Genomic DNA, 72,089 nt, shown 5'->3' on the forward strand with positions numbered 1-72,089 from the left:
GTGAGGGATCGACGGATGCAATAAAGAAGGAATAGTGCATCATAAAAGAGATACTTGCCTCCCAATAGAAGATCCTGTCGTTGCCATTGAAACGTTCCTCGATTTAGAAAGAGACGTCTTAGAACCTATAGTATTTCATAGTGACGCAATTTCTGTGTTAATTTGTCATTGTGAGGGATCGACGGATGCAATAAAGAAGGAATAGTGCATCCGAAAAGAGATACTCACCTCCCAATAGAAGATCCTGTCGTTTCCATAGAAAAGTTCCTCGATTTAGAAAGAGATGACATAGAACCTATAGTATTTCATAGCGACGCAAATTCTGTGTTAATTCGTCATGTGTGTGATCGACGTATGCAATAAGAAAGGAATAGTTATCCGAAAAGAGATACTGGCCTCCCAATTGGAGTTCCTGTCGTTGCCATAGAAACATTCCTCGATTTAGAAAGAGAAGGCATAGAACCTATACTATCTCATAGCAGCGCTTTTTCTGTGTTAATTCGTCATTCTGAGGGATCGACGGATGCATACAGAAGTAAAAGTGCATCAGAAAAGAGATAATCGCCTCCCAATAGAAGATCCTGTCGTAGCCATAGAAAGGTTCCACGATTTAGAAAGAGATGGCTTAGAACCTATAGTATTTCAATGTGACACAATTTCTATGTTAATTTGTCATTGTGAGGGATCGATGGATGCAATAAAGGTGGAATAGTGCATCCGAAAGGCGTTACTCGCCTCACAATAGAAGATCCAGTCGTTGTCATACTAAAGTTCCTCGATTAAAAAGAGAAGGCATAGAACCTATAGTATTTCATAGCGACGTAATTTCTGTGTTAATTCGTCATTGTGAGGGAACGACGGATGCAATAAAAAAGGAATAGTGCATCCGAAAAGAGATACGCGCCTCCCAATATAAGATCCTGTCGATGCCATTGAAACGTTCCTCGATTTAGAAAGAGAAGGCATAGAACCTATGGTATTTCATAGAGGCGGAATTTCTGTGTTAATTCGTCATTGTGGGGAATCGACGGATGCAATTAAGAAGGAATTGTGCATCCGAAAAGAGATACTCGCCTCCCAATAGGAGATCCTGTCGTTGCCAGAGAAACGTTCCTCGATTTAGAAAGAGAAGGCATTGAACCTATAGTATTTCATAGCGACGCAATTTCTGTGTTATTTCGTCATTGTGAGGGATCGACGGATGCATGAAAGAAGGAATAGTGCAACCGAAAAGAGATAATCGCCTCCCAGTAGAAGATCCTCTCGTTGCCATTGAAACGTTCCTCGATTTAGAAAGAGACGTCTTAGAACCTATAGTATTTCATAGGGGCACAATTTCAGTGTTAATTAGTCACTGTGAGGGATCGACGGATACAATAAGGAAGGAATAGTACATCCGAAAAGAGATACTCGCCTCCCCATAGAAGATCCAGCCTTTTCCATAGAGAAGTTTCTCGATTTAGAAATAGAAGGCATAGAACCTATAGTATTTCATAGCGATGCAATTTCTGTGTTAATTCGTCATTGTGAGGGATCGACGGATGCAATAAAGAAGGAATAGTGCATCCGAAATAAGATACGCGCCTCCCAATATAATATCCAATCGTAGCCATAGAATCGTTCCTCGATTTAGAAAGAGAAAACATAGAACCTATAGTATTTCATAGCGACGCAATTTCTGTGTTAATTCGTCATGTGTGTGATCGACGGATGCAATAAGAAAGGAATAGTGCATCCGAAAAGAGATACTCGCCTCCCAATTGGAGTTCCTGTCGTTGCCATAGAAACGTTCCTCGATTTAGAAAGAGAAGGCATAGAACCTATACTATCTCATAGTAGCGTAATTTCTGTGTTAATTCGTCATTCTGAGGGATCGACGGATGCAATAAAGAAGTAATAGAGCATCAGAAATTATATATTCGCCTCCCAATAGAAGATCCTGTCGTAGCCATAGAAACGTTCCACGATTTGGAAAGAGAAGGCTTACAACCTATAGTATTTCAAGGTGACGCAATTTCTGTGTTAATTTGTCATTGTGAGGGATCGATGTATGCAATAAAGAAGGAATAGTGCATCCGAAAGGCGTTACTCGCCTCACAATAGAAGATCCAGTCGTTGTCATAGTAAAGTTACTCGATTAGATAGAGAAGGCATAGAACCCATAGTATTTCATAGCGACGTAATTTCTGTGTTAATTCGTCATTGCGAGGGAACGACGGATGCAAGGAATAGTGCATCCGAAAAGAGATACGCGCCTCCCAATATAAGATCCTGTCGATGCCATTGAAACGTTCCTCGATTTAGAAAGAGATGGCATAGAACCTATGGTATTACATAGCGACGGAATTTCTGTGTTAATTCGTCATTGTGAGGGATCGACGGATGCAATTAAGAAGGAATTGTGCATCCGAAAAGAGATACTCGCCTCAAAATAGAAGACCCTGTCGTTGCCATAGAAAAGTTCCTCGATTTAGAAAGAGAATGCATAGAACCTATATTATTTCATAGCGACGCAATTTCAGTGTTAATTCGTCATTGTGAGGGATTGACGGATGCAATAAAGAAGGAATAGGGCATCCGAAAAGAGATACTCGCCTACCAATAGAAGATCCTGTCGTTGCCATAAAAACGTTTCTCGAATTACAAAGAGAAGGCATAGAACCTATAGTATCTCATAGCGACGCAATTTATGTGTTAATTCGTAGTTTTGAGGGGTCGTCGGATGCAATAAAGAAGGAGTAGTGCTTCCAAAAAGAGATACTCGTCTCCCAATAGAAGATCCAGTCGTTGCCATAGAAGCGTTCCTTGATTTAGAAAGAGAAGGCATAGAATAAACAGTATGTCATAGCGACGCAATTTCTGTGTTATTCGTCATTGTGAGGGTTCGACGGATGCAATAAAAAAGGAATAGTGCATGCGAAAAGAGATATTCGCCTCTCAACAGAAGATCCTGTCGATGTTATAGATACGTTCCTCGATTTTGGAAGAGAATGGATAGAACCTATCGTATTTCATAGCGACGCAATTTCTGTGTTATTCGTCATTGTGAGGGTTCGACGGATGCAATAAAAAAGGAATAGTGCATGCGAAAAGAGATATTCGCCTCCCAACAGAAGATCCTGTCGATGTTATAGAAACGTTCCTCGATTTTGGAAGAGAATGGATAGAACCTATCGTATTACATAGCGACGCAATTTCTGTGTTAATTCGTCATTGTGAGGGAACGACGGATGCAATAAAAAAGGAATAGTGCATCCGAAAAGAGATACGCGCCTCCCAATATAAGATCCTGTCGATGCCATTGAAACGTTCCTCGATTTAGAAAGAGAAGGCATAGAACCTATGGTATTTCATAGCGGCGGAATTTCTGTGTTAATTCGTCATTGTGAGGGATCGACGGATGCAATTAAGAAGGAATTGTGCATCCGAAAAGAGATACTCGCCCCCCAATAGGAGATCCTGTCGTTGCCAAAGAAACGTTCCTCGATTTAGAAAGAGAAGGCATTGAACCTATAGTATTTCATAGCGACGCAATTTCTGTGTTATTTCGTCATTGTGAGGGATCGACGGATGCATGAAAGAAGGAATAGTGCAACCGAAAAGAGATACTCGCCTCCCAGTAGAAGATCCTGTCGTAGCCATAGAAAAGTTCCTCGATTTAGAAAGAGAAGGAATAGAACCTATAGTATTTCGTAGCGACGCAATTTCTGTGTTAGTTCGTCCTTGTGAAGGGATCGACGGATGCAATAAAGAAGGAATAGTGCATCCGAAAAGAGATACTCTCCTTCCAATAGGAGTTCCTGTCGTTGCCATAGAAACGTTCCTCGATTTTGAAAGAGAAGGCATAGAACCTATACTATTTCATAGCAGCTCAATATCTGTGTTAATTCGTCATTGTGAGGGATCGACGGATGCAACAAACAAGTAATAGTGCATCAGAAAAGAGATAATCGCCTCCCAATAGAAGATCCTGTCGTTGCCATAGAAACGTTCCTCGATTTAGAAAGAGATGGCTTAGAACCTACAGTATTTCATAGCGACGCAATTTCTGTGTTAATTCGTCATTGTGAGGGATCGACGGATGCAATAAAGGAGGAATAGTGCATCGGAAAAGAGGTACTCGCCTCCCAATAGAAGACCCTCTCGTTGCCATAGAAACGTTCCTCGATTCAGAAAGAGAATGCATAGAACCTATAGTATTTCACAGCGACGCAATGTCTATGTTAATTCGTCACTGTGAGGGATCGACGGATGGAATAAAGTTTGAATAGTGCATCCGAAAACAGATATACGCCTCCCAATAGAATATCCTTTCGTTGCCCTAGAAACGTTCCTAGATTAAAAAAGAGTAGGCATACAACCAATAGTATTCCATAGCGACGCAATTTCTGTGTTAATTCGTCATTGTGGGGGATCGACAGATGCAATAAAGATGGAATAGTGCATCCGAAAAGAGACACTCGCCTTCCAATAGAACATCCTGTCGTTGCCATAGAAACGTTCCCCGATTTAGAATGAGAAGGCATGGAACCTATAGGATTTCATAGCGACTCAATTTCTGTGTTATTTCGGCATTGTGAAGGATCGACGGATGCAATAAAGAAGGAATAGTCCATCCGAAAAGAGATACTCGCCTCCCAATAGGAGATCCTGTCGTAGCCACAGAAAAGTTCCTCGATTTAGAAAGAGAGGTCATAGAACCTATAGTATTTCATAGCGACGCAATTTCTGTGTTAGTTCGTCCTTGTGAAGGGATCGACGGATGCAATAAAGAAGGAATAGTGCATCCGAAAAGAGATACTCGCCTTCCAATAGAAGATCCTGTCGTTGCCATAGAAACGTTCCTCGATTTACAAAGAGAAAGCATAGAACCTATAGTATCTCATAGCAACGCAATTTATGAGTTAATTCGTAGTTGTGAGGGGTCGTCGGTGCAATAAAGAAGGAGTAGTGCATCCGAAAAGAGATACTCGTCTCTCAATAGAAGATCCAGTCGTTGCATAGAAGCGTTCCTTGATTTAGAAAGAGAAGGCATAGAATATACAGTATTTCATAGCGACGCAATTTCTGTGTTATTCGTCATTGTGAGGGTTCGACGGATGCAATAAGAAAGGAATAGTGCATGCGAAAAGAGATATTCGCCTCCCAACAGAAGATCCTGTCGATGTTATAGAAACGTTCCTCGATTTTGAAAGAGAAGGGATTGAACCTATCGTATTACATAGCGACGCAATTTCTGTGTTAATTCGTCGTTGTGAGGGATCGACGGATGCAATAAAGAAGGAATAATGCATCCGAAAAGAGATACTCGCCTCCCAGTAGAAGATCCTGTCGTTGCCATAGAAACGTTCCACGATTTAGAAAGAGAAGGCTTAGAACCTTTAGTAATTCATAGCGACGTAATTTCTGTGTTAATTCCACATTGTGAGGGATCGACGGATGCAATAAAGATGGAATAGTGCATCCGAAAAGAGATACTCGCCTCCCAATAGGAGATCCTGTCGTTGCCAAAGAAACGTTTCTCGATTTAGAAAGAGAAGTCATAGAACCTATAGTATCTCATAGCGACGCAATATCTGTGTTAATTCGTCATTGTGAGGGATCGACGGATGCAATAAAGAAGGAATAGTGCATGCGAAAAGGGATACACGCTCCCCAATTGAAGATCCTGTCGTTGCCATAGAAACGATCCTCGATTTAGAAAGAGAAGGCGTAGAACCTATAGTATGTCATAGCGACACAGTTTCTGTGTTAATTCGTCATTGTGAGGGATTGACGTATGCAATAAAGAAGAAATAATGCATCCGAAAAAAGATACTCGCCTCCCAATAGAAGATCCAGTCGTTGCCATAGAAAAGTTCCTCGATTTAGAAAGGGAAGGCATAGAACCTGTAGTATTTCATAGCGACGCTATTTCTGTGTTAATTTGTCATTGTGGGGGATCGACGGATGCAATAAAGAAGGAATAGTGCATCCGAAAAGAGATACTCGCCTCCCAATAGAAAAACCTGTCGTTGCCATGGAAACGTTCCTCGTTTTAGAAAGAGAGAGCATAGAACCTATAGTAACTCATAGCGACGCAATTTCTGTGTTAATTCGTCATTGTGAGGGATCTACGAATGCAATAAAGAAGGAATAGTGCATCCGAAAAGAGATACTCGCCTCCCAATAGGAGATCCAGTCGTTTCCATAGAAACGTTCCTCGATTTAGAAACAGAAGGCATTGACCATATAGTATTTCATTGCGACGCAATCTCTGTCTTAATTCGACATTGTGAGGGATCGACGGATGCAATTATGAAGCAATAGTGCATCAGAAAAGAGATATTCGCCTTCCAATATAAGATAGTGACGTTGAGATTGAAACGTTCCTCAATTTAGAAAGAGACGCCATACAACATATAGTATTTCATAGCGACGCAATTAGTGTGTTAATTTGTCATTGTGAGGGATCGACGGATGCAATAAAGAAGGAATAGTGCAACCGAAAAGAGATACTCGCCTCACAATGGAAGATTCAGTCTTTGCCATAGAGAAGTTCCTCGATTTAGAAAGAGAATACATAGAACCTATAGTATTTCATAGCGACGCAATTTCTGTGTTAATTCGTCATTGTGAGGGATCGACGGATGATATAAAGAAGGAATAGTGCATCATAAAAGACATACTCGCCTCCCAATAGAAGATCCTGTCGTTGCCATTGAAACGTTCCTCGATTTAGAAAGAGACGTTTTAGAACCTACAGTATTTCATAGGGACACAATTTCTGTATTACTTAGTCATTGTGAGGGATCGACGGATGCAATAAAAAAGGACTAGTGCATCCGAAAAGAGATACTCGCCTCCCCATAGAAGATCCAGTCGTATCCATAGAAAAGTTCATCGATTTAGAAATAGAAGGCATAGAACCTATAGTATTTCATAGCGATGCAATTTCTGTGTTAATTCGTTATTGTGAGGGTTGGACGGATGCAATAAAGAAGGAATAGTGCATCCGAAAAGAGATACGCGCCTCCCCATATAAGATCCTGTCAAAGCCATAGAAGCGTTCTTCGATTTAGAAAGAGAAGCCATACAAACTATAGTATTTCATTGCGACGCAATTTCTGTGTTAAGTCGTCATTGTGAGGGATCGACGGATGCAATAAAGAAGGATTAGTGCATCCGAAAAGAGGTACTCGCCTCCCAATAGAAGATCCTGTCGTTGCCATAGAAACGTTCCTCGATTTAGAAAGAGAAGGCATAGAACCTATAGTATTTCATTGCGATGCAATTTCTGTGTTATTTCGTCATTGTGAGGGATCGACGGATGCAATAAAGAAGGAATAGTGCATCCGAAAAGAGATACTCGCCTCCCATAGATGATCCTGTCGTTGCCATTGAAACGTTCCTAGATTTAGAAAGAGAAGCAATACAACCTATAGTATTTCATAGCGACGTAATTTCTGTGTTAATTCGTCATTGTGAGGGATCGGCGGATGCAATAAAAAAGGAGTAGTGCATCCGAAAAGAGATACTCGTCTCCCAATAGAAGATCCTGTCGTTGCCATAGAAACGTTCCTCGATTTAGAAAGAGAAGGCATAGCATCTATAGTATTTCATAGCGACGCAATTTCTGAGTTAATTTGTCATTGTCAGTGGTCGTCGGATGCAATAAAGAAGGAATAGTGCATCCGAAAAGAGATACTCGCCTCCCACTTGAAGATCCTGTCGTTGTCATAGAAACGTTCCTTGATTTAGAAAGAGAAGGCATAGAACATAGAGTATTTCATAGCGACGCAATTTCTGTGTTATTCGTCATTGTGAGGGTTGACGAATGCATTAAAAAAGGAATAGTGCATGCGAAAAGATATATTGGCCTCCCAATGGAAGATCCTGTTGATGCCATAGAAATGTTCCTCGATTTAGAAAGAGAATGGATAGAACCTATAAGATCTCATAGCAACGCAATTTCTGTGTTAATTGGTCGTTGTGAGGGATCGACGGATGCAATAAAGAAGGAATAGTGCACCCGAAAAGAGATACTCGCCTCCCAGTAGAAGATCCTTTCGTTGCCATAGAAACGTTCCTCGATTTAGAAAGAGAAGGCATAAAATATTATAGTATTTCATAGCCACGCAATTTCTGTGTTAATTCGTCATTGTGAGGGATTGACGGATGCAATAAAGATGCAATAGTGTATCCGAAAAGAGATACTCGAGTCCCAATAGGAGATCCTGTCGTTGCCAAAGAAACGTGCCTCGATTTAGAAGGAAAAGGTATAGAACCTATAGTATTTCTTAGCGACGCAATTTCTGTGTTAATTCGTCATTGTGAGGGATCGACGGATGCAATAAAGAAGGAATAGTGCATCCATAAAGAGATACTCGCCTTCCAATAGAAGATTCGTTCGCTGCCATAGAAACGTTCCTCGATTTAGAAAGAGAAGTCATAGAACCTATAGTATCTCATAGCGACGCAATATCTGTGTTAATTCGTCATTGTGAGGGATGGACGGATGCAATGAAGAAGGAATAGTGCATCCGAAAAGGGATACTCGCCTCCAATAGGAGATCCTGTCGTTGCCATAGAAACGTTCCCCGATTTAGAAAGAGAAGGCTTAGAACCTATAGTATGTCATAGCGACGCAATTTCTGTGGTAATTCTTCATTGTGAGGGATTGACGGAATGCAATAAAGAAGGAATAATGCATCCGAAAAGAGATACTCGCCTCCCAATAGAAGATCCAGTCGTTGCCATAGAAAAGTTCCTCGATTTAGAAAGAGAAGGCATAGAACCTATCGTATTTCATAGCGACGCAATTTCTGTGTTAATTTGTCATTCTGAGGGATCGACGTATGCAATAAAGAAGGAATAGTGCATCCGAAAATAGATACTCGCCTCCCAATAGAAGATCCAGTCGTTGCCATAGAAACGTTCCTCGATTTAGAAACAGAAGGCATTGACCATATAGAATTTCATTGCGACGCAATTTCTGTGTTAATTCGACATTGTGAGGGATGGACGGATGCAATTATGAAGCAATAGTGCATCAGAAAAGAGATATTCGCCTTCCAATATAAGATAGTGACGTTGCCATAGAAACGTTCCGCGATTTAGAAACAGAAGGCTTAAAACCTATAGTATTTCATAGCGACGCAATTTCGGTGTTAATTTGTCATTGAGAGGGATAGACGGATGCAATAAAGAAGGAATAGTGCATCCGAAAAGAGGTACTCGCCTCCCAATAGAAGATCCTGTCGTTGCCAAAGAAACGTTCCTCGATTTAGAAAGAGAAGATATATAACCTATAGTATTTCTTAGTGACGCAATTTCTGTGTTAATTCGTCATTGTGAGGGATCGACGGATGCAATATAGAAGGAATAGTGCATCATAAAAGAGATACTCGCCTCCCAATAGAAGATCCTGTCGTTGCCATACAGACGTTCCTCGATTTAGAAAGAGAAGGCATAGAAATTATAGTATTTCATAGCGACGCAGTTTCTGTGTTAATTCGTCATTGTGAGGGATTGACGGATGCAATAAAGATGCAATAGTGCATCCGAAAAGAGATACTCGAGTCCCAATATGAGATACTGTCGTTGCCAAAGAAACGTTCCTCGATTTAGAAAAAGAAGTTATAGAACCTATAGTTTTTCTTAGCGACGCAAATACTGTGTTAATTCGTCATTGTGAGGGATCGACGGATGCAATAAAGAAGGAATAGTGCATCCAAAAAGGGATCCTCGCCTCCAATAGAAGATCCTGTCGTTGCCATAGAAACGTTCCTCGATTTAGAAAGAGAAGGCTTAGAACCTATAGTATGTCATAGCGACGCAATTTCTGTGGTAATTCGTCATTGTGAGGGATTGACGGATGCAATAAAGAAGGAATAATGCATCCGAAAAGAGATATTCGCCTCCCAATAGAAGATCCAGTCGTTGCCATAGAAAAGTTCCTCGATTTAGAAAGAGAAGGCATAGAACCTATAGTATTTCATAGCGACGCAATTTCTGTGTTAATTTGTCACTCTGAGGGATCGACGGATGCAATAAAGAAGGAATAGTGCATCCGAAAAGAGATACTCGCCTCTTAATAGAAGATTCTGTCGTTGCCATAGAAACGTTCCTCGATTTAGGAAGAGAAGGCTTAGAACCCATAGTATTTCATAGCGACGCATTTTCTGTGTTAATTCGTCATTGTGAGGCATCGACGGATGCAATAAAGAAGGAATAGGGCATCCGAAAAGAGATTCTCGCCTCCCAATGGAAGATCATTTCGTTGCCATAGAAACGTTCGTCGTTGTAGAAAGAGAAGGCATTGAACCTATTGTATCTCATAGCGACGCAATTTCTGTGTTAATTCGTCATTGTGAGGGTTCGACGGATGCAATAAAGAAGAAATAATGCATCCGAATAGAGATACTCGCCTCCCAATAGAAGATCCTGTCGTTGCCATAGAAACGTTCCTCGATTTAGAAAGAGAAGCCATACAACCTACAGTATATTTTTTGCGACGCAATTTCTGTGTTAATTCGTCATTGTGAGGGATCGACGGATGCAATAAAGAAGGAATAGTGCATCCGAAAAGAGGTACTCGCCTCCCAATAGAAGATCCTGTCGTTACCATAGTAACGTTCCTCGATTTAGAAAGAGAAGGCATAGAACCTATAGTGTTTCATAGCGACTCAATTTCTGTGTTAATTCGTCATTGTGAGGAACCGACGGAAGCAAATAAGAAGCAATAATGCATCCGAAAAGAGATACTCGCCTCCCAATAGAAGATCCTGTCGTTGCCATAGAAACGTTCCTCGATTTAGAAAGAGAAGCCATACAACCTATAGTAATTCATTGCGACGCAATTTCTGTGTTAATTCGTCATTTTGTGGGGTCGAAAGATGCAATAAAGAAGGAATAGTGCATCCGTAAAGAGATACTCGCCTCGCAATTGAAGATCCTGCCGTTGCCATAGAAACGTTCCTCGATTTAGAAAGAGAATGCATAGAATCTATAGTATTTCATAGCGACGCAATTTCTGTGTTAATTCGCCATTGTGAGGGATCGACGGATGCAATAAATAAGGCATAGTGCATCCGAAAAGAGATACTCGTCTCCCAATAGAAGATCCTGTCGTTGCCATAGAAACGTTCCTCGATTTAGAAAGAGAAGGCATAGAACCTATGGTATTAAATAGCGACGCAATTTCTGTGTTAATTCGTCATTGTGAGGGATCGACATGCCAACTAGATCTGCAGATGACGAAGACATTGAAGAAATGTATGATGAAATGAAAGAATTTATTCAGACAGTGAAGGGAGACGAAAATTTAATAGTCATTGGTGACTGGAATTCGAGTGTGGGAAAAGGGAGAGAAGAAGACGTAGTAGGTGAATATGGATTGGGGCTAAGGAATGAAAGAGGAAGCCGCCTGGTAGAATTTTGTACAGAGCACAACTTAATCATAGCTAACACTTGGTTTAAGAAATATGATAGAAGGTTGTATACATGGAAGAACCCAGGAGACACTAAAAGGTATCAGATAGATTATATAATGTTAAGACAGAGATTTAGGAACCAGGTTTTAAATTGTAAGACATTTCCAGGGGCAGATGTGGACTCTGACCACTATCTATTGGTTATGACCTGTAGATTAAAACTGAAGAAACTACAAAAAGGTGGGAATTTAAGGAGATGGGACCTGGATAAGCTGAAAGAACCAGAATTTGTACAGAGTTTCAGGGAGAGAATAAGGGAACAATTGACAGGAATGAGGGAAAGAAATACAGTAGAAGAAGAATGGGTAGCTTTGGGGGATGAAGTAGTGAAGGCAGCAGAGGATCAAGTTGGTAAAAAGCGAGGGCTAGTAGAAATCCTTGGGTAACAGAAGAAATATTGAATTTAATTCATGAAAGGAGAAAATATAAAAATGCAGTAAATGAAGCAGGCAAAAAGGAATAGAAACGTCTCAAAAATGAGATCGACAGTGCAAAATGGCTAAGCAGGGATGGCTAGAGGACTAATGTAAGGATGTAGAGGCTTTACTCACTAGGGGTAAGATAGATACTGCCTACAGGAAAATTAAAGAGACTTTTGGAGATAAGAGAGCCACTTGTATGAACATCAAGAGCTCAGATGGAAACCCATTACTAAGCAAAGAAATGAAAGCAGAAAGGTGGAAGGAGTATATAGAGGGTCTATACAAGGGCGATGCACTTGAGGACAATATTATGGAAATGGAAGAGGATGTAGATGAAGATGAAATGGGAGATACGATACTGCGTGAAGAGTTTGACAGAGCACTGAGTCGAAACAAGGCCCCCGGAGTAGACAACATTCCACTGGAACTACTGACGGCCTTGGGAGAGCCAGGCCTAACAAAACTATGAAATACAATAGGTTCTATGCATTCTCTTTCTAAATCGAGGAACATTTCGATGGCAACGACAGGATCTTCTAATGCGAGGCGAGTATCACTTTTCGGATGCACTATTCCTTCGTTATTGCATCCGTCGATCCCTCACAATGACGAACTAACACAGAAATTGCGTCGTTATGAAATACCATAGGTTCTATGCCTTCTCTTTCTAAATCGAGGAACATTTCTATGGCAACGACAGGATCTTCTATTGGAAGGCGAGTATCTCTTTTCGGATGCACTATTCCTACTATATTGCATCCGTCGATCACTCACAATGACGAATTAACACAGAAATTGCGTCGCTATGGAATACTATAGGTTCTATGCATTCTCTTTTTAAATCTAGGGACGTTTCTGTGGCAACGACAAGATCTTCTATTGGTGGGCGCGTATCTCTTTTCGGATTCACTATTCCTTCTTTATTGCCACCGTCGATCCCTCACAATGACGGATTAACACATAAATTGCGTCGCTATGAAATACTATAGGTTCTATAAATTTTCTTTCTAAATCGAGGAACGTTTCTATGGCAACGACAGGATCTTCTATTGGGAGGCGAGTATCTCTTTTCAGATGCACTATTCCTTCTTTATTGCATCCGTCGATCACTCACAATGACGAATTAAAACAAAAATGTGCGTTGCTATGAATCACTATAGGTTCTATGGCTTCTCTTTCTAAAACGAGGAACGTTTCTACGACAACGACAGGGTTTTGTATTGGGAGGCCTGTATCTCTTTCCTGTTGCACTATTCCTTCTATATTGCATCCATCGATCCCTCACAATGACGAATTAACACAGAAATTTCGTCGCTATGAAATACTATAGGTTCTATGCCTTCTCTTTCTAAATCGAGGAACGTTTCTATGGCAACGACAGGATCTTCAAATCTTGGGCGAGTATCGCATTTCGGATTCACTATTCCTACTTTATTGCATCCGTCGATCTCTCACAATGACGAATTACCACAAAAATTTGCGTCGCTATGAAATACACTCCTGGAAATTGAAATAAGAACACCGTGAATTCATTGTCCCAGAAAGGGGAAACTTTATTGACACATTCCTTGGGTCAGATACATCACATGATCACACTGACAGAATCACAGGCACATAGACACAGGCAACAGAGCATGCACAATGTCGGCACTAGTACAGTGTATATCCACCTTTCGCAGCAATGCAGGCTGCTATTCTCCCATGGAGACGATCGTAGAGATGCTGGATGTAGTCCTGTGGAACGGCTTGCCATGCCATTTCCACCTGGCGCCTCAGTTGGACCAGCGTTCGTGCTGGACGTGCAGACCGCGTGAGACGACGCTTCATCCAGTCCCAAACATGCTCAATGGGGGACAGATCCGGAGATCTTGCTGGCCAGGGTAGTTGACTTACACCTTCTAGAGCACGTTGGGTGGCACGGGATACATGCGGACGTGCATTGTCCTGTTGGAACAGCAAGTTCCCTTGCCGGTCTAGGAATGGTAGAACGATGGGTTCGATGACGGTTTGGATGTACCTTGCACTATTCAGTGTCCCCTCGACGATCACCAGTGGTGTACGGCCAGTGTAGGTGATCGCTCCCCACACCATGATGCCGGGTGTTGGCCCTGTGTGCCTAGGTCGTATGCAGTCCTGATTGTGGCGCTCACCTGCACGGCGCCAAACACGCATACGACCATCATTGGCACCAAGGCAGAAGCGACTCTCATCGCTGAAGACGACTCGTCTCCATTCGTCCCTCCATTCACGCCTGTCGCGACACCACTGGAGGCGGGCTGCACGATGTTGGGGCGTGAGCGGAAGACGGCCTAACGGTGTGCGGGACCGTAGCTCAGCTTCATGGAGACGGTTGCGAATGGTCCTCGCCGATACCCCAGGAGCAACAGTGTCCCTAATTTGCTGGGAAGTGGCGGTGCGGTCCCCTACGGCACTGCGTAGGATCCTACGGTCTTGGCGTGCATCCGTGCGTCGCTGCGGTCCGGTCCCAGGTCGACGGGCACGTGCACCTTCCGCCGACCACTGGCGACAACATCGATGTACTTTGGAGACCTCACGTCCCACGTGTTGAGCAATTCGGCGGTACGTCCACCCGGCCTCCCGCATGCCCACTATACGCCCTCGCTCAAAGTCCGTCAACTGCACATACGGTTCACGTCCACGCTGTCGCGGCATGCTACCAGTGTTAAAGACTGCGATGGAGCTCCGTATGCCACGGCAAACTGGCTGACACTGACGGCGGCGGTGCACAAATGCTGCGCAGCTAGCGCCATTCGACGGCCAACACCGCGGTTCCTGGTGTGTCCGCTGTGCCGTGCGTGTGATCACTGCTTGTACAGCCCTCTCGCAGTGTCCGGAGCAAGTATGGTGGGTCTGACACACCGGTGTCAATGTGTTCTTTTTTCCATTTCCAGGAGTGTACTATGGGTTCTATGCGTTCTCATTCGAAATCGAGGAACGTTTCTACGGCAACGACAGGATCTTCTATGGGAGGCGAGTATCAATCTTCGGATGCACTATTCCTGCTTTATTGCATCCGTCGATCCCTTAAAATGACGAATTAACACAGAAATTGCGTCGCTATGAAGTACTATAGGTTCTATACCTTCTCTTTCTAAATCGAGGAACGTTTCTATGGCAACGACAGGATTTTCCATTGGGAGGCGAGTATCTGTTTTTGGATGCACTATTCGTTCTTTATTGCATCCGTCGATCCCTCACAACGACGAATTAACACAGAAATTGCGTCGCTATGAAATACGATAGATTCTATCCCTTCTCTTTCTAAATCGAGGATCGTTTCTGTGGCATCGACAGGATCTTCTATTGGGAGGCGAATATCTCATTTCGAATGTACTATTCCTTCTTAATTGCATCCGTCGATCCCTCACAATGAAGAACAACACAGAAATTGCGTCGCTATGATACACTGTATGTTCTATGGCTTCTCTTTCTAAATCGAGGACCGTTTCTATGGCAACGCCAGGCTCTTCTATAGGGACGCGAGCATCTCTTTCCGGACGCACTTTTCCTTCTTTATTGCTTCCGTCGATCCCTCACAATGACGAATTAATACAGAAATTGCGTCGCTATGGAATACTATAGGTTCTATGCGTTCTTTTTCGAAATCGTGGAACGTTTCTATGGCAACGACAGGATCTTCAAATGGGGGGAGAGTATCTCATTTCGGATGCACTATTCCTACTTTACTGCATCCGTCAATCCCTCACAATGACGAATTACCACAAAAATTTGCGTCGCTATGAAACACTATAATTTCTATGCATTCTCTTTCGAAATCGAGGAACGTTTCTATGGCAACGACAGAATCTTCTATTGGGAGGCGAGTATCTCTTTTCGGATGCACTATTCCTTCTTTATTGCATCCGTCAATCCCTCACAAAGACGAACTAACACAGAAATTGCGTCGCTATGGAATACTATGGGTTCTATGTATTCTCTTCTTAAATCGAGGAACGTTTCAGTGGCAACGACAAGATCTTCTATTGGGAGGCGCGTATCTCTTTTCGGATTCACTATTCCTTCTGTATTGCATCCGTTGATCATTCACAATGACGAATTAACACAGAAATTGCGTCGCTATGAAATACTATAGGTTCTATGCCTTCTCTTTCAAAATCGAGGAACGTTTCTATAGCTACGGCAGGTTCTTCTATTGGGAGGCGAGAATCTCTTTTCGGATGCACTATTATTTCTTTATTGCATCATTCGATCCCTCACAATGACCAATTAACAGAGAAATTGGGTCGCTATGAGACCATATAGGTTCTATACGTTATCTTTCTAAATCGAGGGACGTTTCTATGGCAACGAAAGATCTTCCATTGGGAATCGAGTATCTCTTTTCGGATGCAGTATTCCTTCTTTATTGCATCCGTCGATCCCTCACAATGACGATTTAACACAGAAATTGCGTCGCTATGAATTACTATAGGTTCTATGCCTTCTCTTTCTAAAACGTGGAAAGTTCATATGGCAACGACAGGATCTTCTATTGGGAGGCGAGTATCTCATTTGGATGCACTATTCCTTCTTTATTGCATCCGTCGATCCCTCACAATGACGAATTAACACAGAAATTGCGTCGCTATGAAATACTATAGATTCTATGCCTTGTCTTCATAAATCGAGAAACGTTTCTAGGGCAACGACAGGATCTTCTATTGGGAGGCGAGTATCTCATTTCGGATGCACTATTCCTTCTTTATTGCATCCGTCGATCCCTCACAATGAAGAACAACACAGAAATTGCGTCGCTATGATACACTGTATGTTCTATGCCTTCTCTTTCTAAATCGAGGAACGTTTCTATGGTAACGACAGGATCTTCTATTAGGGGACGAGTATCTATTTTTGGATGCACTACTCCTTCTTTATTGCATCCGTCGATCCCTCACAAAGACGAATTAAAACAGAAATTGCGTCGCTATGGAATACTATAGGTTTTATGCATTCTCTTCTTTAATCGAGGAACGTTTCTGTGGCAACGACAAGATCTTCTATTGGGAGGCGCGTATCTCTTTTGGGATTCACTATTCCATCTGTATTGCATCCGTTGATCCCTCACAATGTCGAATTAACACAGAAATTGCGTTGCTATGAAATACTATAGGTTCTATGCCTTCTCTTTCAAAATCGAGGAACGTTTCTATAGCTACAGCAGGATCTTCTATTGGGAGGCGAGAATCTCTTTTCGGATACACTATTATTTCCTTATTGCATCATTCGATCCCTCACAATGACGAATTAACACAGAAATTGCGTCGCTATGAATTACTATAGGTTCTATGCCTTCTCTTTCTACAACGAGGAAAGTTTATATGGCAACGACAGGATCTTCTATTGGGAGACGAGTTTCTCTTTCGGATGCACTATTCCTTCTTTATTGCATCCGTCGATCCCTCCCAACGACGAATTAACACAGAAATTGCATCGCTACGAAATACGATAGGTTCTATCCCTTCTTCTTCTAAATCGAAGAACGTTTCTATGGCATCGACAAGATCTTCTATTGGGAGGCGAGTATCTCTTTTCGCATGCACTATTCCTACTTTATTGCATTCGTCGACCCTCACAATGACAAATAACACTGAAATTGCGTCGCTATGAAATACTGTATGTTCTATGCCTTCTCTTTCTAAAACAAGGAACGTTTCTATGGCAACGACAGAATCTTCTATTACGAGGCGAGTATCTCTTTTCGGATGCACTATTCCTTCTTTATTGCATCCGTCGATCCCTCACAATGACGAATTAACACAGAAATTGCGTCGCTATGAAATACTATAGGTTCTATGCGTTCTCTTTCGAAATCGAGGAACGTTTCTATTGCAACGACAGGATCTTCTATTGGGAGGCGAGTATCTCGTATCGGATTCACTATTCCTTCTTTTATGCAATTGTCGATCCCTCACAATGACGAATTAACACAGAAATTGCGTTGCTATGAAGTTCCATAGGTTCTATGACTTCTCTTTCTAAATCGAGGAACGTTTCTATGGCAACGACAGGATCTTCAAATGGGGGGCGAGTATCTCAATTCGGATGCACTATTCCTACTTTATTGCATCCATCGATGCCTCTAAATGAGGTATTAACACAAAAATTTGCGTCGCTATGAAATACTATAGGTTCTATGCGTTCTCTTTCGAACTCGAGGAACGTTTCTATGGCAACGACAGGATCTTCTATTGGGAGGCGAGTATCTCTTTTCGGATGCACTATTCCTTCTTTATTGCATCCGTCGACCACTCACAATGACGAATTAATACAAAAATTTGTGTTGCTACGAATCACTATAGGTTCTATGCCATCTCTTTCTAAAACGAGGTACGTTTCTACGACAACGACAGGGTTTTGTATTGGGAGGCGAGTATATCTTTCCGGTTGCACTATTCCTTCTTTATTGCAACCGTCGATCCCTCACAATGACGAATTAACACAGAAATTTCGTCGCTATGAAATACTATAGGTTTTATGTGTTCTCTTTCGAAATCGAGGAACGTTTCTATGGCATCGACAGGATCTTCTATTGGGAGGCGAGTATCTCTTTTCGGATGCACTATTTCTTCCTTATTGCATCCGTCGATCCCTCACAATGACGAATTAACACAGAAATTGCGTCGCTATGACATACTATAGGTTCTATGCCTTCTCTTTCTAAGTCGAGGAACGTTTCTATGGCAACGATAGGATCTTCTATTGGGAGGCAAGTATCTCTTTTCGGATGCACTATTCCTTCTTTATTGCTTCACTCGATCCCTCACAATGACGAATTAACACAGAAATTGCGTCGCTATCGGCTATGAAAGGAGGCTGTATACATGGAAGAAGCCTGGAGATACTGACAGGTTTCAGATAGATTATATAATGGTAAGACGGAGATTTAGGAACCAGGTATTAAATTGTAAGACATTTCCTGGGGCAGATGTAGATTCTGACCACAATCTATTGGTTGTGAACTGCAGATTGAAACTGAAGAAACTGCAAAAAGGTGGGAATTTAAGGAGATGGGACCTGGATAAACTGAAAGAACCAGAGGTTGTAGAGAGTTTCAGGGAGAGCATTAGGGAACAATTGACAGGAATGGGGGAAAGAAATACAGTAGAAGAAGAATGGGTAGCTCTGAGGGATGAAGTGGTGAAGGCAGCAGACGATCAAGTAGGTAAAAAGACGCGGGCTAATAGAAATCCTTGGGTAACAGAAGAAATATTGAATTTAATTGATGAAAGGAGAAAATATAAAAATGCAGTAAATGAAGCAGGCAAAAAGGAATATAAACGTCTCAAAAATGAAATCGACAGGAAGTGCAAAATGGCTAAGCAGGGATGGCTAGAGGACAAATGTAAGGATGTAGAGGCTTGTCTCACTAGGGGTAAGATAGATACTGCCTACAGGAAAATTAAAGAGACCTTTGGAGAGAAGAGAATCACTTGTATGAATATCAAGAGCTCAGATGGCAACCCAGTTCTAAGCAAAGAAGGGAAAGCAGAAAGGTGGAAGGAGTATATAGAGGGTTTATACAAGGGCGATGTACTTCAGGACAATATTATAGAAATGGAAGAGGATGTAGATGAAGATGAAATGGGAGATAAGATACTGCGTGAAGAGTTTGACAGAGCACTGAAAGACCTGAGTCAAAACAAGGCCCCGGGAGTAGACAACATTCCATTAGAACTACTGATGGCCTCAGGAGAGCCAGTCATGACAAAACTCTACCATCTGGTGAGCACGATGTATGAGACAGGCGAAATACCCTCAGACTTTAAGAAGAACATAATAATTCCAATCCCAAAGAAAGCAGGTGTTGACAGATGTGAAAGTTACCGAACTATCAGTTTAATAAGTCACAGCTGCAAAATACTAACGCGAATTCTTTACAGACGAATGGAAAAACTGGTAGAAGCCGACCTCGGGGAAGATCAGTTTGGATTCCGTAGAAATGTTGGAACACGTGAGGCAATACTGACCTTACGACTTATCTTGGAAGAAAGATTAAGAAAAGGCAAACCTACGTTCCTAGCATTTGTAGACTTAGAGAAAGCTTTTGACAATGTTGACTGGAATACTCTCTTTCAAATTCTGAAGGTGGCAGGGGTAAAATACAGGGAGCGAAAGGCTATTTACAATTTGTACAGAAACCAGATGGCAGTTATAAGAGCCGAGGGGCATGAAAGGGAAGCAGTGGTTGGGAAGGGAGTGAGACAGGGTTGTAGCCTCTCCCCGATGTTATTCAATCTGTATATTGAACAAGCAGTAAAGGAAACAAAAGAAAAATTCGGAGTAGGTATTAAAATTCATGGAGAAGAAGTAAAAACTTTGAGGTTCGCCGATGACATTGTAATTCTGTCAGAGACAGCAAAGGACTTGGAAGAGCAGTTGAACGGAATGGACAGTGTCTTGAAAGGAGGATATAAGATGAACATCAACAAAAGCAAAACGAGGATAATGGAATGTAGTCAAATTAAGTCGGGTGATGCTGAGGGAATTAGATTAGGAAATGAGACACTTAAAGTAGTAAAGGAGTTTTGCTATTTAGGGAGTAAAATAACCGATGATGGTCGAAGTAGAGAGGATATAAAATGTAGACTGGCAATGGCAAGGAAAGCGTTTCTGAAGAAGAGAAATTTGTTAACATCGAATATAGATTTAGGTGTCAGGAAGTCGTTTCTGAAAGTGTTTGTGTGGAGTGTAGCCATGTATGGAAATGAGACATGGACTATAACTAGTTTGGACAAGAAGAGAATAGAAGCTTTCGAAATGTGGTGCTACAGAAGAATGCTGAAGATAAGGTGGGTAGATCACGTAACTAATGAGGAGGTATTGAATAGGATTGGGGAGAAGAGAAGTTTGTGGCACAACTTGACTAGAAGAAGGGATCGGTTGGTAGGACATGTTCTGAGGCATCGAGGGATCACAAATTTAGCATTGGAGGGCAGCGTGGAGGGTAAAAATCGTAGAGGGAGACCAAGAGATCAATACACTAAGCAGATTCAGAAGGATGTAGGTTGCAGTAGGTACTGGGAGATGAAGAAGCTTGCACAGGATAGAGTAGCATGGAGAGCTGCATCAAACCAGTCTCAGGACTGAAGACCACAACAACAACATCGGCTACTATAAGTTCTATGCCTTCTCTTTCTAATTCGAGAAACGTTTCTATGGCAACGAGAGAATCTTCTATTGGGAGGCGATTATCTCTTTTCGGATGCACTATTCCTTCTATATTGCACCCGTCGATCCCTCACAATGACGAATTAACACAGAATTTGCGTCGCTATGAAATACTATGGGTTGTATGGCTTCTCTTTCTAAATCGAGGAACGTTTCTATGGCAACGACAAGATCTTCTATTGGGAGGCGCGTATCTCTTTTCGGATTCACTATTCCTTCGTTATTGCATCCCTCGATCCCTCACAATGACGAATTAACACATAAAGTGCGTCGCTAAGAAATACTATAGGTTCTATACCTTCTCCTTCTTAGTCGGGGAACGTTTCTACGGCAACGACAGGATTTTCTATTGGGAGGCGAGTATGTCTTTTCGGATGCACTATGCCTTCTTTATTGCGTCCGTCTGTCCCTCACAATGATGAATTAACACAGATATTGCCTCGCTATGAAATACTATAGGTTCTATGCCTTCTCTTTCTAAATCGAGGAACGTTTCTATGGCACCGACAGGATCTTCAAATGGGGGGAGAGTATCTCATTTCGGATGCACTATTCCTACTTTATTGCATCCGTCGATCCCTCACAATGACGAATTACCACAAAAATTTGCGTCGCTATGAAATACTATAGGTTCTATGCGTTGTCTTTCGAAATCGAGGAACGTCTCTATGGCAACGACAGGATCTTCTATTGGGTAGCGAGTATCTCTTATCGGATGCACTATTCCTTCTTTATTGTATCCGTCGATCCCTCACAATGACGAATTAACACAGAAATTGCGTCGCTATGAAATACTATAGGTTCTATGCCTTCTCTTTCCAAGTCGAAGAACGTTTCTATGGCAATGAGAGGATCTTCAATTGGGAGGAAAGCATCTCTTTTCGGATGCACTATTCTCTCTTTATTGCATCCGTCGATCCCTCACAATGACGGATTAACACAGAAATTGCGTCGCTATCAGATACTATAGGTTCTATGCCTTCTCTTTCTAATTTGAGAAACGTTTCTAAGGCAACGACAGAATCTTCAATTGGGAGGCGAGTATTACTTTTCGGATGCACTATTCCTTCTTTATTGCATCCGTCGATCCGTCATAATGACGAATTAACACAGAAATTGCGTCGCTATGAAATACTTTAGGTTCTATGCCTTCTCTATCTAAATCGAGTAACGTTTCTATGGCAACGACACGATCTTCTATTGGGAGGCGAGTATCTCTTTTCGGATGCACTATAATTTCTTTATTGTATCCGTCGATACCTCAAATTGACGAATTAACACCGAAATTACGTCGCTATGATATACTATAAGTTCTATGCCTTCTCCTTCTAAATCGAAGAACGGTTCTATGGCAACGACAGGATCTTCTATTGGGAGGCGTGTATCTCTAATCGGATGCACTATTCCATCTTTATTGCATCCGCCGATCCCTCACAATGACGAATTAACACAGAAATTGTGTCGCTATGAAATACTATAGGTTCTATGACTTCTCTTTCTAAATAGAGGAACGTTTCTATGGCAACGACAGAATCTTCTATTGGGAGGCGAGTATCTCTTTTCGGATGCACTATTCCCTCTTTATTGCACCCGTCGATCCTTCACAATGACGAATTAACACAGAAATTGCGTCGCAATGAGATACTATAGGATGTATGGCTTCTCTTTCTAAATCGAGGAACGTTTCCATGGCAACGACAAGATCTTCTATTGGGAGGCGCGTATCTCTTTTCGGATTCACTATTCCTTCGTTATTGCATCCCTCGATCCCTCACAATGACGAATTAACACATAAATTGCGTCGCTAAGAAATACTATAGGTTCTATACCTTCTCCTTCTTAGTCGGGGAACGTTTCTACGGCAACGAAAGGATTTTCTATTGGGAGGCGAGTATGTCTTTTCGGATGCACTATGCCTTCTTTATTGCGTCCGTCTGTCCCTCACAATGATGAATTAACACAGAAATTGCGTCGCCGTGAAATACTATAGGTTCTATGCCTTCTCTTTCTAAATCGAGTAACGTTTCTACGGCAACGACAGGATCTTCTATTGTGAGGCGAGTATCTCTTTTTGGATGCACTATTCCTTCTGTATTGCATTCGTCTATCCTTCACAATGAAGAATTAACACAGAAGTAGCGTCGCTATGAAATACTGTAGGTTCTATGACTTCTCTTTCTAAATCGGGGAACGTTTCTATGGCATCGACAGGATCTTACATTGGGAGGCGAGTATCTCTTTTCGGATGCACTATTCCTTCTTTATTGCATCCGTCTATCCCTCACAATCACGAATTAACAAAGAAATTGCGTCGCTATGGAATACTATAGATTCTATTCCTTCTCATCTTAAATCGAGGAAAGTTACTGTGGCAACGACAAGATATTCTATTGGGAGGCGCGTATTTCTTTTCGGATTCACTATTCCTTGTATATGGCATTCGTCGATCCCTCACAATGACGAATTAACACAGAAATTGCGTCGCTTTGAAATACTATAGGTTCTATGCTTTCTCTTTCTAAATCGAGGAACGTTTCTGTGGCAACGATAGGACCTTCTATAGGGAGGCGAGTTTCACTTTTCGGATGCACTATTCCTTCTTTATTGCATTCGTCGATCCCTCACAATGACGAATTAACACAGAAATTGCGTCGCTATGAAATACTGTAGGTTCTATGACTTCCCTTTCTAAATCGAGAAACTTTTCTATGGCATCGACAGGATCTTACATTGGGAGGCGAGTATCTCTTTTCGGATGCATTATTCCTTCTTTATGGCATCCATCGATCCCTCACAGTTACGAATTAACACAGAAATTGCGTCGCTAAGAAATACTATAGGTACTCTGCTTTCTCTTTCTACGACGGGAAGCGTTTCTATGGCGTCGACAGGATCTTCTATTGGGAGGTGGGTATGTCTTTTCGGATACACTATTCCTTCTTTATTGCGTCCGTCTATCCCTCACAATGATGAATTAACACAGAAATTGCGTCGCTATAAAATACTATAGGTTCTATACCTTGTCTTTCTAAATCGAGGAATGTTTCAATAGCAACGACAGGCTCATCTATTGCGAGGCGAGTATCTCTTTTCGGATGCACTATTCCTTCATTATTGCATCCGTCGATACCACACAATGACGAATTAACACAGTAATTGCGTCGCAATGAAATACTATAGGTTGTATGGCTTCTCTTTCTAAATCGAGGAACGTTTCTATGGAAACGACAAGATCTTCTATTGGGAGGCGAGTATGTCTTTTCGGATGCACTATGCCTTCTTTATTGCGTCCGTCTGTCCCTCACAATGATGAATTAACACAGATATTGCCTCGCTATGAAATACTATAGGTTCTATGCCTTCTCTTTCTAAATCGAGGAACGTTTCTATGGCACCGACAGGATCTTAAAATGGGGGGAGAGTATCTAATTTCGGATGCACTATTCCTACTTTATTGCATCCGTCGATCCCTCACAATGACGAATTACCTCAAAAATTTGCGTCGCTATGAAATACTATAGGTTCTATGCGTTGTCTTTCGAAATCGAGGAACGTCTCTATGGCAACGACAGGATCTTCTATTGGGTAGCGAGTATCTCTTATCGGATGCACTATTCCTTCTTTATTGCATCCGTCGATCCCTCACAATGACGAATTAACACAGAAATTGCGTCGCTATGAAATACTATAGGTTCTATGCCTTCTCTTTCCAAGTCGAAGAACGTTTCTATGGCAACGAGAGGATCTTCTATTGGGAGGAAAGCATCTCTTTTCGGATGCACTATTCCCTCTTTATTGCATCCGTCGATCAATCACAATGACGGATTAACACAGAAATTGAGTCGCTATCAGATACTATAGGTTCTATGCCTTCTCTTTCTAATTCGAGAAACGTTTCTATGGCAACGACAGAATCTTCAATTGGGAGGCGAGTATCACTTTTCGGATGCACTATTCCTTCTTTATTGCATCCGTCGATCCGTCATAATGACGAATTAACACAGAAATTGCGTCGCTATGAAATACTTTAGGTTCTATGCCCTCTCTATCTAAATCGAGTAACGTGTCTATGGCAACGACACGATCTTCTATTGGGAGGCGAGTATCTCTTTTCGGATGCACTATTATTTCTTTATTGTATCCGTCGATACCTCAAATTGACGAATTAACACGGAAATTACGTCGCTATGATATACTATAGGTTCTATGCCTCCTCCTTCTAAATCGAAGAACGGTTCTATGGCAACGACAGGATCTTCTATTGGGAGGCGTGTATCTCTAATCGGATGCACTATTCCATCTTTATTGCATCCGCCGATCCCTCACAATGACGAATTAACACAGAAATTGCTTCGCTATGAAATACTATAGGTTCTATGACTTCTCTTTCTAAATAGAGGAACGTTTCTATGGCAACGACAGAATCTTCTATTGGGAGGCGAGTATCTCTTTTCGGATGCACTATTCCCTCTTTATTGCACCCGTCGATCCTTCACAATGACGAATTAACACAGAAATTGCGTCGCAATGAGATACTATAGGATGTATGGCTTCTCTTTCTAAATCGAGGAACGTTTCCATGGCAACGACAAGATCTTCTATTGGGAGGCGCGTATCTCTTTTCGGATTCACTATTCCTTCGTTATTGCATCCCTCGATCCCTCACAATGACGAATTAACACATAAATTGCGTCGCTAAGAAATACTATAGGTTCTATACCTTCTCCTTCTTAGTCGGGGAACGTTTCTACGGCAACGACAGGATTTTCTATTGGGAGGCGAGTATGTCTTTTCGGATGCACTATGCCTTCTTTATTGCGTCCGTCTGTCCCTCACAATGATGAATTAACACAGAAATTGCGTCGCCGTGAAATACTATATGTTCTATGCCTTCTCTTTCTAAATCGAGTAACGTTTCTACGGCAACGACAGGATCTTCTATTGTGAGGCCAGTATCTCTTTTTGGATGCACTATTCCTTCTGTATTGCATTCGTCTATCCTTCACAACGAAGAATTAACAAAGAAGTAGCGTCGCTATGAAATACTGTAGGTTCTATGACTTCTCTTTCTAAATCGAGGAACGTTTCTATGGCATCGACAGGATCTTACATTGGGAGGCGAGTATCTCTTTTCGGATGCACTATTCCTTCTTTATTGCATCCGTCTATCCCTCAAAATGACGAATTAACACAGAAATTGCGTCGCTATGGAATACTATAGATTCTATTCCTTCTCATCTTAAATCGAGGAAAGTTACTGTGGCAACGACAAGATATTCTATTGGGAGGCGCTTATTTCTTTTCGGATTCACTATTCCTTGTATATGGCATTCGTCGATCCCTCACAATGACGAATTAACACAGAAATTGCGTCGCTTTGAAATACTATAGGTTCCATGCTTTCTCTTTCTAAATCGAGGAACGTTTCTGTGGCAACGATAGGACCTTCTATAGGGAGGCGAGTTTCACTTTTCGGATGCACTATTCCTTCTTTATTGCATTCGTCGATCACTCACAATGACGAATTAACACAGAAATTGCGTCGCTATGAAATACTGTAGGTTCTATGACTTCCCTTTCTAAATCGAGAAACTTTTCTATGGCATCGACAGGATCTTACATTGGGAGGCGAGTATCTCTTTTCGGATGCACTATTCCTTCTTTATGGCATCCATCGATACCTCACAGTTACGAATTAACACAGAAATTGCGTCGCTAAGAAATACTATAGGTACTCTGCTTTCTCTTTCTACGACGGGAAGCGTTTCTATGGCGTCGACAGGATCTTCTATTGGGAGGTGGGTATGTCTTTTCGGATACACTATTCCTTCTTTATTGCGTCCGTCTATCCCTCACAATGATGAATTAACACAGAAATTGCGTCGCTATGAAATACTATAGGTTCTAAACCTTGTCTTTCTAAATCGAGGATCGTTTCAATAGCAGCGACAGGCTCTTCTATTGCGAGGCGAGTATCTCTTTTCGGATGCACTATTCCTTCATTATTGCATCCGTCGATACCACACAATGACGAATTAACACAGTAATTGCGTCGCAATGAAATACTATTGGTTGTATGGCTTCTCTTTCTAAATCGAGGAACGTTTCTATGGCAACGACAAGATCTTCTATTGGGAGGCGCGTATCTCTTTTCGGATTCACTATTCCTTCCTTATTGCATCCCTCGATCCGTCACAATGACGAATTAACACATAAATTGCGTCGCTAAGAAATACTATAGGTTCTATACCTTCTCTTTCTTAGTCGGGGAACGTTTCTACGGCAACGACAGGATTTTCTATTGGGAGGCGACTATGTCTTTTGGGATGCACTACGCCATCTTTATTGCGTCCGTCTGTCCCTCACAATGATGAATTAACACAGAAATTGCGTCGCCGTGAAATACTATAGGTTCTATGCCTTCTCTTTCTAAATCGAGTAACGTTTCTTTGGCAACGACAGGATCTTCTATTGGGAGGCGAGTATCTCTTTTTGGATGCACTATTCCTTCTTTATTGCATTCGTCGATCCCACACAACAACGATTAACACAGACATTGCGTCGCTATGAAATACGATAGATTCTATCCCTTCTCTTTCTGAATCGAGGAACGTTTCTATGGCATCGACAGGATCTTCTATTGGGAGGCGAATATCTCATTTCGATGCGCTATTCCTTCTTTATTGCATCCGTCGATCCCTCACAATGACGAATAACACAGAAATTGCGTCGCAATGAAATACTATAGGTTGTATGAATTCTCTTTCTAAATCGAGGAACGTTTCTATGGCAACGACAAGATCTTCTATTGGGAGGCGAGTATGTCTTTTCGGATGCACTATGCCTTCTTTATTGCGTCCGTCTGTCCCTCACAATGATGAATTAACACAGAAATTGCATCGCTATGAAATACTATAGGTTCTATGCCTTCTCTTTCTAAATCGAGGAACGTTTCTATGGCACCGACAGGATCTTCAAATGGGGGGCGAGTATCTCATTTCGGATGCCCTATTCCTACTTTATTGCATCCGTCGATCCCTCACAATGACGAATTACCACAAAAATTTGCGTCGCTATGAAATACTATAGGTTCTATGCGTTGTCTTTCGAAATCGCGGAACGTCTCTATGGCAACGACAGGATCTTCTATTGGGTAGCGAGTATCTCTTTTCGGATGCACTATTGCTTCTTAATTGCATCCGTCGATCCCTCACAATGACGAATTAACACAGAAATTGCGTCGCTATGAAATACTATAGGTTCTATGCCTTCTCTTTCCAAGTCGAAGAACGTTTCTATGCCAACGAGAGGATCTTCAATTGGGAGGAAAGCATCTCTTTTCGGATGCACTATTCCCTCTTTATTGCATCCGTCGATCCCTCACAATGACGGATTAACACAGAAATTGCGTCGCCATCAGATACTATAGGTTCTATGCCTTCTCTTTCTAATTCGAGAATCGTTTCTATGGCAACGACACAATCTTCAATTGGGAGGCGAGTATCTCTTTTCGGATGCACTATTCCTTCTTTATTGCATCCGTCGATCCGTCATAATGACGATTTAACACAGAAATTGCGTCGCTATGAAATACTTTAGGTTCTATGCCTTCTCTATCTAAATCGAGTAACGTTTCTATGGCAACGACACGATCTTCTATTGGGAGGCGAGTATCTCTTTTCAGATGCACTATTCGTTCTTTATTGCATCCGTCGATCCCTCACAATGACGAATTAACACATAAATTGCTACGCTATGAAATACTTTAGGTTCTATGCCTTCTCTTTCAAAATCGAGTAACGTTTCTATGGCAACGACAGGATCTTCTATTGGGAGGCGAGTATCTCTTTTCGGATGCACTATTACTTCTTTATTGCATCCGTCGATCCCTCACATTGACGAATTTACACAGAAATTACGTCGCTATGATATTCTATAGGTTCTATGACTTCTCTTTCCAAATCGAGGAACGGTTCTATGGCAACGGCAGGATCTTCTATTGGGAGGCGAGTATCTCTTTTTGGATGCACTATTCCTTCTTTATTGCATCCGTCGACCCCTCACAACGAAGAATTAACACAGATATTGCGTCGCTATGAAATACGATAGATTCTATCCGTTCTCTTTCTAAATCGAGGAACGTTTCTATGGCATCGACAGGATCTTCTATTGGGAGGCGAATATCTCTTTTCGAATATACTATTCCGTCATTATTGCATCCGTCGATCTCTCACAATGACGAATAACACAGAAATTGCGTCGCTATGAAATACTATATGTTGTATGGCTTCTCCTTCTAAATCGAGGAACGTTTCTATGGCAACGACAAGATCTTTTATTGGGAGGCGAGTATCTATTTTCGGATGAGCTATCTATTCTTTATTGCATCATTCGGTCCCTCACAATGACGAATTAACACAGAAATTGCGACGCTATGAAATACTATAGGTTCTATGCCTTCTCTTTCTAAATCGAGGAACGCTTCTATGGCAGCGACAGGATTTTCTATTGGGAGGCGAGTATTTCTTTTCGGATGCACTATTCCTTCTGTATTGCATTCGTCTATCCATCACAATGAAGAAATAACACAGAAGTAGCGTAGCTATGAAATACTGTAGGGTCCATGACTTCTCTTTCTAAATCGATGAACGTTTCTATGGCATCGACAGGATCTTACATTGGGAGGCGAGTATCTATTTTTCGGATTCACTATTCCTTCTTTATGGCATTCGTCGATCCCTCACAATGACAAATTAACACAGAAATTGCGTCGCTATGAAATACTGTAGGTTCTAAGACTTCTCTTTCTAAATCGAGGAACGTTTCTATGGCATCGACAGGATCTTACATTGGGAGTCGAGTATCTCTTTTCGGATGCACTATTCCTTCTTTATGGCATCCATCGATCCCTCACAATGACGAATGAACACAGAAATTGCGTCGTTAAGAAATACTATAGGTACTATGCCTTCTCTTTCTAAATCGAAGAACGTTTCTATGTCAACGACAGGTTCTTCTATTGGGAGGCGTGTATCTCTAATCGGATGCACTATTCCATCTTTATTGCATCCGTCGATCCCCCACAATGACGAATTAACACAGAAGTAGCGTCGCTATGAAATACTATAGGTTCTATGCCTTCTCTTTCTAAATCGAGGAAAGTTCCAATGGCAACGAAAGGGTCTTATATTGAGATGCGACTATCTCTTTTCGGATGCACTATTCATTGCTTATTGCATCCATCGATCCCTCACAATGACGAATTAACACAGAAATTGCGTCGCTATAAAATACTATAGGATCTATACCTTGTCTTTCTAAATCGAGGAACGTTTCTATGGCAACGACAGGATCTTCTATTGGCAGGCGAGTATCTCTTTTCGGAAGCATTATTCCTTCTTTATTGCATCCGTCGATCCCTCACAATGACGAATTAACACAGATGTAGCGTCGCTATGAAACACTATAGGTTCTACGCATTCCCTTTCTATAACGAGGATCGTTTCTATGGCAACGAAAGGCTCTCCTATTGGTAGGGCGAGTATCTCTTTTCGGATGCACTATTCCTTCTTTATTGCATCCGCCGATCCCTCACAATGACGAATTAACACAGAAATTGCGTCGCAATGAAATACTATAGGTTGTACGGCTTCTCTTTCTAAATCGAGGAACGTTTCTATGGCAACGACAGGATTGGGAGGCGAGTGTCTCTTTTCGGATGCATAATTCCTTCTTTATTGCATCCGTCGGTTCCTCACAATAACGAATTAACACAGAAATTGCGTAGCTATGAAATACTATAGGTTCTATGCCTTCTCTTTCTAAATCGAGGAACGTTTCTATGGCAACGACAGTATCTCCTATTGGGAGGCGAGTATCTCTTTTCGGATGCATTATTCCTTTTTTATTGCATCCGTCGATCCCTCACAATGACGAATTAACACAGAAATTGCGTCGGTATGAGATACTATAGGTTATATGCCTTCTCTTTCTAAATCGAGGTATGTTTCTATGGCAACGACAGGATCTTCTATTGGGAGCCAGTATCTCTTTTCGGATGCACTATTTCTTCTTTATTGCTTCCGTCGATCCCTCACAATGACGAATTAACACAAGAATTGCGTCGCTATGAAATACTATGGGTTCTATGAATTATATTTCTAAGTCGAGGAACGTTTCTATAGCAACGACAGGATCTTCTATTGGGAGGCGAGTATCTCTTTTCAGATGCACTATTCCTTCGTTATTGCATCCGTCGATCCCTCACAATGACGAATTAACACAGAAGTTGCGTCGCTATGAAATATTTTAGGTTCTCTGCCTTCTCTTTCCCAATCGAGGAACGTTTCTATGGCAACGACAGGATCTTATATTGGGAGGCGAGTATCTCTTTTCGGATGCACTATTCCTTCATTATTGCATCCGTCGATCCCTCACAATGACGAATTAACACAGAAATTGCGTCGCTATGAAATTCTATAGTTTCTACGCCTTCTCGTTCTAAATCGAGGAACGTTTCTATGGCAACGACAGGATCTTATATTGCGAGGGAGTATATCTTTTCGGATGCACTATGCCCTCTTTAATACATCCGACGACCCCTCACAATGACGAATAAAAAAAAAAATTTGCGGCGCTATGAAATACTATAGGTTATATGAATTCTCTTTGTAAATCGAGGAACGTTTCTGTGGCATCGACAGGATCTTCTAATGGGAGGCGAGTATCTCATTTCGGATGCACTATTCCTTCTTTATTGCATCCGTCGATCCCTCACAATGACGAATTAACACAGAAATTGCGTCGCTATGAAATACTTTAGGTTCTCTGCCTTCTCTTTCTAAATCGAGGAACGTTGCTATGTCAATGACAAGATCTTCTATTGGGAGGCGAGTATCACTTTTCGGATGCACTATTACTTCTTTACTGCATCCGTCGATCCCTCACAATGACGAATTAACACAGAAATTGCGTCGCTATGATATACTACAGGTTTTATAGCATCTTTTTCGAAATCGAGGAACGTTTCTACGGGAACAACAGGATCTTCTATTGGTAGGCGAGTATCTCTTTTCGGATGAATTATTCCTTCTTTATTGCATAAATCGATCCCTCACAATGACGAATTAATACAGAAATTGCGTCGCTATGAAACACTATGGGTCCAATGCCGTCTCTTTCTAAATCGAGGAACGTTTCTATGGCAACGAAAGGATCTTCTATTGGGAGGCGAGTACCTCTTTTCGGCTGCACTATTCTTTTTTATTGCATCCGTCGATCCCTCACAATGACGTATTAACACAGAAATTGCGTCGCTATGGAATACAATAGGATCATGCCTTCTCTTTTTAAATCGAGCAACGTTTCAGTGGCAACGACAAGATCTTGTATTGGGAGCCGAGTATCTCTTTTCGGATGCACAATTCCTTCTTTATTGCATCCGTCGATCCCTCACAATGACAAATTAACACAGAAATTGCGTCAATATGAAATACTATAGGATCTATGCCTTCACTTTCTAAATAGAGGAATGTTTCTATGGCAACGACAGGATCTTATATTGGAAGGCGAATATCTCTTTTCGGATGCATTATATTCCTTCTTTATTCCATCCGTCCATCACTCACAATGACGAATTAACACAGAAATTGTGTCGTTAAGAAATACTATAGGTTGTATGGCTTCTCTTTCTAAATCAAGGAACGTTTCTATGGCAACGACAGGATGTTGTATTGGGAGACGAGTGTCTCTTTTCGGATGCACTTTTCCTTCTTTATTGCATCCGTCGATCCCTCACAATGACGAATTGACACAGAAATTGCTTTGCTATGAAATAGTATAGGTTCTATGACTTCTCTTTCTAAATCGAAGAACGTATCTGTGGCAAGGATAGGATCTTCTATTGGGAGGCGAGCATCTCTTTTAGGATGCACTATTCCTTCTTTATTCATCCGTCGATCCCCCACAATGACGAATTAACACACAAATTGCGTCGCTAAGAAATACAATAGGTTCAATGCCCTGTCTTTCTAAGTCGGGGAGCGATTCTATGGCAACGATAGGATCTTCTATTGGGAGGCTAGTATCTCTTTTCGGATGAACTATTCCTTCTTTATTGCATCCGTCGATCCCTCACAATGACGAATTAACACAGAAATTGTGTGGCTATGAAATACTATAGGTTCTATGCCTTCTCTTTCTAAAAAGAAGAACGTTTCTATGGCAACGACAGGATCTTATATTGGGAGGTGAATATCTGTTTTCGGATGCATTATATTCCTTCTTTATTGCATCCGTCGATCCCTCACAAAGACGAATTAACACAGAATTTGCGTCGCTATGAAATTCTATAGTTTCTAAGCCTTCTCTTTCTAAATCAGGGAACGTTTCTATGGCAACGATAGGATCTTCTATTGCGAGGCGAGTATATCTTTTCGGATGCACTATACCCTCTTTAATACATCCGACGATCCCTCACAATGACGATTTAATACAAAAATTTGCGTCGCTTTGAAATACTATAGATTCTATGAATTCTCTTTGTAAATCGAGGAACGTTTCTGTGGCATCGACAGGATCTTCTATTGGGAGGCGCGTATTTCTTTTCGCATGCACTATTCCTTCTTTATTGCATCCGTCGATCCCTGACATTGACGAATCAACACAAAAATTGCGTCGCTATGAAATACTATAGTTTCTGTGCCTTCTCTTTCTAAATCGAGGAACGTTTCTATGGCAACGACAGGACCTTCTATTGGGAGGCGAGTATCTCTTTTCGGATGCACTATTCCTTCTTTATTGCATCCGTCGATCCCTCACAATGACGAATTAGCACAGAAATTGCGTCGCTATGAAATACTATAAGTTTCATTCCTTCTCTTTCTAAATAGAGGAACGTTTCTATGGCAACGACAGGATCTTATATTGGGAGGCGAATATCTATTTCGGATGCATTATATTCCTTCTTTATTGCATCCGTCGATCCCTCACAATGACGAATTAACACACAAATTGCGTCGCTAAGAAATACTATATGTTCTATGCCCTCAATTTCTTAGTCAGGGAACGTTTCTATGGCAACGTTAGTATCTTCTATTGGGAGGCGAGTATCTCTTTTCGGATGCACTATTCCTTCTTTATTGCATCCGTCTATCCCTCACAATGACGAATTAACACAGAAATTGCTTCGCTATGAAATAGTATAGGTTCTATGACTTCTCTTTCTAAATCGAAGAACGTTTCTGAGGCAAGGATAGGATCTTCTATTGGAAGGCGAGCATCTCTTTTCGGATGCACTATTCCTTCTTTATTCATCCGTCGATCCCTCACAATGACGAATTAACACACAAATTGCGTCGTTAAGAAATACTATAGGTTCTATGCCCTCTCTTTCTAAGTCGGGGAACGATTCTATGGCAACGAAAGGATCTTCTATTGGGAGGCTAGTATCTCTTTTCGGATGAACTATTCCTTCTTTATTGCATCCGTCGATCCCTCACAATGACGAATTAACACAGAAATTGCATCGCTATGAAATACTTTAGGTTACATGCCTTCTCTTCCTAAATCGAGGAACGTTTCCATGGCAACGAAAGGATCTTCAATTGGGAGGAGAGTATCTCTTTTCGGATGCACTATTCCTTCTTTATTGCATCCGTCGATCCCTCACAATGACGAATTAACACAGAAATTGCGTCGCTATGAAATATTATAGCTCCTTTGCCTTCTCTTTCTAATCGAGGAATGTTTCTATGGCAACGACAGGATCTTCTATTGGGAGGCCACTATCTCTTTTCGGATGCACTATTCCTTCTTTATTGCATCCGTCGATCCCTCACAATGACGAATTAACACAGAAATTGCGTCGCAATGAGATACTATAGGTTCTATGCCTTCTCTTTCTAAATCGAGGAACGTTTTTATGGTAACGACAGGATCTTCTATTGGGAGGCGAGTATCTCTTTTCGGATGCACTATTCCTTTTTTATTGCATCCGTCGATCCCTCACAATGACGAAATAACACCGACATTGCGTCGCTATGAAATACTATAGGTTCTATGCCTTCTCTTTGTAAATCGGGGAACGTATTTATGGCAACGACAGGATATTCTATTGGGAGGCGAGTATCTCTTTTCGGATGCACTATACCTTCTTTATTGCATCCGTCGATCCCTCACAATGACGAATTAACACAGAAATTGCGTCGCTATGAAATTCTACAGTTTCTACGCCTTCTCGTTCTAAATCGAGGAACGTTTCTATGGCAACGACAGGATTGGGAGGCGAGTGTCTCTTTTCGGATGCATTATTCCTTCTTTATTGCATCCGTCGGTTCCTCACAATAACGAATTAACACAGAAATCGCGTAGCTATGAAATACTATAGGTTCTATGCCTTCTCTTTCTAAATCGAGGAACGTTTCTATGGCAACGACAGTATCTCCTATTGGGAGGCGAGTATCTCTTATCGGATGCATTATTCCTTTTTTATTGCATCCGTCGATTCCTCACAATGACGAATTAACACAGAAATTGCGTCGGTATGAGATACTATAGGTTGTATGCCTTCTCTTTCTAAATCGAGGTATGTTTCTCTGGCATCGACAGGATCTTATATTGGGAGCCAGTATCTCTTTTCGGATGCACTGTTTCTTCTTTATTGCTTCCGTCGATCCCTCACAATGACGAATTAAAACAGGAATTGCGTCGCTATGAAATACTATGGGTTCTATGAATTATATTTCTAAGTCGAGGAACGTTTCTATAGCAACGACAGGATCTTCTATTGGGAGGCGAGTATCTCTTTTCAGATGCACTAATCCTTCGTTATTGCATCCGTCGATCCCTCACAATGACGAATTAACACAGAAATTGCGTCGCTATGAAATATTTTAGGTTCTCTGCCTTCTCTTTCCCAATCGAGGAACGTTTCTATGGCAACGACAGGATCTTATATTGGGAGGCGAGTATATCTTTTCGGATGCACTATTCCTTCATTATTGCATCCGTCGATCCCTCACAATGACGAATTAACACAGAAATTGCGTCGCTATGAAATTCTATAGTTTCTACGCCTTCTCGTTCTAAATCGAGGAACGTTTCTATGGCAACGACAGGATCTTATATTGCGAGGGAGTACATCTTTTCGGATGCACTATGCCCTCTTTAATACATCCGACGATCCCTCACAATGACGAATAAAAAAAAAATTTGCAGCGCTATGAAATACTATAGGTTATATGAATTCTCTTTGTAAATCGAGGAACGTTTCTGTGGCATCGACAGGATCTTCTAATGGGAGGCGAGTATCTCTTTTCGGATGCACTATTCCTTCTTTATTGCATCCGTCGATCCCTCACAATGACGAATTAACACAGAAATTGCGTCGCTATGAAATACTTTAGGTTCTCTGCCTTCTCTTTCTAAATGGAGGAACGTTGCTATGTCAATGACAAGATCTTCTATTGGGAGGCGAGTATCACTTTTCGGATGCACTATTACTTCTTTACTGCATCCGTCGATCCCTCACAATGACGAATTAACACAGAAATTGCGTCGCTATGAAATACTGTAGGTTCTAAGACTTCTCTTTCTAAATCGAGGAACGTTTCTATGGCATCGACAGGATCTTACATTGGGGGTCGAGTATCTCTTTTCGGATGCACTATTCCTTCTTTATGGCATCCATCGATCCCTCACAATGACGAATGAACACAGAAATTGCGTCGCTAAGAAATACTATATGTTGTATGGCTTCTCCTTCTAAATCGAGGAACGTTTCTATGGCAACGACAAGATCTTTTATTGGGAGGCGAGTATCTATTTTCGGATGAGCTATCTATTCTTTATTGCATCATTCGGTCCCTCACAATGACGAATTAACACAGAAATTGCGACGCTATGAAATACTATAGGTTCTATGCCTTCTCTTTCTAAATCGAGGAACGTTTCTATGGCAGCGACAGGATTTTCTATTGGGAGGCGAGTATTTCTTTTCGGATGCACTATTCCTTCTGTATTGCATTCGTCTATCCATCACAATGAAGAAATAACACAGAAGTAGCGTAGCTATGAAATACTGTAGGGTCCATGACTTCTCTTTCTAAATCGATGAACGTTTCTATGGCATCGACAGGATCTTACATTGGGAGGCGAGTATCTATTTTTCGGATTCACTATTCCTTCTTTATGGCATTCGTCGATCCCTCACAATGACGAATTAACACAGAAATTGCGTCGCTATGAAATACTGTAGGTTCTAAGACTTCTCTTTCTAAATCGAGGAACGTTTCTATGGCATCGACAGGATCTTACATTGGGAGTCGAGTATCTCTTTTCGGATGCACTATTCCTTCTTTATGGCATCCATCGATCCCTCACAATGACGAATGAACACAGAAATTGCGTCGCTAAGAAATACTATGCGTACTATGCCTTCTCTTTCTAAATCGAAGAACGTTTCTATGTCAACGACAGGTTCTTCTATTGGGAGGCGAGTATCTCTTTTCGGATGCACTATTCCTTCTTTATTGCATCCGTCGATCCCCCACAATGACGAATTAACACAGAAGTAGCGTCGCTATGAAATACTATAGGTTCTATGCCTTCTCTTTCTAAATCGAGGAAAGTTCCAATGGCAACGAAAGGGTCTTATATTGAGATGCGACTATCTCTTTTCGGATGCACTATTCATTGCTTATTGCATCCATCGATCCCTCACAATGACGAATTAACACAGAAATTGCGTCGCTATAAAATACTATAGGATCTATATTTTGTCTTTCTAAATCGAGGAACGTTTCTATGGCAACGACAGGATCTTCTATTGGCAGGCGAGTATCTCTTTTCGGAAGCATTATTCCTTCTTTATTGCATCCGTCGATCCCTCACAATGACGAATTAACACAGATGTAGCGTCGCTATGAAACACTATAGGTTCTACGCATTCCCTTTCTATAACGAGGATCGTCTCTATGGCAACGAAAGGCTCTCCTATTGGTAGGGCGAGTATCTCTTTTCGGATGCACAATCCTTCTTTATTGCATCCGCCGATCCCTCACAATGACGAATTAACACAGAAATTGCGTCGCAATGAAATACTATAGGTTGTACGGCTTCTCTTTCTAAATCGAGGAACGTTTCTATGGCAACGACAGGATTGGGAGGCGAGTGTCTCTTTTCGGATGCATTATTCCTTCTTTATTGCATCCGTCGGTTCCTCACAATGACGAATTAACACAGAAATTGCGTCGCTATGAAATTCTATAGTTTCTAAGCCTTCTCTTTCTAAATCAGGGAACGTTTCTATGGCAACGACAGGATCTTCTATTGCGAGGCGAGTATATCTTTTCGGATGCACTATACCCTCTTTAATACATCCGACGATCCCTCACAATGACGATTTAATACAAAAATTTGCGTCGCTATGAAATACTATAGATTCTATGAATTCTCTTTGTAAATCGAGAAACGTTTCTGTGGCATCGACAGGATCTTCTATTGGGAGGCGCGTATTTCTTTTCGCATGCACTATTCCTTCTTTATTGCATCCGTCGATCCCTGACATTGACGAATCAACACAAAAATTGCGTCGCTATGAAATACTATAGTTTCTGTGCCTTCTCTTTCTAAATCGAGGAACGTTTCTATGGCAACGACAGGACCTTCTATTGGGAGGCGAGTATCTCTTTTCGGATGCACTATTCCTTCTTTATTGCATCCGTCGATCCCTCACAATGACGAATTAGCACAGAAATTGCGTCGCTATGAAATACTATAAGTTTCATTCCTTCTCTTTCTAAATAGAGGAACGTTTCTATGGCAACGACAGGATCTTATATTGGGAGGCGAATATCTATTTCGGATGCATTATATTCCTTCTTTATTGCATCCGTCGATCCCTCACAATGACGAATTAACGCACAAATTGCGTCGCTAAGAAATACTATATGCTCTATGCCCTCAATTTCTTAGTCGGGGAACGTTTCTATGGCAACGATAGTATCTTCTATTGGGAGGCGAGTATCTCTTTTCGGATGCACTATTCCTTCTTTATTGCATCCGTCTATCCCTCACAATGACGAATTAACACAGAAATTGCTTCGCTATGAAATAGTATAGGTTCTATGACTTCTCTTTCTAAATCGAAGAACGTTTCTGAGGCAAGGATAGGATCTTCTATTGGAAGGCGAGCATCTCTTTTCGGATGCACTATTCCTTCTTTATTCATCCGTCGATCCCTCACAATGACGAATTAACACACAAATTGCGTCGTTAAGAAATACTATAGGTTCTATGCCCTCTCTTTCTAAGTCGGGGAACGATTCTATGGCAACGAAAGGATCTTCTATTGGGAGGCTAGTATCTCTTTTCGGATGAACTATTCCTTCTTTATTGCATCCGTCGATCCCTCACAATGACGAATTAACACAGAAATTGCATCGCTATGAAATACTTTAGGTTACATGCCTTCTCTTCCTAAATCGAGGAACGTTTCCATGGCAACGAAAGGATCTTCAATTGGGAGGAGAGTATCTCTTTTCGGATGCACTATTCCTTCTTTATTGCATCCGTCGATCCCTCACAATGACGAATTAACACAGAAATTGCGTCGCAATGAGATACTATAGGTTCTATGCCTTCTCTTTCTAAATCGAGGAACGTTTTTATGGCAACGACAGGATCTTCTATTGGGAGGCGAGTATCTCTTTTCGGATGCACTATTCCTTTTTTATTGCATCCGTCGATCCCTCACAATGACGAAATAACACCGACATTGCGTCGCTATGAAATACTATAGGTTCTATGCATTCTCTTTGTAAATCGGGGAACGTTTTTATGGCAACGACAGGATATTCTATTGGGAGGCGAGTATCTCTTTTCGGATGCAGTATACCTTCTTTATTGCATCCGTCGATCCCTCACAATGACGAATTGACACAGAAATTGCGTCGCTATGAAATTCTATAGTTTCTACGCCTTCTCGTTCTAAATCGAGGAACGTTTCTATGGCAACGACAGGATTGGGAGGCGAGTGTCTCTTTTCGGATGCATTATTCCTTCTTTATTGCATCCGTCGGTTCCTCACAATAACGAATTAACACAGAAATTGCGTCGGTATGAGATACTATAGGTTGTATGCCTTCTCTTTCTAAATCGAGGTATGTTTCTATGGCAACGACAGGATCTTCTATTGGGAGCCAGTATCTCTTTTCGGATGCACTATTCCTTCTTTATTGCATCCGTCGATCCCTCACAATGACGAATTAACACAGAAATTGCGTCGCAATGAGATACTATAGGTTCTATGCCTTCTCTTTCTAAATCGAGGAACGTTTTTATGGCAACGACAGGATCTTCTATTGGGAGGCGAGTATCTCTTTTCGGATGCACTATTCCTTCGTTATTGCATCCGTCGATCCCTCACAATGACGAATTAACACAGAAATTGCGTCGCTATGAAATATTTTAGGTTCTCTGCCTTCTCTTTCCCAATCGAGGAACGTTTCTATGGCAACGACAAGATCTTATATTGGGAGGCGAGTATCTCTTTTCGGATGCGCTATTCCTTCATTATTGCATCCGTCGATCCCTCACAATGACGAATTAACCCAGAAATTGCGTCGCTATGAAATTCTATAGTTTCTACGCCTTCTCGTTCTAAATCGAGGAACGTTTCTATGGCAACGACAGGATCTTATATTGCGAGGGAGTATATCTTTTCGGATGCACTATGCCCTCTTTAATACATCCGACGATCCCTCACAATGACGAATAAAAAAAAAATTTGCGGCGCTATGAAATACTATAGGTTATATGAATTCTCTTTGTAAATCGAGGAACGTTTCTGTGGCATCGACAGGATCTTCTAATGGGAGGCGAGTATCTCTTTTCGGATGCACTATTCCTTCTTTATTGCATCCGTCGATCCCTCACAATGACGAATTAACACAGAAATTGCGTCGCTATGAAATACTTTAGGTTCTCTGCCTTCTCTTTCTAAATCGAGGAACGTTGCTATGTCAATGACAAGAGCTTCTATTGGGAGGCGAGTATCACTTTTCGGATGCACTATTACTTCTTTACTGCATCCGTCGATCCCTCACAATGACGAATTAACACAGAAATTGCGTCGCTATGATATACTACAGGTTTTATAGCATCTTTTTCGAAATCGAGGAACGTTTCTACGGGAACAACAGGATCTTCTATTGGTAGGCGAGTATCTCTTTTCGGATGAATTATTCCTTCTTTATTGCATAAATCGATCCCTCACAATGACGAATTAATACAGAAATTGCGTCGCTATGAAACACTATGGGTCCAATGCCGTCTCTTTCTAAATCGAGGAACTTTTCTATGGCAACGAAAGGATCTTCTATTGGGAGGCGAGTACCTCTTTTCGGCTGCACTATTCTTCTTTATTGCATCCGTCGATCCCTCACAATGACGAATTAACACAGAAATTGCGTCGCTATGGAATACAATAGGATCATGCCTTCTCTTTTTAAATCGAGGAACGTTTCAGTGGCAACGACAAGATCTTGTATTGGGAGCCGAGTATCTCTTTTCGGATGCACTATTCCTTCTTTATTGCATCCGTCGATCCCTCACAATGACAAATTAACACAGAAATTGCGTCAATATGAAATACTATAGGATCTATGCCTTCACTTTCTAAATAGAGGAATGTTTCTATGGCAACGACAGGATCTTATATTGGAAGGCGAATATCTCTTTTCGGATGCATTATATTCCTTCTTTATTCCATCCGTCCATCACTCACAATGACGAATTAACACAGAAATTGAGTCGTTAAGAAATACTATAGGTTGTATGGCTTCTCTTTCAAAATCAAGGAACGTTTTTATGGCAACGACAGGATGTTGTATTGGGAGACGAGTGTCTCTTTTCGGATGCACTTTTCCTTCTTTATTGCATCCGTCGATCCCTCACAATGACGAATTAACACAGAAATTGCGTCGCTATGATATACTATAGGTTCTATGACTTCTCTTTCTAAATAGAGGAACAATTCTATGGCAACGACAGGATCTTATATTGGGAGGCGAATATCTCTTTTCGGATGCATTATATTCCTTCTTTATTGCATCCGTCGATCCCTCACAATGACGAATTAACACACAAATTGCGTCGCTATGAAGTACTATATATTCTATGCCCTCTCTTTCTTAGTCGGGGAACGTTTCTATGGCAACGATATTATCCTCTGTTGGGAGGCGAGTATCTCTTTTCGTATGCACTATTCCTTCTTTATTGCATCCGTCTATCCCTCACAATGACGAATTAACACAGAAATTGCTTTGCTATGAAATAGTATAGGTTCTATTACTTCTCTTTCTAAATCGAAGAACGTATCTGTGGCAAGGATAGGATCTTCTATTGGGAGGCGAGCATCTCTTTTAGGATGCACTATTCCTTCTTTATTCATCCATCGATCCCCCACAATGACGAATTAACACACAAATTGCGTCGCTAAGAAATACAATAGGTTCAATGCCCTGTCTTTCTAAGTCGGGGAGCGATTCTATGGCAACGAAAGGATCTACTATTGGGAGGCTAGTATCTCTTTTCGGATGAACTATTCCTTCTTTATTGCATCCGTCGATCCCTCACAATGACGAATTAACACAGAAATTGCATCGCTATGAAATACTTTAGGTTACATGCCTTCTCTTCCTAAATCGAGGAACGTTTCCATGGCAACGAAAGGATCTTCAATTGGGAGGCGAGTATCTCTTTTCGGATGCACTATTCCTTCTTTATTGCATCCGTCGATCCCTTACAATGACGAATTAACACAGAAATTGCGTCGCAATGAGATACTATAGGTTCTATGCCTTCTCTTTCTAAATCGAGGAACGTTTTTATGGCAACGACAGGATCTTCTATTGGGAGGCGAGTATCTCTTTTCGGATGCAAGATTCCTTTTTTATTGCATCCGTCGATCCCTCACAATGACGAAATAACACCGACATTGCGTCGCTATGAAATACTATAGGTTCTATGCCTTCTCTTTGTAAATCGGGGAACGTTTTTATGGCAAAGACAGGATATTCTATTGGGAGGCGAGTATCTCTTTTCGGATGCACTATACCTTCTTTATTGCATCCGTCGATCCCTCACAATGACGAATTAACACAGAAATTGCGTCGCTATGAAATTCTATAGTTTCTACGCCTTCTCGTTCTAAATCGAGGAACGTTTCTATGGCAACGACAGGATTGGGAGGCGAGTGTCTCTTTTCGGATGCATTATTCCCTCTTTATTGCATCCGTCGGTTCCTCACAATAACGAATTAACACAGAAATTGCGTAGCTATGAAATACTATAGGTTCTATGCCTTCTCTTTCTAAATCGAGGAACGTTTCTATGGCAACGACAGTATCTCCTATTGGGAGGCGAGTATCTCTTTTCGGATGCATTATTCCTTTTTTATTGCATCCGTCGATTCCTCACAATGACGAATTAACACAGAAATTGCGTCGGTATGAGATACTATAGGTTGTATGCCTTCTCTTTCTAAATCGAGGTATGTTTCTATGGCAACGACAGGATCTTCTATTGGGAGCCAGTATCTCTTTTCGGATGCACTATTTCTTCTTTATTGCTTCCGTCGATCCCTCACAATGACGAATTAACACAGGAATTGCGTCGCTATGAAATACTATGGGTTCTATGAATTATATTTCTAAGTCGAGGAACGTTTCTATAGCAACGACAGGATCTTCTATTGGGAGGCGAGTATCTCTTTTCAGATGCACTATTCCTTCGTTATTGCATCCGTCGATCCCTCACAATGACGAATTAACACAGAAATTGCGTCGCTATGAAATATTTTAGGTTCTCTGCCTTCTCTTTCCCAATCGAGGAACGTTTCTATGGCAACGACAGGATCTTATATTGGGAGGCGAGTATCTCTTTTCGGATGCACTATTCCTTCATTATTGCATCCGTCGATCCCTCACAATGACGAATTAACACAGAAATTGCGTCGCTATGAAATTCTATAGTTTCTACGCCTTCTCGTTCTAAATCGAGGAACGTTTCTATGGCAACGACAGGATCTTATATTGCGAGGGAGTATATCTTTTCGGATGCACTATGCCCTCTTTAATACATCCGACGACCCCTCACAATGACGAATAAAAAAAAAATTTGCGGCGCTATGAAATACTATAGGTTATATGAATTCTCTTTGTAAATCGAGGAACGTTTCTGTGGCATCGACAGGATCTTCTAATGGGAGGCGAGTATCTCTTTTCGGATGCACTATTCCTTCTTTATTGCATCCGTCGATCCCTCACAATGACGAATTAACACAAAAATTGCGTCGCTATGAAATACTTTAGGTTCTCTGCCTTCTCTTTCTAAATCGAGGAACGTTGCTATGTCAATGACAAGATCTTCTATTGGGAGGCGAGTATCACTTTTCGGATGCACTATTACGTCTTTACTGCATCCGTCGATCCCTCACAATGACGAATTAACACAGAAATTGCGTCGCTATGATATACTACAGGTTTTATAGCATCTTTTTCGAAATCGAGGAACGTTTCTACGGGAACAACAGGATCTTCTATTGGTAGGCGAGTATCTCTTTTCGGATGAATTATTCCTTCTTTATTGCATAAATCGATCCCTCACAATGACGAATTAATACAGAAATTGCGTCGCTATGAAACACTATGGGTCCAATGCCGTCTCTTTCTAAATCGAGGAACGTTTCTATGGCAACGAAAGGATCTTCTATTGGGAGGCGAGTACCTCTTTTCGGCTGCACTATTCTTCTTTATTGCATCCGTCGATCCCTCACAATGACGAATTAACACAGAAATTGCGTCGCTATGGAATACAATAGGATCATGCCTTCTCTTTTTAAATCGAGGAACGTTTCAGTGGCAACGACAAGATCTTGTATTGGGAGCCGAGTATCTCTTTTCGGATGCACTATTCCTTCTTTATTGCATCCGTCGATCCCTCACAATGACAAATTAACACAGAAATTGCGTCAATATGAAATACTATAGGATCTATGCCTTCACTTTCTAAATAGAGGAATGTTTCTATGGCAACGACTGGATCTTATATTGGAAGGCGAATATCTCTTTTCGGATGCATTATATTCCTTCTTTATTCCATCCGTCCATCACTCACAATGACGAATTAACACAGAAATTGAGTCGTTAAGAAATACTATAGGTTGTATGGCTTCTCTTTCAAAATCAAGGAACGTTTCTATGGCAACGACAGGATGTTGTATTGGGAGACGAGTGTCTCTTTTCGGATGCACTTTTCCTTCTTTATTGCATCCGTCGATCCCTCACAATGACGAATTAACACAGAAATTGCGTCGCTATGATATACTATAGGTTCTATGACTTCTCTTTCTAAATAGAAGAACATTTCTATGGCAACGACAGGATCTTATATTGGGAGGCGAATATCTCTTTTCGGATGCATTATATTCCTTCTTTATTGCATCCGTCGATCCCTCACAATGACGAATTAACACACAAATTGCGTCGCTATGAAGTACTATATATTCTATGCCCTCTCTTTCTTAGTCGGGGAACGTTTCTATGGCAACGATATTATCCTCTGTTGGGAGGCGAGTATCTCTTTTCGTATGCACTATTCCTTCTTTATTGCATCCGTCTATCCCTCACAATGACGAATTAACACAGAAATTGCTTTGCTATGAAATAGTATAGGATCTATGACTTCTCTTTCTAAATCGAAGAACGTATCTGTGGCAAGGATAGGATCTTCTATTGGGAGGCGAGCATCTCTTTTAGGATGCACTATTCCTTCTTTTTTCATCCGTCGACCCCCCACAATGACGAATTAACACACAAATTGCGTCGCTAAGAAATACAATAGGTTCAATGCCCTGTCTTTCTAAGTCGGGAAGCGATTCTATGGCAACGAAAGGATCTTCTATTGGGAGGCTAGTATCTCTTTTCGGATGAACTATTCCTTCTTTATTGCATCCGTTGATCCCTCACAATGACGAATTAACACAGAAATTGTGTGGCTATGAAATACTATAGGTTCTATGCCTTCTCTTTCTAAAAAGAAGAACGCTTCTATGGCAACGACAGGATCTTATATTGGGAGGTGAATATCTCTTTTCGGATGCATTATATTCCTTCTTTATTGCATCCGTCGATCCCTCACAATGACGACTTAACACAGAATTTGCGTCGCTATGAAATTCTATAGGTTCTAAGCCTTCTCTTTCTAAATCAGGGAACGTTTCTATGGCAACGACAGGATCTTCTATTGCGAGGCGAGTATATCTTTTCGGATGCACTATACCCTCTTTAATACATCCGACGATCCCTCACAATGACGATTTAATACAAAAATTTGCGACGCTATGAAATACTATAGATTCTATGAATTCTCTTTGTAAATCGAGGAACGTTTCTGTGGCATCGACAGGATCTTCTATTGGGAGGCGCGTATTTCTTTTCGCATGCACTATTCCTTCTTTATTGCATCCGTCGATCCCTGACATTGACGAATCAACACAAAAATTGCGTCGCTATGAAATACTATAGTTTCTGTGCCTTCTCTTTCTAAATCGAGGAACGTTTCTATGGCAACGACAGGACCTTCTATTGGGAGGCGAGTATCTCTTTTCGGATGCACTATTCCTTCTTTATTGCATCCGTCGATCCCTCACAATGACGAATTAGCACAGAAATTGCGTCGCTATGAAATACTATAAGTTTCATTCCTTCTCTTTCTAAATAGAGGAACGTTTCTATGGCAACGACAGGATCTTATATGGGGAGGCGAATATCTATTTCGGATGCATTATATTCCTTCTTTATTGCATCCGTCGATCCCTCACAATGACGAATTAACACACAAATTGCGTCGCTAAGAAATACTATATGTTCTATGCCCTCAATTTCTTAGTCGGGGAACGTTTCTATGGCAACGATAGTATCTTCTATTGGGAGGCGATTATCTCTTTTCGGATGCACTATTCCTTCTTTATTGCATCCGTCTATCCCACACAATGACGAATTAACACAGAAATTGCGTCGCAATGAGATACTATAGGTTCTATGCCTTCTCTTTCTAAATCGAGGAACGTTTTTATGGCAACGACAGGATCTTCTATTGGGAGGCGAGTATCTCTTTTCGGATGCACTATTCCTTTTTTATTGCATCCGTCGATCCCTCACAATGACGAAATAACACCGACATTGCGTCGCTATGAAATACTATAGGTTCTATGCCTTCTCTTTGTAAATCGGGGAACGTTTTTATGGCAACGACAGGATATTCTATTGGGAGGCGAGTATCTCTTTTCGGATGCACTATACCTTCTTTATCGCATCCGTCGATCCCTCACAATGACGAATTAACACAAAAATTGCGTCGCTATGAAATACTTTAGGTTCTATGACTTCTCTTTCTAAATACAGGAACATTTCTATGGCAACGACAGGATCTTATATTGGGAGGCGAATATCTCTATTCGGATGCATTATATTCCATCTTTATTGCATCCGTCTATCCCTCACAATGACGAATTAACACAGAAATTGCTTCGCTATGAAACAGTATAGGTTCTATGACTTCTCTTTCTAAATCGAAGAACGTATCTGTGGCAAGGATAGGATCTTCTATTGGGAGGCGAGCATCTCTTTTCGGATGCACTATTCCTTCTTTATTCATCCGTCGATCCCCCACAATGACGAATTAACACACAAATTGCGTCGCTAAGAAATACTATAGGTTCTATGCCCTCTCTTTCTAAGTCAGGTAACGATTCTATGGCAACGAAAGGATCTTCTATTGGGAGGCTAGTATCTCTTTTCGGATGAACTATTCCTTCTTTATAGCATCCGTCGATCCCTCACAATGACGAATTAACACAGAAATTGCGTCGCTATGAAATACTATAGGTTCTATGCCTTCTCTTTCTAAATCGAGGAACGTTTTTATGGCAACGACAGGATCTTCTATTGGGAGGCGAGTATCTCTTTTCGGATGCACTATTCCTTTTTTATTGCATCCGACGATCCCTCACAATGACGATTTAAAACAAAAATTTGCGTCGCTATGAAATACTATAGATTCTATGAATTCTCTTTGTAAATCGAGGAACGTTTCTGTGGCATCGACAGGATCTTCTATTGGGAGGGCGTATTTCTTTTCTCATGCACTATTCCTTCTTTATTGCATCCGTCGATCCCTGACATTGACGAATTAACACAAAAATTGCGTCGCTATGAAATACAATAGGTTTTATTCCTTCTCTTTCTAAATAGAGGAACGTTTCTATGGCAACGACAGGATCTTATATTGGGAGGCGAATATCTATTTCGGATGCATTATATTCCTTCTTTATTGCATCCGTCGATCCCGCACAATGACGAATTAACACACAAATTGCGTCGCTAAGAAATACTATATGTTCTATGCCCTCAATTTCTTAGTCGGGGAACGTTTCTATGGCAACGATAGTATCTTCTATTGGGAGGCGATTATCTCTTTTCGGATGCACTATTCCTTCTTTATTGCATCCGTCTATCCCACACAATGACGAATTAACACAGAAATTGCTTCGCTATGAAATAGTATAGGTTCTATGACTTCTCTTTCTAAATCGAAGAACGTTTCTGAGGCAAGGATAGGATCTTCTATTGGGAGGCGAGCATCTCTTTTCGGATGCACTATTCCTTCTTTATTCATCCGTCAGTCCCTCACAATGACGAATTAACACACAAATTGCGTTGTTAAGAAATACTATAGGTTCTTTGCCCTCTCTTTCTAAGTCGGGGAACGATTCTATGGCAACGAAAGGATCTTCTATTTGGAGGCTAGTATCTCTTTTCGGATGAACTATTCCTTCTTTATTGCATCCGTCGATCCCTCACAATGACGAATTAACACAGAAATTGCGTCGCTATGAAATACTTTAGGTTCTATGCCTTCTCTTCCTAAATCAAGGAACGTTTCCATGGCAACGACAGGATCTTCAATTGGGAGGAGAGTATCCCTTTTCGGATGCACTATTCCTTCTTTATTGCATCCGTCGATCTTTCACAATGACGAATTAACACAGAAATTGCGTCGCTTTGAAATATTATAGGTCCTATGCCTTCTCTTTCTAAACGAGGAATGTTTCTATGGCGACGACAGGATCTTCTATTGGGAGGCGACTATCTCTTTTCGGATGCACTATTCCTTCTTTATTGCATCCGTCGATCCCTCACAATGACGAATTAACACAGAAATTGCGTCGCAATGTGATACTATAGGTTCTATGCCTTCTCTTTCTAAATCGAGGAACGTTTCTATGGCAACGACAGGATCTTCTATTGGGAGGCGACTATTTCTTTTCGGTGGCTCTGAGCACTATGGGACTCAACTGCTGTGGTCATAAGTCCCCTAGAACTTAGAACTACTTAAACCTAACTAACCTAAGGACAGCACACAACACCCAGCCATCACGAGGCAGAGAAAATCCCTGACCCCGCCGGGAATCGAACCCGGGAACCCGGGCGTGGGAAGCGAGAACGCTACCGCACGACCACGAGATGCGGGCGACTATCTCTTTTCGGATGCACTATTCCTTCTTTATTGCATCCGTCGATCCCTCACAATGACGAATTAACACAGAAATTGCGTCGCAATGTGATACTATAGGTTCTATGCCTTCTCTTTCTAAATCGAGGAACGTTTCTATGGCAACGACAGGATCTTCTATTGGGAGGCGAGTATCTCTTTTCGGATGCACTATTCCTTTTTTATTGCATCCGTCGATCCCTCACAATGACGAAATAACACCGAAATTGCGTCGCTATGAAATACTATAGGTTCTATGCCTTCTCATTCTAAATCGAGAAACGTTTCTATGGCATCGACAGGTGCCTCTATTGGGAGGCGAATATCTCTTTTCGAATGTACTATTCCTTCTTTATTGCATCCGTCGATCCCTCACAATGACGAATAACACAGAAATTGCGTCGCTATGATACACTGTATGTTCTATGCCTTCTATTTCTAAATTGAGGGACGTTTCTATGGCAACGACAGGATCTTCTATAGGGAGGCGAGTATCTCTTTTCGGATGCTATTCATTCTTTATTGCATCCGTCGATCCCTCACAATGATGAATTAACCCAGAAATTGCGTCTCTATGGAATACTATAGTTTCTATGCATTCTCTTTTTAAATCGAGAAACGTTTGTGTGGCAAAGACAAGATCTTCTATTGGGAATCGCGTATCTCTTTTCGGATTCACTATTCCTTCTTTATTGCATCCGTCGATCCCTCACAATGACGAATTAAAACAGAAATTGCGTCGCTATGAAATACTATATGTTGTATGGCTTCTCTTTCAAAATCGAGGAACTTTTCTGTGGCAACGACAGGAACTTCTATTGGGAGGCGAGTATCTCTTTTCGGATGCACTATTCCTTCGTTATTGCACCTGTCGATCCCTCTCAATGACGAATTAACACAGAAATTGCGTCGCTATTAAATACTATATGTTCTATGCCCTCTCTTTCTAAATAGAGGAACGTTTCTATGGCAACGACAGGATCTTATATTGGGAGGCGAATATCTCTTTTCGGATGCATTATATTCCTTCTTTATTGCATCCGTCGATCCCTCACAATGACGAATTAACACAGAAATTGCGTCGCTATGAAATTCTATAGTTTCTATGCCTTCTCTTTCTAAATCAGGGAACGTTGCTATGGCAACGACAGGATCTTCTATTGGGAGGCGAGTATATCTTTTAGGATGCACTATTCCCTCTTTAATACATCCGACGATCCCTCACAATGACGATTTAAAACAAAAATTTGTGTCGCTATGAAATACTATAGATTCTATGAATTCTCTTTGTAAATCGAGGAACGTTTCTGTGGCATCGACAGGATCTTCTATTGGGAGGCGCGTATTTCTTTTCGCATGCACTATTCCTTCTTTATTGCATCCGTCGATCTCTGACATTGACGAATTAACACAAAAATTGCGTCGCTATGAAATACTATAGGTTTTATTCCTTCTCTTTCTAAATAGAGGAACGTTTCTATGGCAACGACTGGATCTTATATTGGGAGGCGAATATCTATTTCGGATGCATTATATTCCTTCTTTATTGCATCCGTCGATCCCTCACAATGACGAATTAACACACAAATTGCGTCGCTAAGAATTACTATATGTTCTATGCCCTCAATTTCTTAGTCGGGGAACGTTTCTATGGCAACGATAGTATATTCTATTGGGAGGCGATTATCTCTTTTCGGATGCACTACTCCTTCTTTATTGCATCCGTCTATCCCTCACAATGACGAATTAACACAGAAATTGCTTCGCTATGAAATAGTATAGGTTCTATGACTTCTCTCTCTAAATCGAAGAACGTTTCTGAGGCAAGGATAGGATCTTCTATTGGGATTCGAGCATTTCTTTTCGGATGCACTATTCCTTCTTTATTCATCCGTCAATCCCTCACAATGACGAATTTACACACAAAATGCGTTGTTAAGAAATACTACAGGTTCTATGCCCTCTCTTTCTAAGTCCGGGAACGATTCTATGGCAACGAAAGGATCTTCTATTGGGAGGCTAGTATCTCTTTTCGGGTGAACTATTCCTTCTTTATTGCATCCGTCGATCCCTCACAATGACGAATTAACACAGAAATTGCGTCGCTATGAAATACTTTAGGTTCTATGCCTTCTCTTCCTAAATCGAGGAACGTTTCCATGGCAACGACAGGATCTTCAATTGGGAGGAGAGTATCTCTTTTCGGATGCACTATTCCTTCTTTATTGCATCCGTAGATCCCCCACAATGACGAATTAACACAGAAATTGCGTCGCTATGAAATACTATAGGTTCTATGCCTTCTCTTTCTAAATCGAGGAACGTTTCTATGGCAACGACAGGATCTTCTATTGGGAGGCGAGTATCTCTTTTCGGATGCACTATTCCTTCTTTATTGCATCCGTCGATCCCTCACAATGACGAAATAACACCGAAATTGCGTTGCTATGAAATACTATAGGTTCTATGCCTTCTCTTTCTAAATCGAGGAACGTTTTTATGGCAACGACAGGATATTCTATTGGGAGGCGAGTATCTCTTTTCGGATGCACTATACCTTCTTTATTGCATCCGTCGATTCCTCACAATGACGAATTAACACAGAAATTGCGTCGCTATGAAATACTATAGGTTGTATGGCATCTCTTTCTAAATCGAGGAACGTTACTATGGCAACGACAGGATCTTCTATTGGAAGGGCGAGTATCTCTTTTCGGATGCACTATTCCTTCGTTATTGCATCCGTCGATCCCTCACAATGACGAATTAACACAGAAATTGCGTCGCTATGAGATACTATAAGTTCTATGCCTTCTCATTCTAAATCGAGAAACGTTTCTATGGCATCGACAGGATCCTCTATTGGGAGGCGAATATCTCTTTTCGAATGCACTATTCTTTCTTTATTGCATCCGTCGATCCCTCACAATGACGAATAACACAGAAATTGCGTCGCTATGATACACTGTATGTTCTATGCCTTCTATTTCTAAATTGAGGAACGTTTCTATGGCAACGACAGGATCTTCTATAGGGAGGCGAGTATCTCTTTTCGGATGCACTATTCATTCTTTATTGCATCCGTCGATCCCTCACAACGATGAATTAACACAGAAATTGCGTCTCTATGGAACACTATAGTTTCTATGCATTCTCTTTTTAAATCGAGAAACGTTTGTGTGGCAAAGACAAGATCTTCTATTGGGAATCGCGTATCTCTTTTCGGATTCACTATTCCTTCTTTATTGCATCCGTCGATCCCTCACAATGACGAATTAAAACAGAAATTGCGTCGCTATGAAATACTATATGTTGTATGGCTTCTCTTTCAAAAACGAGGAACTTTTCTACGGCAACGACAGGAACTTCTATTGGGAGGCGAGTATCTCTTTTCGGATGCACTATTCCTTCGTTATTGCATCCGTCGATCCCTCACAATGACGAATTAACACAGAACATGCGTCGCTATGGAATACTATAGTTTCTATGCATTCTCTTTTTAAATTGAGAAATGTTTCAGTGGCAACGACAAGATCTTCTATTGGGAATCGCGTATCTCTTTTCGGATTCATTATTCCTTCTTTGTTGCAGCCGTCGATCTAACACAATGATGAATTAACACAGAAATTGCGTCGCTATGAAATACTGTAGATTCTATGCCTTCTCTTTCTAAATCGAGGAACGTTTCTATGGCAACGACAGGATCTTCTATTCGGAGGTGAGTATCTCTTTTCGGATGCACTATTCCTTCTTTATTGCATCCGTCGATCAATCACAATGACGAATTAAATCAGAAATTGCGTCGCTGTGAAATACTATAGGTTCTACGCCTTCTCTTTATAAATCGAGGAACGTTTCTATGGCAACGACAGGATCTCCTAATGGGAGGCGCGTATCTCTCTTCGGATGCATTAATTCTTCTTTATTGCATCCGTCGATCCCTCACAATGACGAATTAACACAGAAATTGCGTCGCTATGAGATACTGTAAGTTCTATGCCTTTTCATTCTATATCGAGAAACGTTTCTATGGCAACGACAGGATCTTCTATTGGGAGGCGAGTATCTCTTTTCGGATGCACTATTCCTTCTTTATTGCTTCCGTCGATCCCTCACAATGGCGAATTAACACAGAAATCGCGTCGCTATGAAATACTATAAGTTGTATGGCTTCTCTTTCTAAATCGAGGAACGTTTCTATGGCAACGACAGGATCTTCTATTGGGAGGCGAGTATATCTTTTCGGATGCACTATTCCTTCTTTATTGCATCCCTTGATCCCTCACAATGACGAATTAACAAAGAAATTCCGTCGCTATGAAATAGTATAGGTTCTTTGCCTTCCCTTTCTAAATCGAAGAACGTTTCCTTGGCAACGACAAGATCTTCTATTGAGAGGCGAGTATCTCATTTCGGATGCACTATTTCTTCTTAATTGTATCCGTCGATCTCTCACAATGACGAATTAACGCAGAAATTGCGTCGCTATGCTATACTATAAGTTCTATGCCTTCTCTTTCTAAATCGAGGAACGTTTCTATGGCAACGACAGAATTTTACATTGGGAGCGAGTATCTCTTTTCGGATGCACTATTCCTGCTTTATTGCATCCTTCGATCCCTCACAATGAAGAATTAATACAGAAATTGTGTCGCTATGAAATACTATAGGTTCTATGCCTTCTATTTCTAAATCGAGGAACGTTTCTATGGCAACGTAAAGATCTTATATTGGGAGGCGAGTATCTCCTTTTGGATGCACTATTCCTTCTTAATTGATCCGTCGATTCCTCACAATGACGAATGAACACAGAAATTGCGTCGCTATGAAATACTATGGGTTCAATGCCTTCTCTTTTAAATCGAGGAACGTTTCTATGGCAATCACAGGATATTATATTGGGAGGCGAGTATCTCTTTTTGGATGCACTATTTCTTCTCAATTGCATCCGTCGATGCCTCACAATGGCGAATTAACACAGGAATTGCGTCGCTATGATATACTATAAGGTTCTATGTCTTCCCTTTCTAAATCGAGGGTCGTTCCTACGGCAACGACAGGATCCTATATTGGGAGACGAGTTTCTCTTTTCGGATGCACCATTCCTTCTTTATTGCATCCGTAAATCCCTCACAATGACGAATTAACACAGAAATTGCGTCGCTATGATGTACTATAGGTTCTATGCCTTCTCTTTCTATATCGAGGAACGGTTCTATGGCAACGACAGGATCTTCTATTGGGATGCGAGTATCTCTTTTCGGATGCACTCTCCCTTCTATATTGCATCCGTCGATCCATCACAATGCCGAATTAACACAGAAATTGCGTCGCTATGACATGCTATGGGTTCTATACCTTTTCTTTCTAAATCGCTATTTTATATTGGGAAGCGAGTATCTCTTTTCGGATGCACTATTCCTTCTTTATTGGATCCGTCGATCCCTCACAATGACGAATTAACACAGAAATAGCGTCACTATGAAATACAGTAGGTCCTACAGCTTCTCTTTCTAAATCGAGGAACGTTTCTATTGCAACGACAGGATCTTCTATTGGGAGGCGATTATCTATTTTCGGATGCACTATTCCTTGTTTATGGCACACGTCGATCCCTCACAGTGACGAATTAACACAGAAATTGATTGGCTCTGAAATACTATACGTTCTATGCCTTCTCTTTCTAAATCGAGGCACGTTTCTATGGCAACGGCAAGATCTTATATTTGGAGGCAAGTATCTCTTTTCGGATGCACTATTAGGTCTTTATTACATCAGTGGATCCCTCACTATGACGAATTAACACAGAAATTGCGTTGCTATGAAACACTATAGGTTCTATGCCTTCACTTTCTAAATCGAGGAACGTTTCTATGGCAACGACAGGATCTTCTATTGGGAGGCGAGTATCTCATTTCGGATGCACTATTCCTTCTCTATTGCATCCGTCGATCCCTCACAATGACGAATTATCACAGAAATTGCGTTGCTATGAAATACTATAGGTTCTATGCCTTCTCTTTCTAAATCGAGGAACGTTTCTATGGCAACGACAGGTTCTTACATTGGGAGGCGAGTATCTGTTTTCAGATGCACTGTTCCTTCTTTTTGCACCCGTCGATCCCTCACAATGACGATTTAACACAGAAATTGGGTCGCTATTAAATACTATAGGTTCTATGCCTTCTCTTTCTAAATCGAGGAACGTTTCTATGGCAACGTCAAGATCTTATATTGGGAGGCGAGTATCTCCTTTTGGATGCACTATTCCTTCTTAATTGATCCGTCGATTCCTCACAATGAGGAATTAACACAGAAATTGCGTCGCTATGAAATACTATGGGTTCATTGCCTTCTCTTTCTAAATCGAGGAACGTTTCTATGGCAACGACAGGATTTTACATTGGGAGCGAGTATCTCTTTTCGGATGCACTGTTCCTTCTTGATTGCATCAGTCGATCCCTCACAATGACAAATTAACACAGAAATTGCGTCGCTATCAAATACTATAGGATCTATTCCTTCCCTTTTCTAAATCGAGGAACGTTTCAATTGCAACGACAGGATCTTCTATTGGCAGGCGAGTATGTCTTTTCGGATGCACTATTCCTTCTTTATAGCAACGGTCGATCCACACAATGACGAATTAACACAGAAATTGCGTCGCTATGAAATACTATAGGATCTATGGCTTCTCTTTCAAAATCGAGGAACGTTTCTATGGCAACGTCAAGATCTTATATTGGGAGGCGAGTATCTCCTTTTGGATGCACTATTCCTTCTTAATTGATCCGTCGTTTCCTCACAATGACGAATTAACACAGAAATTGCGTCGCTAAGAAATACTATGGGTTCTATGTCTTTTATTTCTAAATCGAGGATTTATATTGGGAGGCGAGTATCTTTTTACGGATGCACTATTCCTTCTTTATTGGGTCCGTCGATCCCTCACAATGACGAATTAACACAGAAATTGCGTCGCTATGAAATACTATAGGTTCTATGCCTTCTCTTTCTAAACCGAGGGACGTTTCTATAGCAACGGCAGGATCATATATTGGGAGACGACTATCTCTTTTCGGATGCACTATTCCTTCTTTATTGCATCAGTCGATCCCTCACAATGACGAATTAACTCAGATATTACGTCGCTATGAAATACTATAGGTTCTATGCCTTTCCTTTCTAAATCGAGGAACGTTTCTATGGCAACGACAAGATCTTCTATTCGGAGGTGAGTATCTCTTTTCGGACGCACTATTCCTTCTTTATTGCATCCGTCGATCCCTCACAACGACGAAATAACGCAGAAATTGCGTCGCTATGAAATACTATATGTTCTATGCCTTCTCTTTCTAAATCGAGGAACGTTTCTATGGAAACGACAGGATCTTACATTGGGAGGCGAGTATCTCATTTCGGATGCACTATTCCTGCTTTATTGCATCCCTCGACCCCTTACAATGACGAATTAATAAAGAAATTGTGTCGCTATGAAATACTATAGGTTCTATACCTTCTCTTCCAAAATCGAGGATCGTTTCGATGGCAACGACAGGATATTACATTGGCCTTCGGGTATCTCTTTTCGGATGCACTACTCCTACTTTATTGCATCCGTCGATCCCTCACAATGACGAATTAACACAGAAATTGCGTCGCTATGAAATACTATAGGTTCTATGCCTTCTCTTTCTAAACCGAGGAACGTTTCTATAGCAACGGCAGGATCATATATTGGGAGACGACTATCTCTTTTCGGATGCACTATTCCTTCTTTATTGCATCAGCCGATCCCTCACAATGACGAATTAACTCAGATATTACGTCGCTATGAAATACTATAGGTTCTATGCCTTTCCTTTCTAAATCGAGGAACGTTTCTATGGCAACGTAAAGATCTTATATTGGGCGGCGAGTATCTCCTTTTGAATGCACTATTCCTTCTTAATTGATCCATCGATTCCTCACAATGACGAATTAACACTGAAATTGCGTTGCTATGAAATACTATGGGTTCAATGCCTTCTCTTTTAAATCGAGGATCGTTTCTATGGCAATCACAGGATATTATATTGGGAGGCGAGTATCTCTTTTCGGATGCACTATTCCTCCTTTATTGCATCTGTCGATCCCTTACAATGACTAATTAACACAGAAATTGCGTCGCTATGAAATCCTATAGGATGTATGCCTTCTCTTTCTAAGTTGAGGAACGTTTCTCCGGCAACGACAGGATCTTCTATTTAGAGGCGAGTATCTCTTTTCGGGTGAACTATTCCTACTTTATTGCAACAGTCGATCCCTCATAATGACGAATTAACACAGAAATTGCGTCGCTATGAAATACTATAGGTTCAATGCCTTCTCTTTCTAAACCGACGAACGTTTCTATGACAACGACAGGATCCTATATTGGGAAGCGAGTATCTCTTTTTGGATGCACTATTTCTTCTCAATTGCATCCGTCGATGCCTCACAATGGCGAATTAACACAGGAATTGCGTCGCTATGATATACTATAAGGTTCTATGTCTTCCCTTTCTAAATCGAGGGTCGTTCCTACGGCAACGACAGGATCCTATATTGGGAGACGAGTTTCTCTTTTCGGATGCACCATTCCTTCTTTATTCCATCCGTAAATCCCTCACAATGACGAATTAACACAGAAATTGCGTCGCTATGATGTACTATAGGTTCTATGCCTTCTCTTTCTATATCGAGGAACGGTTCTATGGCAACGACAGGATCTTCTATTGGGATGCGAGTATCTCTTTTCGGATGCACTCTCCCTTCTATATTGCATCCGCCGATCCATCACAATGACGAATTAACACAGAAATTGCGTCGCTATGACATGCTATGGGTTCTATACCTTTTCTTTCTAAATCGCTATTTTATATTGGGAAGCGAGTATCTCTTTTCGGATGCACTATTCCTTCTTTATTGGATCCGTCGATCCCTCACAATGGCGAATTAACACAGAAATAGCGTCACTATGAAATACAGTAGGTCCTACAGCTTCTCTTTCTAAATCGAGGAACGTTTCTATTGCAACGACAGGATCTTCTATTGGGAGGCGATTAACTCTTTTCGGATGCACTATTCCTTGTTTATGGCACCCGTCGATCCCTCACAGTGACGAATTAACACAGAAATTGATTGGCTCTGAAATACTATACGTTCTATGCCTTCTCTTTCTAAATCGAGGCACGTCTCTATGGCAACGGCAAGATCTTATATTGGGAGGCAAGTATCTCTTTTCGGATGCACTAATAGGTCTTTATTACATCAGTCGATCCCTCACTATGACGAATTAACACAGAAATTGCGTTGCTATGAAACACTATAGGTTCTATGCCTTCTCTTTCTAAATCGAGGAACGTTTCTATGGCAACGACAAGATCTTATATTGGGGGGGAGTATCACTCTTCGGATGCACTATTCCTTCTATATTGCATCCGTCGATCCCTCACAATGACGAATTAACACAGAAATTGCTTGGCACTGAAATACTATAGGTTCTATGCCTTCTCTTTCTAAATCGAGGAACGGTTCTATGGCAACGACAGGATCTTATATTGGGAGGCGAGTATCTCTTTTCGGATGCACTATTCCTTCTTTATTGCATACGTCGATCCCTCGCAATGACGAATTAACACAGAAATTGCGTCGCTATGAAATACTATAGGTTCCATGCCTTCTCTTTCTAAATCGAGGAATGTTTCTATGGCAACGACAGGTTCTTATTTTGGGAGGCGAGTATCTGTTTTCAGATGCACTGTTCCTTCTTTTTGCACCCGTCGATCCCTCACAATGACGATTTAACACAGAAATTGGGTCGCTATTAAATACTATAGGTTCTATGCCTTCTCTTTCTAAATCGAGGAACGTTTCTATGGCAACGTCAAGATCTTATAATGGGAGGCGAGTATCTCCTTTTGGATGCACTATTCCTTCTTAATTGATCCGTCGATTCCTCACAATGAGGAATTAACACAGAATTTGCGTCGCTATGAAATACTATGGGTTCATTGCCTTCTCTTTCTAAATCGAGGAACGTTTCTATGGCAACGACAGGATTTTACATTGGGAGCGAGTATCTCTTTTCGGATGCACTGTTCCTTCTTGATTGCATTAGTCGAACCCTCACAATGACAAATTAACACAGAAATTGCGTCGCTATCAAATACTATAGGATCTATTCCTTCCCTTTTCTAAATCGAGGAACGTTTCAATTGCAACGACAGGATCTTCTATTGGCAGGCGAGTATGTCTTTTCGGATGCACTATTCCTTCTTTATAGCAACGGTCGATCCACACAATGACGAATTAACACAGAAATTGCGTCGCTATGAAATACTATAGGATCTATGGCTTCTCTTTCTAAATCGAGGAACGTTTCTATGGCAACGTCAAGATCTTATATTGGGAGGCGAGTATCTCCTTTTGGATGCACTATTCCTTCTTAATTGATCCGTCGTTTCCTCACAATGACGAATTAACACTGAAATTGCGTCGCTAAGAAATAATATGGGTTCTATGCCTTCTATTTCTAAATCGAGGATTTATATTGGGAGGCGAGTATCTTTTTACGGATGCACTATTCCTTCTTTATTGGATCCGTCGATCCCTCACAATGACGAATTAACACAGAAATTGCGTCGCTATGAAATACTATAGGTTCTATGCCTTCTCTTTCTAAACCGAGGAACGTTTCTATAGCAACGGCAGGATCATATATTGGGAGACGACTATCTCTTTTCGGATGCACTATTCCTTCTTTATTGCATCCGTCGATCCCTCACAATGACGAATTAACTCAGATATTACGACGCTATGAAATACTATAGGTTCTATGCCTTTCCTTTCTAAATCGAGGAACGTTTCTATGGCAACGACAAGATCTTCTATTCGGAGGTGAGTATCTCTTTTCGGATGCACTATTCCTTCTTTATTGCATCCGTCGATCCCTCACAATGACGAAATAACGCAGAAATTGCGTCGCTATGAAATACTATATGTTCTATGCCTTCTCTTTGTAAATCGAGGAACGTTTCTATGGCAACGACAGGTTCTTACATTGGGAGGCGAGTATCTCATTTCGGATGCACTATTCCTGCTTTATTGCATCCCTCGACCCCTTACAATGACGAATTAATAAAGAAATTGTGTCGCTATGAAATACTATAGGTTCTATACCTTCTCTTCCAAAATCGAGGATCGTTTCGATGGCAACGACAGGATATTACATTGGCCTTCGGGTATCTCTTTTCGGATGCCCTGCTCCTTCTTTATTGCATCCGTCGATCCCTCACAATGCCAAATTAATACAGAAATTGCGTCGTTATGATATACTATAGGTTCTATGCCTTCCCTTTTTCTAAATTGAGGAACGTATCTATGGCAACGACAAAATCTTCTATTGGGAGGCGAGTATGTCTTTTCGGATGCACTATTCCTTCTGTATTGCAACAGTCGATCCCTTACAATGACGAATTAACACAGAAATTGCGTCGCTATGAAATACTGTAGGTTCTTTGCCTTCTCTTTCCAAATCGAGGAAGGTTTGTGTGGCAACGACAGGATCTTGTATTGGGAGGCGAGTATCTCCTTTTGGATGCACTATTCCTTCTTAATTGATCCGTCGATCCCCCTCAATGACGAATTAACACAGAAAGTGCGTCGCTATGAAATACTATAGGTTCTATGCCTTCTCTTTCTAAATCGAGAAACGTTTCTATTGCAGCGGCAGGATCTTATATTGGGAGTCGACTATATCTTTTCGGATGCACTATTCCTTCTTTATTGCATCCGTCGATCCCTCACAATGACGAATTAACACAGAAATTGCGCCGCTATGAAATGCTATAGGTTCTGTGCCTTCTCTTTATAAATCGGAGAACGTTTCTATGACAACGACAGGATCTTATATTGGGTAGCGAGTATCTCTTTTCGGATGCACTATTCCTTCTTTATTGCATCCGTCGATCCCTCACAATGACGAATTAACACTGAAATTGCGTCGCTATGAAATACTATAGGTTATATGCTTTCTCTTTCTAAATCGAGCAACGTTTCTATGGCTACGACAGGATCTTATATTGGGAGGCGAGCACCTCTTTTCGGATGCACTATTTCTTCTTTATTGCATCCGTCGATCCCTCACAATGACGAATTACACAGAAATTCGTCGCTATGAAATACTATAGGTTCAATGCCTTCTCTTTTTAACGGAGGAACGTTTCTATGGCAACGACAGGATATTATTTTCGGAGGCGAGTATCTCTTTTCGGATGCACTATTCCTCCTTTATTGCATCTGTCGATCCCTTACAATGACGAACTAACACAGAAATTGCGTCGCTATGAAATACTATAGGATCTATGCCTGCTCTTTCTAAATTGAGGAACGTTTCTACGGCAACGAGAGGATCTTCTATCGGGAGGCGATTATTTCTTTTCGGATGAACTATTCCTTCTTTATTGCATCAGACGATCCCTCACAATGACGTATTAACACAGAAATTGCGTCGCTATGAAATACTATAGGTTCTATGCCTTCTCTTTCTAAATCGAGGATCGTTTCTATGGCAACGGCAGGATTCTAAATTGGGAGACGAGTTTCTCTTTTCGGATGCACCATTCCTTCTTTATTGCATCCTTAGATCCCTCACAATGAGGAATTATCACAGAAATATCGTCGCTATGATATACTATAGGTTCTATGCCTTCACTTTCTATATCGAGGAACATTTCTATGGCAACGACAGGATCTTATATTGGGAGGCGAGTATCTCTTTTCGGATGCACTATCCCTTCTTTATTGCACCCGTCGATCCCTCACAATGACGAATTAACACAGAAATTGCGTCGCTATAAAATGCTATGGGTTCTATGCCTTATATTTCTAAATCGAGAATTTATATTGGGAAGCGAGTATCTCTTTGCGGATGCGCTAATCCTTTTTTATTGCATCCGTCGATCCCTCACAATGACGAATTAATACAGAAATTGTGTCGCTATGAAATACTATACGTTCTAAGCCTTCTCTTTCCAAATCGAGGAACGTTTCTATGGAAACGACAGGATCTTCAATTGGGAGGCGAGTATCTCTTTTCCGATGCACTATTCCTTCATTATTGCATCCCTCGATCCCTCACAATGACGAATTAACAAAAGATTGCGTCACTATGAAATAGTGTAGGTTCTTTGCCTTCCCTTTCTAATTCGAGGAACGTTTCTATGGCAACGTTTAGATCTTCTATTGGGAGGCGAGTATCTCTTTTCTGATGCACTATTCCTTCTTTATTGCATCCGTCGATCTCTCACAATGACGAATTAAGGCAGAAATTACGTCGCTATGAAATACTATATGTTCTATGCCTTCTCTTTCTAAATCGAGGAACGTTTCTATGGCAACGACAGGATTTTACATTGGGAGCGAGTATCTCTTTTCGGATGCACTATTCCTGCTTTATTGCATCCGTCGATCCCTCACAATGACGAATTAATACAGAAATTGTGTCGCCATGAAATACTATAGGTTCTATGCCATCTCTATCTAAATCGAGGAACGTTTCTATGGCAACGACATGATCTTATATTGGGAGGCGAGTATCTCCTTTTGGATGCACTATTCCTTCTTAATTGATTCGTCGATTCCTCACAATGACGGATTAACACAGAAATTGCGTCGCTATGAAATACTATGGGTTCTATGCCTTCTATTTCTAAATCGAGGATTTATATTGGGAGGCGAGTATCTCTTTACGGATGCACTATTCCTTCTTTATTGGATCTGTCGATCCCTCACAATGACGAGTTAACACAAAATCTGCGTCGCTATGAAATACTATAGGTTCTATGCCTTCTCTTTCTAAACCGAGGAACGTTTCTATAGCAACGGCAGGATCTTATATTGGGAGTTGATTATCTCTTTTCGGATGCACTAATCCTTATTTATTGCATCCGTCGATCCCTCACAATGACGAACTAACTCAGATATTACGTCGCTATGAAATACTATAGGTTCTATGCCTTTCCTTTCTAAATCGAGGAACGTTTCTATGGCAACGACAAGATCTTCTATTCGGAGGTGAGTATCTCTTTTCGGATGCACTATTCCTTCTTTATTGCATCAGTCGATCCCTCACAATGACGAAATAACGCAGAGATTGCGTCGCTATGAAATACTATATGTTCTATGCCTTCTCTTTCTAAATCGAGGAACGTTTCTTGGCAACGATAGGATCTTACATTGGGAGGCGAGTATCTCATTTCGGATGCACTATTCCTGCTTTATTGCATCCCTCGACCCTTTACAATGACGAATTAATAAAGAAATTGTGTCGGTATGAAATACTATAGGTTCTATGCCTTCTCTTCCTATATCGAGGATAGACTCGATGCCAACGACAGAATCTTACATTGGCAGGCGGGTATCTCTTTTCCGATGCACTAATCCTTTTTTATTGCATCCGTCGATCCCTCACAATGACGAATTAATACAGAAATTGTGTCGCTATGAGATACTATACGTTCTAGGCCTTCTCTTTCCAAATCGAGGAAGGTTTGTGTGGCAACGACAGGATCTTATATTGGGAGGCGAGTATCTCTTTTCGGATGCACTATTCCTTCTTTATTGCATCCGTCGACCCCTCACAGTGACGAATTAACACAGAAATTGATTGGCTCTGAAATAGTATAGGTTCTATGCCTTCTCTTTCTAAATCGAGGCACGTTTCTATGGCAACGGCAAGATCTTATATTGGGAGGCAAGTATCTCTTTTCGGATGCACTATTAGGTCTTTATTACATCAGTCGATCCCTCACAATGACGAATTAACACAGAAATTGCGTCGCTATGAAATAGTATAGGTTCTTTGCCTTCCCTTTCTAATTCGAGGAACGTTTCTATGGCAACGATTAGATCTTCTATTGGGAGGCGAGTATCTCTTTTCTGATGCACTATTCCTTCTTTATTGCATCTGTCGATCTCTCACAATGACTAATTAACGCAGAAATTCCGTCGCTATGAAATACGATATGTTCTATGCCTTCTCTTTCTAAATCGAGGAACGTTTCTATGGCAACGACAGGATTTTGCATTGGGAGCGAGTATCTCTTTTCGGATGCAATATTCCTGCTTTATTGCATCCGTCGATCCCTCACAATGACGAATTAATACAGAAATTGTGTCGCCATGAAATACTATAGGTTTTAAGCCTTCTCTTTATAAACCGAGGAACATTTCCATAGCAACAGCAGGATCTTATATTGGGAGACGACTATCTCTATTCGGATGCACTATTCCTTCTTTATTGCATCCGTCGATCCCTCACAATGACGAAATAACGGAGAAATTGCGTCGCTATGAAATACTATATGTTCTATGCCTTCTCTTTCTAAATCGAGGAACGATTCTATGGCAACGACAGGATCTTACATTGGGAGGCGAGTATCTCATTTCGCATGCACTATTCCTGCTTTATTGCATCCCTCGACCCCTTACAATGACGAATTAATAAAGAAATTGTGTCGCTATGAAATACTATAGGTTCTATGCCTTCTCTTCCAAAATGGAGGATCCTTTCGATGGCAACGACAGGATATTACATTGGCAGGCGGGTATCTCTTTTCGGATGCACTGCTCCTTCTTTATTGCATCCGTCGATCCCTCACAATGCCAAATTAACACAGAAATTGCGTCGCTATGAAATACTATAGGTTCTATGCCTTCCCTTTTCTAAATGGAGGAACGTTTCTATGGCAACGACAAAATCTTCTATTGGGAGGCGAGTATGTCTTTTCGGATGCGCTATTCCTTCTTTATTGCAACAGTCGATCCCTTACAATGACGAATTAACACAGAAATTGCGTCGCTATGAAATACTATAGGTTCTATGCCTTCTCTTTCTAAATCGAGAAACGTTTCTATTGCAACGGCAGGATCTTATATTGGGAGTCGACTATCTCTTTTCGGATGTACTATTCCTTCTTTATTGCATCCGTCGATCTCTCACAATGACGAATTAACACAGAAATTGCGCAGCTATGAAATACTATAGGTTCTGTGCCTTCTCTTTATAAATCGGAGAACGTTTCTATGAGAACGACAGGATCTTATATTGGGAGGCGAGTATCTCTTTTCGGATGCACTATTCCTTCTTTATTGCATCCGTCGATCCCTCACTATGACGAATTAACACTGAAATTGCGTCGCTATGAAATACTATGGGTTATATGCTCTCTCTTTCTAAATCGAGGAACGTTTCTATGGCAACGACAGGTTCTTATATTGGGAGGCGAGTATCTCTTATCAGATGCACTGTTCCTTCTTTATTGCACCTGTCGATCCCTCACAATGACGATTTAACACAGAAATTGGTACCCTATGAAATACTATCGGTTCTATGCCTTCTCTTTCTAAATCGAGGAATGTTTCTATGGCTACGACAGGATCTTATATTGGGAGGCGAGTATCTCTTTTCGGATGCACTATTTCTTCTTTATTGCATCCGTCTATCCCTCACAATGACGAATTAACACAGAAATTGCGTCGCTATGAAATGCTATAGGTTCAATGCCTTCTCTTTCTAATTTGAGAAACGTTTCTACGGCTACGACAGGATCTTCTATCGGGAGGCGAATATTTTTTTTCGGATGAACTATTCCTTCTTTATTGCATCAGACTATCCCTCACAATGACGAATTAACACAGAAATTGCGTCGCTATGAATTAGTGTAGGTTCTATGTCTTCTCTTTCTAAATCGAGGGTCGTTTCTACGGCAACGGCAGGATTCTATATTGGGAGACGAGTTTCTCTTTTCGGATGCACCATTCCTTCTTTATTGCATCCGTAGATCCCTCACAATGAGGAATTATCACAGAAATTGCGTCGCTATGATATACTATAGGTTCTATGCCTTCTCTTTCTATATCGAGGAACATTTCTATGGCAACGACAGGATCTTATATTGGGAGGCGAGTATCTCTTTTCGGATGCACTATTCCTTCTTTATTGCAACAGTAGATCCCTCTCTTTCTAAATTGAGAAACGTTTCTATTGCAACGGTAGGATCTTATATTGGGAGTAGACTATCTCATTTCAGATGCACTATTCCTTCTTTATTGCATCCGTCGATCCCTCACAATAACGAATTAACACAAAAATTGCGCCGCTATGATGTACTATAGGATATATGGCTTCTCTTTCTAAATCGAGGAAAGTTTCTATGGCAACGTCAAGATCTTATATTGGGTGGCGAGTATCTCCTTTTGGATGCACTATTCCTTCTTAATTGGTCCGTCGATTCCTCACAATGACGAATTAACACAGAAATTGCGTCGTTATGAAATACTATGGGTTCTATGCCTTCTATTTCTAAATCGAGGATTTATATTGGAAGTCGAGTATCTCTTTACGGATGCACTATTCCTTCTTTATTGGCTCCGTCGATCCCTCACAATGACGAATTAACACAGAAATTGCGTCGCTATGAAGTACTATAGGTTCTATGCCCTCTCTTTCTAAACCGAGGAACGTTTCTATAGCAACGGCAGGATCTTATATTAAGAGACGACTATCTCTTTTCGGATGCACTATTCCTTCTTTATTGCATCCGTCGATCCCTCACAATGACGCATTAACTCAGATATTACGTCGCTATGAAATACTATAGGTTCTATGCCTTTTCTTTCTAAATCGAGGAACGTTCCTATGGCAACGACAAGATCGTCTATTCGGAGGTGAGTATCTCTTTTCGGATGCACTATTCCTTCTTTATTGCATCCGTCGATCCCTCACAATGACGAAATAACGCAGAAATTGCGTCGCTATGAAATACTATATGTTCTATGCCTTCTCTTTCTAAATCGAGGAACGACTGTATAGCAACGACAGGATCTTACATTGGGAGGCGAGTATCTCATTTCGGATGCACTATTCCTGCTTTATTGCATCCCACGACCCCTCACAATGACGAATTAATAAAGAAATTGTGTCGCTATGAAATACTATAGGTTCTATGCATTCTCTTCCTAAATCGAGGATCGTTTCGATGGCAACGACAGGATCTTACATTGGCAGCCGGGTATCTCTTTTCGGATGCACTGCTCCTTCTTGATTGCATCAGTCGAACCCTCACAATGCCAAATTAACACAGAAAATGCGTCGCTATGAAATACTATAGGTTCTATGCCTTCCCATTTCTAAATTGAGGAACGTTTCTATGGCAACGACAAAATCTTCTATTGGGAGGCGAGTATGTCTTTTCGGATGCACTATTCCTTCTTTATTGCAACAGTCGATTCCTTACATTGACGAATTAACACAGAAATTGCGTCGCTATGAAATACTGTAGGTTCTATGCCTTCTCTTTCTAAATCGAGAAACGTTTCTATTGCAACGGCAGGATATGATATTGGGAGTCGACTATCTCTTTTCGGATGCACTATTCCTTCTTTATTGCATCCGTCGATCCCTCACAATGACGAATTAACACAGAAATTGCGCCGCTATGAAATACTATAGGTTCTGTGCCTTCTCTTTATAAACCGGACAACGTTTCTATGACAACGACAGGATCTTATATTGGGAGGCGAGTATCTCTTTTCGGATGCACTATTCCTTCTTTATTGCACCCGTCGATCCCTCACAATGACGTATTAACACAGAAATTGCGTCGCTATGAAATACCATAGGTTCTATGCCTTCTCTTTCTAAATCGAGGAACGTTTCTATGGCTACGACAGGATCTTATATTGGGAGGCGAGTATCTCTTTTCGGATGCACTATTTCTTCTTTATTGCATCCGTCGATCCCTCACAATGACGAATTAACACAGAAATTGCGTCGCTATGAAATACTATAGGTTCAATGCCTTCTCTTTTAAATCGAGGAACGTTTCTATGGGAACGACAGGATATTATAGTGGGAGGCGAGTATCTCTTTTCGGATGCACTATTCCTCCTTTATTGCATCTGTCGATCCCTTACAATGACGAACTAACACAGAAATTGCGTCGCTATAAAATACTATAGGTTCTATGCCTTCTCTTTCTAAGTTGAGGAACGTTTCTACGGCAACGACAGGAATTCTTTCGGGGGGCGAGTATTTCTTTTCGGATGAACTATTCCTTCTTTATTGCATCAGTCGATCCCTCACAATGACGAATTAACACAGAAACTGCGTCGCTATGAAATACTATAGGTTCTATGTCTTCTCTTCCTAAATCGAGGATCGCTTCTACGGCAACGGCTGGATTCTATATTGGGAGACGAGTTTCTCTTTTCGGATGCACCATTCCTTCTTTATTGCCTCCGTAGAACCCTCACAATGAGGAATTATCACAGAAATTGCTTCGCTATGATATACTATAGGTTTTATGCCTTCTCTTTCTATATCGAGGAACATTTCTATGGCAACGATAGGATCTTATATTGGGAGGCGAGTGTCTCTTTTCGGATGCACTATCCCTTCTTTATTGCATCCGTCGATCCCTCACAATAACGAATTAACACAGAAATTGCGTCGCTATAAAATGCTATGGGTTCTATGCCTTCTATTTCTAAATCGAGGATTTATATTGGGAAGCGAGTATCTCTTTTCGGATGCACTAATCCTTTTTTATTGCATCCGTCGATCCCTCACAATGACGAATCAATACAGAAATTGTGTAACTATGAAATACTATACGTTCTAGGCCTTCTCATTCCAAAACGAGGAACGTTTTTATGGAAACGACAGGATCTTCAATTGGGAGCCGAGTATCTCTTTTCCGATGCACTATTCCTTCTTTATTGCATCCCTCGATCCCTCACAATGACGAATTAACACAGAAATTGCGCCGCTATGAAATACTATAGGTTCTGTGCCTTCTCTTTATAAATCGGAGAACGTTTCTGTGACATCGACAGGATCTTATATTGGGAGGCGAGTATCTCTTTTCGGATGCACTATTTCTTCTTTATTGCATCCGTCAATCCCTCACAATGGCGAATTAACACAGATATTGCGTCGCTATGAAATACTATAGGTTCCATGCCTTCTCTTTTAAATCGAGGACCGTTTCTATGGCAGCAACAGGATATTATTTTGGGAGGCGAGTATCTCTTTTCGGATGCACTATTCCGCCTTAATTGCATCTGTCGATCCCTTACAACTACGAATTAACACAGAAATTGCGTCGCTATGAAATACTATAGGATCTATGCCTTCTCTTTCTAAATTGAGGAACGTTTCTACGGCGACGACAGGATCTTCTATTGGGAGGCGAGTATCTCTTTTCGGATATACTATTCCTTCTTTATTGAATCAGTCGATCCCTCACAATGACGAATTAACACAGAAATTGCGTCGCTATGAAATACTATAGGTTCAATGCCTTCTCTTTCTAAATCGAGGATTTATATTGGGAGGCGAGTATCTCTTTTCGGATGCACTATTCCTTCTTTATTGGATTCGTCGATCCATCACAATGACGAATTAACACAGAAATTGCGTCGCTATGAAATACTATAGGTTCTATGCCTTCTCTTTCTAAACCGATGAACGTTCCTATAGCAACGGCAGGATCTTATATTGGGAGACGACTATCTATTTCGGATGCACTATTCCTTCTTTATTGCATCCGTCGATCCCTCACAATGACGAATTAACTCAGATATTTCGTCGCTATGAAATACTATAGGTTCTATGCCTTTCCTTTCTAAATCGAGGAACGTTTCTATGGCAACGACAAGATCTTCTATTCGGAGGTGAGTATCTCTTTTCGGATGCACTATCCCTTCTTTATTGCATCCGTCGATCCCTCACAATAACGAATTAACACAGAAATTGCGTCGCTATAAAATGCTATGGGTTCTATGCCTTCTATTTCTGAATCGAGGATTTATATGGGGAAGCGAGTATCTCTTTTCGGATGCACTAACCCTATTTTATTGCATCCGTCGATCCCGCACAATGACGAATTAATACAGAAATTGTATCGCTATGAAATACTATACGTTATAGGTCTTCTCTTTCCAAATCGAGGAACGTTTTTATGGAAACGACAGGTTCTTCTATTGGGAGGCGAGTATCTCCTTTCCGATGCTCTATTCCTTCTTTATTGCATCCGCCGATCCCTCACAATGACGAATTAACACAGAAATTGGGCCGCTATGAAATACTATAGGTTCTGTGCCTTCTCTTTATAAATCGGAGAACGTTTCAGTGACAACGACAGGATCTCATATTGGGAGGCGAGTATCTCTTTTCGGATGCACTATTCCTTCTTTATTGCATCCGTCAATCCCTCACAATGGCGAATTAACACAGAAATTGCGTCGCTATGAAATACTATAAGTTCAATGCCTTCTCTTTCTAAATCGAGGATTTATATTGGGAGGCGAGTATCTCTTTTCCGATGCATTATTCCTTCTTTATTGCATCCGTCGATCCCTCACAATGCCAAATTAACACAGAAATTGCGTCGCTATGAAATACTATAGGTTCTATGCCTTCCCTTTTCTAAATTGAGGAACGTTTCTATGGCAACGACAAAATCTTCTATTGGGAGGCGAGGATGTCTTTTCGGATGCACTATTCCTTCTTTATTGCAACAGTCGATCCCTCTCAATGACGAATTAACACAGAAATTGATTGGCTCTGAAATAGTATAGGTTCTATGCCTTCTCTTTCTAAATCGAGGCACGTTTCTATGACAACGGCAAGATCTTATATTGGGAGGCAAGTATCTCTTTTCGGATGCACTATTAGGTCTTTATTACATCAGTCGATCCCTCACAATGACGAATTAACACAGAAATTGCGTCGCTATGAAATACTATAGGTTCTATGCCTTCTCTTTCTAAATCGAGGAACGGTTCTATGGCAACCACAGGATCTTATATTGGGAGGCGAGTATCTCTTTTCGGATGCACTATTCCTTCTTTTTTGCATCCGTCGATCCCTCGCAATGACGAATTAACACAGAAATTGCGTCGCTATGATATACTATAGGTTCTATGCCTTCTCTTTCTAAATCGAGGAACGTTTCTATGGCAACGACAGGTTCTTATATTGGGTGGCGAGTATCTGTTTTCAGATGCACTGTTCCTTCTTTTTGCACCCGTCGATCCCTCACAATGACGATTTAACACAGAAATTGGGTCGCTATTAAATACTATAGGGTCTATGCCTTCTCTTTCTAAATCGAGAAACGTTTCTATTGCAACGACAGGATCTTATAGTGGGAGTCGACTATCTCATTTCGGATGCTCTATTCCTTCTTTATTGCATCCGTCGATCCCTCACAATGACGAATTAACACAGAAATTGCGCCGCTATGAAATATTATAGGTTCTGTGCCTTCTCTTTATAAATCGGAGAACGTTTCTATGACAA

This window comes from Schistocerca cancellata, chromosome 1 (assembly GCF_023864275.1).
Source record: "Schistocerca cancellata isolate TAMUIC-IGC-003103 chromosome 1, iqSchCanc2.1, whole genome shotgun sequence".
In the NCBI taxonomy this organism is placed as follows: domain Eukaryota; kingdom Metazoa; phylum Arthropoda; class Insecta; order Orthoptera; family Acrididae; genus Schistocerca; species Schistocerca cancellata.